The sequence below is a fragment of the Dasypus novemcinctus genome, chromosome 18 (genome assembly GCF_030445035.2).
Source record: "Dasypus novemcinctus isolate mDasNov1 chromosome 18, mDasNov1.1.hap2, whole genome shotgun sequence".
NCBI classification, from domain to species: domain Eukaryota; kingdom Metazoa; phylum Chordata; class Mammalia; order Cingulata; family Dasypodidae; genus Dasypus; species Dasypus novemcinctus.
Genome location: NC_080690.1, coordinates 15,071,335 through 15,132,282, shown reverse-complemented (window position 1 = coordinate 15,132,282; position 60,948 = coordinate 15,071,335). Strand labels below are relative to the sequence as shown.

General features: G+C 51.2%; 1 protein-coding gene across 1 annotated transcript; it reads right to left on the bottom strand.

Moving 5' to 3' along the window:
- Positions 1–213: 213 nt before the first annotated feature.
- FA2H (fatty acid 2-hydroxylase) lies at positions 214–49,986 on the bottom strand. The gene is made up of 7 exons (XM_058279717.1): positions 49,595–49,986; positions 25,547–25,639; positions 14,771–14,913; positions 14,095–14,201; positions 6,613–6,785; positions 3,109–3,361; positions 214–1,479 (listed from the first exon to the last, which is right to left on the bottom strand). Exons 1-7 carry the CDS (start codon positions 49,862–49,864, stop codon positions 1,400–1,402), a joined length of 1,119 nt encoding a protein of 372 aa, XP_058135700.1. The 5' UTR covers positions 49,865–49,986; the 3' UTR covers positions 214–1,399.
- Positions 49,987–60,948: the final 10,962 nt, after the last annotated feature.

Below are 60,948 nucleotides of genomic sequence, written 5' to 3'. Positions count from 1 at the left end.
GGGATGCTATCTGTGGAGAATTTAAAAACGCTAATAAGTCAATAAATGAGAACAAATAACAGAACCATAGCCCAGCAATTCTGCACAATGTCAGGGATGAAATAGCCCCTCCCCCGGTGGGGCCCCCCTCCCTGCTCCCCTTCTCCCTGCTCCCCTTCTCAAGTCACGGCGGCATCTGCTGGGTCAATATCAACAAGCAACAACCAATCTGCGTTGATTTCTTTTTGATGTTTTATTTTTCAAAATAGACAATTTATGTGCATCTTTATTTCACAACTGTAGTTTTGTGTATTTATTCCAAAATCTTTAAATAGCTCTGCAGTAAATATTACAAATCATAGGATCAGTCAAACTGCTTCTCTTTAGCCTTTAGATTCATTGAGTTTTTAAAAAAAGTTTCAAGTAGTAATTGGGAGTAAGAAGGGAACAAAAATATGGCAAAAGTGGGATTTTGTTGGTTTGTTTTTACGTCAGCTCAACACGTAGGATTAGAAAGGGCAACCTGACCGGCTTCTAGGGCTGGGGCCCGACTGAGGACATGTATGTCATTTATAAATAAGAGCCTCCGGTGAGCAGTGAGGGTTTTGGTTAGGAGGAAGAAGGGGCAGGAATCTCAGCTGCTGGGGCGGGAGAAGGAGAGGAGCCAGAAAAGCCAAGGGGAGGGAGATAAGGCACCACGTGAAGCTCCCTCCCGGCTGAGGGAGGCCTGAGGGAGGCGCAGGCCCCTCTGCCCGCTGGAGGCCAAGGACGGCCGGGGTCGGGGCTGCGGCTCCCTCCCGCAGGGAGCCTTCTGCTGCCCCTCTTGGAGAAAGGCCTTTGCCAGGCTGGGGGCAGGGAGAGGAAGGCTGGAGCAGCTGGGGAGGCCTGCAGAAAGGGCCGGCGCTGCCCGCCTCGTGGCCCATGCCCTGGGCAGGCCCGGGAGGCAGGTGCGGGGAGAGCTGCAGCCCCGGGCAGCCCCAGCGGGCGTTGGCGGCGGCGTCAGGCCTTCTCCTCTCGGGAGCGCCCTCATCCACCTCGGCTGGAGCGGCCGCGGCCTCCCCAGGAGGGCCTCCTCCAGGCCCCGCGCGGGGCTCCGAGCACCAGGCGCGCCCCGCTCCCGGGGGAGTCCGAGGCGCTGGAGACGCAGGCGGGGCCCAGACCCGGCTCCCAGGGGTCAGTTTCCTTCACTCCCCTTGTGGCGGCGACCCTTGTGGGCCGCGACGCCTGCGGGCCGAGCCTCTGGCAGGGATGCAGGCGGGGACGGCGGAAGCGCCAGGAAAGCCAGGGCCCCCGCGGCAGGAGGGCGGGCCCCTCCAGGTGCCCCCCGGGGCTCCCTGCCGGGCTGGTCCTGCGTGGCGTGGAGAACCTTGCCGGCAGGGCCGGGGCGGGGCCCAGAGCAGGCTGGAGGCGCCGGGGGCTGTCACTGCGCCTTCAGGTGGGGTTCCTCCGGGATGAGGGTGTGGAAAATGTAATCCCATAATTTAGTGCTGATGCCAAACCCTAGAGGAGACAAATGCATCGCGGGTGAGGTGCTGCTGGAGGAGCAGGTGGTGCTGGCACGTGGGGGAGATGTCCCCACTGGCAGAGGTCGTCTGGGCTCCCAGGGTGCCCTGGAACAAACCCCAGGGCCTTATCTGCTCTGAGGTCCTGGCCCTTCCGGCCCCTTCCTCCCCTCTGCTCACGCTCCAGCCTTTTGCCTCTTCGCAGGGGGCTGCCGAGCTCGTTCCTGCCCCGGCCTTGGCACCTGTTGCCCCTCCCCCAGGCACCTGGACCATGCCTCCTTCCCTTCACTTAGGTCTCAGCTCTGATGACGCCTCTGCAGCGACAATCTTCTTAGACCATTTTTCCTATAGCTCGGCTGTCCAGCAGGTGACCACTTGTGGCTACTGGACACCGGAAATGTGGGTAGTGCTATGGAGGAACCAAACTCTTAATTTTATTTAATTTTAATTAAAATTAAATTTCCACGTAAGAACTTGTATACTCTTCTAAACTTATTACTAAGTAAAAAAAAAAAAAGTCAATTTGAAAATTCCAATATACCACTTTAGCACAAAGAAAGATAAAATTGAAGAATGTGGAAAAAACTGAACAATTCCCCCTTTCCCCCAAAAAATAAACCAGAAAAAAAAAAAAACCAAACCAAACTTATACTCATTTCAGTTATTGGGAAACTTCTAAGCACATTTGGAAAAACTTCCATCTGTGAATCCACTGTTTTTGGACCCTTGTTGGGAACCCTCCACAAAAGGTCCCAACCCCTGGCCTTGCAGCTGTGAACCCACTTGCAGAGAGGACCTTAGAAGATGTGTCAGTGCAGGAGTGCCCAAACTTAGCGAGGGTGGGCCTTCATCCAATATGGCAGAAGTTCCTATAAGCAAAGGAAACTGGACACAGAACGAGAGGCCATAGGAGCAGCCTATGTCAATGGAAGTCAATGGAATCCAGAAGGGAAAGGAGGAGCTGCTGCCACATGACAGAGAAGCCAGTGGACCCTCGAGTCTGCCGGCCAGCCAGGCGGTAGCGCCCAGGAGGAGGCCAGCCTTCCGGCCTCTGAAACCGCCAGCCCATCAACTCCCGTTGTTAGGCCAGGCCCAGAAATGGTATGTGTTTTAGCAGCTAGGAAGTGAAAATTGTAAATTTTATAAAATCTAAATACACACCAAGTATCTCCGGTGCCATTTTAGCATCCAAATTGAGATGTGTGCAAAATACATACCAGATTTTGAAGACTTAATGCAAGAAAAAGAAGGTGACATATCTTGTCAGCAATTCTTTATATTGATTACATGTTGAAATGATAATATTCTGGATTTACTGGGTGAAACAAAAATATCATTAATTTGATCTATTTTTACGTTTTAATGCAGCTACTAGAAAATTTAAAATCACAGCACCTATTACGTAGCTCCTCCAGCACGACCTTGCTTAGTTTCCTTTGTGGCACTTAGCGCTGTCTGCAATGATCATTGTCACGTACTGGTTGCCTCGTTTGTCCCTCTCTGCTCACCCCCTGCACCAGCCTCCCTGCCTCCCTGCCTGCCTGTGTATCCCCAGAACAGGAGCTCAGTGGTCAGGGCCAAACTGCTAAATGGACAAATGCAGTGCGCAGCGCAGGCCAGGCCTCACCTGCCTTCTGGTGCGAGAAGTGATGCTTGATGTGCTGCGTCTTCATGTTGTACAGGTAGGAGCCCTTGTGTGGGGAGCTGAAGTGCAGGTAGTAATGGGTCATGTCGTAGAGGATGTATCCCAGGAGGCCCCCGGCAAGCATGGTGCCCCCCACCGCCTCCGGCAGGATGAGGCGAAAGAGCCCGTAGAAGACGGCGATTACTACAGAAGCCAGCACCGGGGGCACGACCAGGCGGGCATCGTCGAAGGGTGCCTGTGGAGGGAGAGGTTCACAGGTCAGAACGCAGCCTTGGGCCCCACTCTTGATTTCTACTGGGCTGGACGTAATGTGGGACCAGAAGGACATAGGTGTCCATGGGCTCAAGTCGTCCAGGTTGATTGGTTGCCAGAGAGGAACCCCCAACATCACCCCCTGGCTAGACAGGCCTCCTGGAGACCGGGCCCCTAGGCTGAGGCCAACGTGGTCCTGGAAGGCATCAGCCAGCTGTGGACACTCATGCAGGTTTGCACGCGTGGGATGACACCGGAAGTGTTAACAGATATCTTCCTCCCACACCCACGTCCAAGCAGGAGGGCTTCTTTGTTCCATAGGGGTGTTGTCACAGGGAACCAGAGAACAAGAGCGCCACACCTTGGCTCTTGAGCTTTAGAAGCTGAGGGCCTGGCACAAAGGTCAGATTTTGTTGAGAGTGCTTGATGAGTATTTTGGGTTGGAAGAGAATAAAGAGAGAAAGCAGACGAGAGTGATGGAGTGTGGACCCCCTTCTCAGCCAGGAGTTATAGGACCAGCAGCGTGTTGGAAAACTGGTTGTCAGGGGGAGAAACAGAGAAAGGAGGGAGGGAAGGAGGGATGTTAGCTCTGATTTCCATGGTCTATGTACAGCCACCATGGCTGATGTCAAGCTACCAACCCGATGTCACTGAAAGGGAAGGGATGTACACAGTTGACTCTTGTGAGCTCATGTGAGCCAGCTCTGGCTCACTGCTGAGTTAGGACCCTTGGATAGGTCTGGGACTCTGAGAGTAGTGGGTAGCCATGCCCCTCTTCCTATGTGGAGCCTATGTGGCCACAGGGCTCCCGAGCTCCTCATGTCCCCATGATGTGGCAGCTTTAGGATTTGTACATGAGAAGACCATGCTTAACCACTCAGCTACATCTAATCCCCAATGAGAGTTGTTTTTTCGTTTGTTTTGTTTTAGGAGGTACTAGGGATTGAACCAAGATTTCATACCACTTGAGCTACATTTGCTTCCTCCAGAAGTTTCTTTAGTCCCTTAAGAAGTATGGGACAATTAGGTGATAGGGGACAGATTTGGAATGGTGTCACAAGTAGGACAAGGTACATGGCAGCAGATGTAGCATGTCTGGAAAGTGGAGGCCAGAGGGAGCTGGATGTCCCCCAGCGGGAGGACACTGACCAGACCTGGGTGGGAAGTGGTACCTCTTAGAGCTACTAAGTGACAGGTAGGCCCAGGATGGACATCCACCCCAATGATCTGCCCCCAAGAAGACAGGCCAACTGTTGGGAGACTAGGAAGGGAGACATGTCTGACTCTTCAGAAAAATCTCTAAACCAGCATATAAAACCCTACATATGGTTCAGCTCATTCAGATGGACCAGATTAAGTGCCTATGAAGCACCTAAGATAAAATACAAGTTCAGTGTCAGCAACATAAGGACTTAAAACAAAATTTTTTTGCATGTCAGAACTTGTGTCCTGAAAATATAATTTCTGCTACATTTTCTCTGATTTATGCCAAGCAGAGAACAGAATCTTGGGGGAGGAGGACTCACTATTGAGGAAAGAGAAAATGGGAGAGGATGCCCAGAGCACAGGAGGCTTAGGGGGGATGTCCTGGGACAGGCAGAGGACAGTAGGACACACAGATGGGAATGCTGCCGGGGTGAAGGTGGCTTCATCTGGGTGGATCTGCCTTCCAGGCCCCAGCCTCTGGGATTGTTGCCTTGCCCTCGAAGAGCCCCAGGGTGATGGGTGGTCAAAAGTACAGGTTCTGAAGCCCAAGGTATGACCTTCGTCAATTTCCCTAATTCCCCAAGCCTCGGTTTCCCACTATGTGGAATGGGAGAGAACCTTAACACCTCTCTCAGGAGGAAGAGCCACAAGAGCAGGGACGGTTGTCCATTTGGTCCAATTGTGTCTAGACCAGTGCCTGGCTCATGGAAAGCACTAAGCAGACATCTGTCGAGTGAATGAAGGAGCGAGCTGGTGTGGGGACTGAGGATGATGACAAGGCTCTTGCAGAGTGCCTGGTATGAAGAACGGAGGGTATGAACACACAAGCTCATCTGTCCACACTGGTTCAGGGGAGGAGCCTGACCTAGGTGAAGCAGACCAGTAAGAAAGGGAATCAACAGATGGATCTGGAACCTGGCAAGAAGTTCACTTGGACCTCAATAACCCCAAGATGGCTGCTGGAAAACTCTCGTGAGAAATCCAGTTTGGAATGAGATTTCCTCTGGAAACCAGCAGAAGCCCCGGATATTCTCCAGGGGCTTTATTATTGGGCCCTCCTGGGAGATTGATGGGTGGTGTGATCAATCAAAACAGTCAACTGCTGGCACTCCTCCCATGCCATTAGCAAAGGGGTGGAATAATTAATGGTTCAAAAAGATTAGAGTGGACTTACTGCTATTCTACTATAGAATTATTGTGACTCTAGCAATGGAAGAAATTATATCACTGACGTGGAGACAGTGGCTGCAGGAGTTGCTGAAGGCAGGGAGAGGGAAAAGGAGGTGTGAGAGGGACTTGGAGTTGTCCTCAATGATATTGCAGGGACAGATGCAGGACATTATATATCCTGCCATAACCCACTAACTCGACTGGGAGAGAGTGTAAACCATAACATAACCTATAATCCATGTGGTGCAGCAGTGCTCCCAAATGTACTCATCAGGTGCAATGAATGCGCCACACTAATGAAAGAAGTTGTTGATGTGAGAGGAGAGGGGGTGGAGAGAGTGGGGTATATGGGAACCTCTTGTATTTTTCAATGTAACATTTTGTGTGATTTATGTATCTTTTAAAAATAATAATAAAAGGAGAAAAAAAAAAAGCAAGAGGAAAGGCTGAACTCTCTCTTGCCCTCCCTGTCCTGGCGCCCGCCCTGGTGCAGGTCTGTGTCTCTTCCCGCCCTCTGTGCCCTGCTCTCGCTGTTTTTTTCCCTGCCATCATGGCCATGCAAGGGGAACCTGGGCATTTATAATCTACAATGGGGAATTGTACTCTGTAAATCAGCCTGCTTTATCACTTTTCAGCCCCTTTCCCTCTACCGGGGCCCTAAGATCTGTTATTTTCCCCCATTTCTCTTCCTTCCCTACCTGAATAAATTACTGGCCCAACTCACCCGACGTGCTCTTGAAATTCATTTCTGCAGCACAGTCAAGAACCTCCACAAAATCCGGTGTCAGTGGGCCCTGCTGGGCAACCCCAATGCCCTTGGCTTCCCCTGTCTCCCACCCCATGACACGACCCACTCACCTTGTGATGCTGGCCGTGCATGAAGAAGTGCAGCGTGATGAGGTAATAGCTGCTGCTCGGCGGCTGCATGTGGAACAGGAAGCGGTGCAGGAAGTACTCCGTGAGGCTCCAGAGAAACATGCCCAGTGCGAAGAGGCCCGGGAAGGCGGACTCCGGCACCGCCACTGAGTACTCTGAGGGCCGGAGGAGAGCAGCGGTCAGGGCAGGCAGGCCCGGTGGCTCTGGGGGGCCGCCTCGCCGCCCGGAAGCCCGGGAGCTCCTGCACTTATCCAGCAGCTCTGGAACAGGCCACTCTTGGGCCCTTTGGGTCAAAATGGGAAGGAGGCTGTGAGGACCTGTGCAGGATTTAGGGGGGCCTCCCTCAAAGGATGGGGCTCCTGGGCGGAGAGCTGCTGTTTTCCTTGGAGGGGCTGGCAGGGACAGCCTGAGAAGGGGGCCCTGGCCTTGATGGGATGGGGACAGGTAGGGATGACCCCAAATAAGGCAGCAGAGCCAGCAGGTTATTGGTGGAAGATGTGAACCACCAGGGACTGTGGGTAGAAAGGACAGGTAGACCAAGAAATCTCAGCTGACCAGACTTGAAATCATGGTGTACGAGGGAGATGTGACAGACTTGAAGGTGGCTAGAAGTCTGAAGAGAGGAAGGCCAGAGAGATGTATCTGCCTCAAAAGTATAAGACTCCCAGACCAACCCTCTGATGACAGTCTGCAGTCCTTCTGGCTCGTTTCGTTTCTCCACTTAATTCATTCTGTGACTTCAGCTCTTGTCATTGTTTTCTCCTCATCTATTCTCACCCTCTTACCTCCACTTCTTTCCCCACAAGCCATGGCCTCAGGCATCCTTGCTCCCTTTCTAGTAACAGCTTTATGGCAATGTAATCCACTACCATACAATTCGCCTATTTAAAGTATACCATTTACTGGCTTTTCATATATTCACAGAGTCGTAAAACTCATACACCCATCACCACAATTAATTTTAAAACATTTTCATCACCCCCGAAAGAAATCCTGTACCATTGGCAGTCACTTTCCGTTTCTTCCCAAACTTCTCCCTCTTTCCCACCCCCACCCTACCACCACTCAACCATGGGCAACCTTTAATCTACTTTTTATCTCTATAGATTTGCTTATTGTGGACATTTCATATAAATGGAATCACAAAATAGGTGGGTCTTTTGAGACTAGAGTCCTTAACTTAGCATAATGTTTTCAGGGTTTAAATATGATGTAGCATATATTTTTAAAAAAAGATAAATACAAATATTTATTAAAAAATATTTCTTCAGAAGAAGTTTTAGAAGTGGAATCATTGGGTTAAAGACTATGGACATTCTGTGTTTTTTTTTAAAAGCAATTTTATTTTATTTTATTTTTAGATTATTTATTTTTTCCCCCTTCCCCTGTTGTCTGCTCTCTGTGTCCATTTGCTGCATGTTCTTCTGTAACCACTTCTATCCTTACAGGTGGCACCAGGAATCTGTGTTTCTTTTTGTTGCATCATCTTGCTGTGTCAGCTCTCCATGTGTGCGGCACAATTCCTGGACAGGCTGCACTTTCTTTTGCACTGGGTGGCTCTCTTATGGGGCACACTCCTTGTGCATTGGGCTCCCCTATGTGGGGGACACCCCTGCGTGACAAGGCACTCCTTGTGCGCATCAGCACTGAGCATGGGCCAGCTCCACACGGGTCAAGGAGGCTCGGGGTTTGAACCGCGGACCTCCCATGTGGTAGGCGGACGCCCTATCCATTGGGCCAAGTCCGCTTCCCTAAAGCAATTTTATTGAGATATATTCATATATCATACAATCCATCTAAAATGTGCATTCAATGGGTTTCAGTATAATCACAGTTGTGGATTCATCACCATAATCAACATTGGAACATTTTCATTAGCATATGTTTTTTTGTGGCTGAATAATTGTATAGCTATACCACATTTTATTTCTCCATCAGTTGGGGGACATATGGGTTGTTTCCATTTTGGGGGCTCCTGTGAATAATGCTGATATGAACACACATGTGTCAGTGTTTGTGTGGATAGATGTTTACATTTCTCTTGGGTAGTAGATGCCTAGGTGTGGCATTGCTGGATCACATGGCAGCTCTATGTTTACCCTTTTAAGGAACTGCCAAGCTGTATTCCAAAGCCAGCCATTCTCTTTTGACCTCTATTCCATCTCCCTCACCTGCCCATGAACCCCTAGTCCTGGATGGGTCCAAGCATCTACCTGTCCACCTGTGTCCCAGCTTCTGAGCACAGTGGGAGAATAATGTAATGATGGTCGGCACAGTCAACCTCAGCGGGACCCAGAGCATTGCCTGGTGATTGTTTCATGCCCCTTGATTCAGTTCCCTTCCCATTGCCCTCTGGGCTCTTTCAAATACTCCCACTCTTCTTCCTGGGATGGGGCAAGGGAGAACCTCTCCCTTCATAGCCTCCCTTCCATCTTCAAGCACACCCGAGTCTGCCCCCGCTGTGGTACTTCCTTCTTTCCCTGCAGGGAAGAGGTATACACCCAGGTGCCTGGGCACTGGAGGATTGGAATAATAAGGGACCTCCCCAGCAGGCACCATTTAAGTGCTTCAGGTGGGTATTTTACTTTTCTAGGTTGCTCAAAGAAGATACCATGAAATGGGCTCATTTAAATAATGGGAATTATTAGCTTACAGTTTGAGGCTGAGAAAATGTCCAAATCAAGGCATCATCAAGGTGATGCTTTCTTCCTGAAGACCAGCTGCCAGTGATCCTTGGCTCCTCTGCCATATGGCAAGGCACTTGGTGGCACCTACTGGTCTCTCTCTTCCACGTTTTGTTGATTTCAGCTTCTTGTTTCCATAGCTTTCTCTCTTTCTGTCTGAATTTCATTCTCTTATAAAGAAGAGGATTGAGACCCATTCACATTGAGGTGGGTCACACCATAACTGAAGTAGCCTCATCGTAGTGTCCTCCTTAACATAGGTAACCCACAGGAATGGATTAAGTCCAAGAGCATGTTTTTCTAGGTACACACAGCTTCAAACCACCACAGTGGTTCACTTCATATTTAATCCCACTACATACGTTTGGGGAAAGCATTGGCACTGCCCATATCTGATGGCAAGGAAGTGGAGGCACAGACAAGTCACATTACTTGCCAGGCTTACCCCATTAGGCAGTGTGGAGTCCTTGGCCTGCCTCTTTCTAAAGCCCTTCCACCCCAACTCTATTCCATTGCCTCCTCTGCTCTTCTTTACAACAGAGGCAAGGCTTTCCTCTTGTGGACTCAGTCTCTTTATAGTTGAAAAGATAGCCTAGAGTTGTATCTCTACTACGTCCCTTCCCATTTGCTCCTCAAGCCCCGGAAATCTGTCCTCTGCTCCAATAGATCAGGACATGAAGGCCATTCAAATGATGAATTTCTGCCAAATTCACTTGTTATCAGTCCATTTCTTACTTGGCTATGGTATATGACATTGGCAATCCCTCACTTCTTGAATCTGACAACTCCAGAGGTTCTTGTCCTGAGGCTTATGAATGCTCAAAGTATCCCAATTTCAATCACAGTGTGTCTGTGAACATGCTGAAATTACATACCAAATCATGACTCTTGTGTTGCATTTTTCTGGGATGAACTTTTGCAGCTTTTCAGATTCTCAAAGGCTCTGGGACTAATAAAGGTAGAATACAGTTTCAGGTCTTGCCTTTCGGGACTCTTGGGACACTTGACTTTTTCCTTCTTTTCTGGACATTCCTTCTTAGGCTCCATCATGGAACACTCTGGCTCTGTCTTCAGGATGAAGCCTTGACCCTCCACTCTTACCACCTTTTCTGCCCCACCCATGATTAACCACACCCCACATGCTGATGGCTCCCAGTTTGTTAACTCCAACCCAGCCCTGGACAGCTACTTGCTACTGGGCATCTCCTCATGGTCCCTCACACTATCATCTCCCAAATAAAGACAATCATCTTGCTCTTTCTTCCTGCCCATCCCCATCACCCCAGAACACTCCTCCTGTGTTCCTTTCCTCGGTGAAGGCCAGTGATGTCCACTCAGTTACCCAAGGAATCACATTCCATTTATCCTGCTCTCTAAGTCCAATTGGTCCCTTCCACCCCTTTAATATCTCTTGGGTTGGTTCACTTCTGTTGATCTCCACCACCCCATCACCTCCTGCCTGAATAAGGGCAGCAGCTTCCCAACCCAACTCCCTACCTTCTGTGATGCCTCATCACTTTCATACAGGGTTCAAATCCCATAGCATGGCATTCAAGGTCCCTCACAGCCTGGTCCTGCAACTGCTTCCCTGCCTCATCTCCCCATCACCCTGCCCCAGGGCTAAACCAAACCACTGTGGCTCCTTAAAGGGGCCATGTTCTTGGGTTCCCATTTCTGTACTTTTGCTCATGTGTCCTTCATTGGAATTCCCTTCTCTCCCTTCCTTGGAGATCCAGCCCACATGTCTCCTCTGAGAAGTCTCCCAGCTAAGTTAAATGCTCCTGCCCTGGCCTCCACATCACCTGTCTACTCATTTGTCTGTTAAGTTATAAGCATTTTATGGAGAGGCTCTGGGTATTTCATTTTACATCTCTGGTGCTCAACACATAGGTGCTCAGACTCATTGGGAGACTACACAGGTGAAGGAAAGCCTCTGAAAGGCTGTGCTGAGATGAGACTCGATTATGCCATTCTAAGGACTGAACCAGGCCCAGGGGAGGCAGCTTCTGGTTCCATTTAGGAAGCACTTGTGAGGGCTTGAGCCATCTGCATGCTGTGGCATGGCCAGCAATGGATGACCACAGGGGGCTGTTGAGGAAGGCGGAAGCCCAGGAAGGTGGAGTGGGGAAGTGAGCTTTCAGCTCTTGGGGCCAGATTCATGTCAAACCCATTCTGACAAATAGCTCCATGCAAACCTCCATGCAATGAAAAGATTTTCCATCCCTTACCTGGTCACTAACGGGTGATGGAGCAAAGATCACCCCATTCATAACCACATCCTTCACAGTGGCCGAAAGGTGGAAACAAGTCTAGCGTCCATCGACATATGAACAGGTTAACAAAACATGGTCTGTCCATACAATGGAATACTATTCAGCCCTAAAAAGGCATGAAGTTCTGAGACCCACTGCAACATGGTCGAACCTTGAAAACATCATGCTAAGTGGGATAGATCAGCCATGAAAGGATGATATTATATGATTTCACATATGTGAAATATCCAGAGTAAGCAAATACATAGAGACAGAAGTAGATCAGTGGTCACCAGGGGATGGGGGGAGTTTTTACTTGAAGGGTAAAGAGTGGTTTGGAGCCGTGAAAACATTTTAGTAATGGAAGTTAGTGATGGTAGCACCCGGATTCAAGTACTGCCTTTGTATAACCTCCATGGCAGAGTCTTCTCCTGCAGGCCTGTTGTCAGGACAGAGGCAGTAAAGAGCTCCCTTGACTCTTGCTATAGAACATAATTTTAAAGTAGAGTGAGTCTAAATATGTCTGTCTGTGCTCCCACCAGCAGTCCTACTTTTGCCCACCTCCTCTCGGTTCTTCCCGAGCTCCTGAGGGTCCACCGAGCGAGAAGGAGTTTCCCGGCCCCCGCCTCTCCCCTGCCCAGAGCTGCAGGTGCCTGCAGGGAAGGCCGGACACCCAGGGGCGCCACCTGGCCACAGGCTGTGCTCTTGATCTTCACTTGGGCTCTCTCCACGCAGCCCTGGCGGTGACCAGACATCCCGCCGAGGCTGCTGCTCAGCCCTGGCCCTGACGTGCCCTCAGGAACTGCCCGAGGGCTCTTCCTGAACATGCTTTCCCAGAATCCTCTGCTTTCCAACAACTCTCATAAGCTTGTTTAGGAGTTTCCGTCTCGAACCTGCATCTGTGTTCAGCTCCCCCCGTTTCTCGGCCCCCGACCCCGCTGCATTTCTTTACTCCAGAGCCTCCTCTGTAAGCAGCTGCCCTGGGTCTCCCCTGGCCTGGTGGGCCCTTTTTCCTCTCCCTGGGGCTTATGCCTTGCCCGAGGACCTGGCGGGGCGAGGGAGCACGTAGAGGCATCCCGTGTGCCACCCTTGTGGGCACCGTGGCCAAAGGCTTATAGACACTCCACGCCCAACCTCTTATCGCACAGGCCCGTTGCCACCCCCAGTGGCCTGGGGTATTGGCTGAGCCCTCCGCTCCTGCCACTCAGAAAGGTCCCCTCCTATAGGGCAAGTCTCTGCCCGCCCCCTCACCCGAGCCTCACCCGTCTGCCCATCTGGCCGGAGCTGGTACTGAGTGGCATCTCTGCAGGAATCTGGCAGAGGGACCTGGGCCAAAGCTGCGGCGCCCCCCCCCCCCCGCCTCCTCCCCCGCCAGCCCTGGCGGCCCTGCCACTGTCGCCAATTGTTAGGGCAGCACGGGCAGACAGTGGGTGATTCAGCACGCAGGCCTTCTGAGCACAAGTCCCGCGCTGTGCCTGAGCTATTCAGCGTGGGTAGACAAGGGTGACCTAGGCTTGCAGGAAGCACAGTTAACCCTCGGCGACCGGCATCGGAAGCTTCCTGCAGCTTGCTCTCCCCACCCGCCCCAATCCCTCCTGGGCCAGGGGGCCCTGACTGTGGGAAATGGAGCCCGCAGCTGGCAGACAGTGGGGCTCAGAAGGCTGAGCGGAGACCTCGAGGCTTCAAGATCAGGAATGCGAGGAGCAGGCAGGAGAGCATGCTGCTCCCATGGCCCTCTTTTTCCTGCCCTCCCCCCCTTGCCCTCCATCTGAGTCGCCCCCCATGGACCAGCACCTCCCTGAGGCAGGGTTTTTGGAGATACCCTGTGCCAGCCTCTCTCTGTCTCCTGCCCCCCTACTAGAAGCTGGGGGTTACCTGGTATGCACATCCTGGCTGTGACCATCAATCACTTGCTTGACTCCTCTGAGGCTCCATGTCCCGTATCTCAAAGGGGATTGTGATAGCACCTTTCTCATGGGCTGCTGCGGGCGGGTAGACGAGATCTTCCCAGAAAGCACAGGGCCTGGCACGTGGTACCTGCTCACAGAGGTCAGTGGACCTGCTGTTCTAAGCCAAGGTTTCTGCAACACAAGTCTTTGCCTTGGAAACCCAGGGGACCCTCCAGAAGCTTCTCTCCCAGGTTCTCTGCTCATCTGTGCTATATTCATGGACCATCTTGAGTCCAGCTCTCAGCTGTGCCACCTGCTCAAGGGATCCCATTCAGATTCTTAACAGAGACTCCCAGGCCAGACATTTTCTGATATTAGATGCAGTGAGAAGCACCCCCTTCTTTATTGCTATGTCACCTGATGAAATATTTTCATTTAGTTTCTGCTGGTTTGTTGCTGGGTTTTGTATCCATTTGGGGGGGATTTTGGCAAAACTTTTCTTTGGAAGACTCTTTCTACAGATACGCCTCATTTAAACATTTCTGTGTTGTGTGTTTCCAGAGACTCAGGACCAGGGGGAGCCGGAGGGTCCTGGCCTCCAGGATCCATGGGAGCAAGTCAGGAAGGCGCCCACTTTACCTGTGGTGAACGACGTGAAGAGTCGGACATTGCCCTGGGCGAGGGTTTGGTAGTAGGACCAGCTGAGGTACAGCAGCAGGGGCATCCAGACGATGGGCACGCTGTACCTGAGGGGGGCGTCAGGTGAGGGAGGCACGTGCAGGGCTCGAGTTCCAGCTAGCACACACCTCTTGGCTAGATGGGGACAAGATGACCCCCAAGCACATGCGGAGAGCATACAGAGATGGGGTCAAGGAGACTCGGGTCGGGAGAGAAAAGAGGAGAGAGGCCATAAGTCCCCTGCCACTGTCTCTGAGATGAGTTATTGGCAGAAAGGAACAGTGTACCTCTGGATACTGACTCTGAGCCCCTGGATAGACTCTGACCTCTAGTGGCAGAGGAGCCAATTGCAGGTAAAATTGTTCCCAGCATTAGTGGCTGGAAAACCCTAATAGGAGTCTGGAACAAACAGGGCGGCATTCACAGTGGTCCATAGCTACGTGCTGGGTTGTCAACCACTCAGTGGACAAGAGCATGCATGGGAATGGATTGGGCCTAAGGCACATCCCACCCTCCCTGAGAGCTTACAGCCCGGCCCTGGGCTCTGAGAAGGCGCCTGGTTCCCCTTCTCCTTCCATATCTGGCTGGCACTATCAGGAGAGAGGGGTAGCCATCCTGGGCAGGGAGCAGGGCTCACCAGACGGTCTTGGAGAGGGCTTCCACGAAGTCTGAGTGGAAGAGGCGGATGGGCCTGGTCACGGGTTGCTGGACCCACTCATCGTACTTCTCCCCCAAGTGGCCCACCTGCCACAGTAAGGGCTTCTGCCAGTCCACCAGGTCCTGCGGGAGACAAGGCCCAAGGGGACATGTCCACTCTCCCGTCTCCTGGTTATAGCACCGCGGCCCCTCCCGCCTCTCCCCTGTGGTCTGCCTGGGCCCCCCTCCCTCCTGAGCTGACCTCCCGGTCCCCCTGCCACAGTGACGGGGTCCAGGTCAGACCCGTGAGCCGAGCTGACCAGACACCCTCTCCTCTGCCTGAGGACTCCGCCAGCACAGAGGAAGGCCAGGCCCAGAGTGGGAGACAGGATCCTGGGGAGGTCATCTGGGCACCCAGATCCAGCCACGTCTGAAGACTGAAGTCTTCCCAAGGACTCCTCAGGTTCAGGAGCCAGTGCATTCTGTGCCAGGAATGAAATGTGTCCTTTCCCTCCACTACAGGCTTTCTTCTTGGCATTGGCCAGTACTTCATTTTCTCATCCACTCAAACACTCATTCATTCAACAACTTGCTTACTATTTCACAGGAAGCCACTTCTATGCTAGGTGCTGGGAAGAACAAGCAGGAATGGAAGAGATCATCTTTGCTTCGTACAGCTTAGTGCTGAGTCTGCGTTAGACTCTGAACTCAGGCCCAAGTACAAACCTTGGCCCCACCACCGGCTGTGTGGCTTTGGGCATTTTGCTTGACCCCTCTGAGCCAGTTTCCCCAGGCAAAAACCCATCTTTAATAATAATGGTGCCTGCATAAAGTGCTCGGCCAGACGAGATGTGCCAGGCAAGACAGTTCAGTGGGGATGCAAGGCAGGCTGAGAGTGGGGGGCAGAACGATGGGTGCAAATGCCGGGGCTGGAGGCTGGGAGAAAGGCTCTGCTGAGGACCTGGGCTGGGGCTGGAGCTCATAAAACATGGAGGGTGCAGTGAGGGGGAAGGAGGAAGGCAGGTGGGGGGTGAGGGCAGCAACATGAGGGGCTATGTGGCTTATCTGTTATCCTGACATTGGTTTCGGGGTAGCAGGGGGAAAAGCTGCTGAGGGTTTTAGATAACAGCACACCCCATCCTGGGTTCAGGAGCTGGCGCTTCACCCTCCAGCCCTGTCGTCTACAAGGTGGGGACGTGTGTGCACCCCAGGGGTATGCCCGGGCCGATCCCCAGAAGATGGGAATAAATTTAGCCTCTGTTTCTATTTATATTTATCTCCTCTTTAAACCAGTTTTGAATGTTTTCCAATGCACATACTAGAGGAGTATGTTACCACATACAAACAATTTATAAATAATGAAAACATGCATATAGTGGAGAGTTTAAAAGCTTTACTCATAGGGATGCCAGATCAGACAAGTTTGGAGGCCTCAGCTCTAGGCAGCAGGGAGTCCTTGAGGACTACTGACTGACCAGTATATTGAGAAAGATTAATCTGGATCAACAACAAAGTTAGGTGAAGAACAATGAACTTGGACCGTCATCTAAGCCTGGCTCGGTCATTTGTTCGCTGTGGGCTCCTGTCCTGGCTTCACCTCCCGAGGCCCCCCGTTTCCTCTCTGGAAAGCCGGGTGTGCCCCCACCCACAGTGCACATGAGGAAAGAGGAGAGGTGTGCAGTGGTTGTTCAACAAAGCTCTGATTCGAGGGAGGTGATTAGGAGGCCACTGCAGGCGCGGAGGGAGGCAGTGACAGGGAAGACAGGAGCGAGAGATAGAAGTGGAGGAAGAACACTGGAGCTGGGGAGAGAGTGCACACAGCGATTCTGGAAACCTGCCTCCCTCCACAGACCTCTGGGCTAAGCTGGCTCAGCCCCAGCAGGCCCCCTCACACCACTATCACTGCCTTGGAGTAGGGACAGGGGTCCTGCAGCAAGCAGGGAAGGTCAGTGGACGTCCTCTGTGCCTGCGACCAGGGGAGAGGTCCAAAGATGGCTGTGGGTTCCTGCCAGGTGACTTGGCACGTCCCAGGTGCTGGCTGCCTTCCTGAGACAGGGGGGCCACTTCCTGCTTCTCGGGTTGGAAGGCCACCCAGTCCAGACTGGAGTCATCCCACCCAGCACCAGCAAGAGCAGGCCGTCCACCCAAACCAGCTTGGCCGCTACTTCCTCCCTGGCCCCGGTCCCCACGGCTCCTTGGCCTCACCCCGTGGGCCTGCAGGGCCCTGGCAGCAAGTGGATCCAGGCTGTCTCACTCCTTCCAATCCTTGGCCCTGGGTTTTGAAGCAGGCACAGGCATGCACGTGGCTCTCTCTCCAGGGAAATGAACTGGAGGAACCAGCTAGCCGCCTATGTTTACACCTTATCGGAAGGGTCAGGGTCAGGGTCACGGTGAAAGCTTGAAGTTCTGTCCCAACTGCAATAACAGTGAGGGCTAACCTGGAGCATTTGTTCTGTGCCAAGATGGTTCTAAACCCTTTACGTGTATTAAATCAGTCGATTTGCATTGTACCCCTAACTAGATAGGTATTATCATCCTCATTTTGCAGGTGAGGAAACAGAGGCTATGTAACATGCCCAAGATTACCCAATTATGTCTTCTTGATGAACTAACCCCTTTATCACTGTGAAAGGCCATCTTGATCCTTGGTAACATTCCTTGGCCTGAAGGCTGCTTTGTCTGATATGAATTGAGCCATACGCCTTCCTTATGCTTAGTGTTTGCATGGTATATCCTTTACCGCCCTTTTTCTTTCAATTTGTCTGTGTCTTTACACTTAAAGTTCATCTCTTGCAGAGAGCACAGAGTTGGATCTTACTATCTTACTTTTTTTTTTTTTTGTAGGTAGCTGGGCCAGGGATTAAACCCAGGATCTCATATATAAAAGCCGTGCTCAACCACTGAACTATACCAGCTCCTTGTTTTTTTTTTAATCCAGTTAGACAATCTCAGTCTTTTAATTGGAGTGTTTAGTCTATTTACATTTAATGTCAAGGTGAGTCTACCATCTTGCTATTTGCTTTACTATTTTTTTGTCTCTTGTTCTTCCTTTCTTGTCTTGTTTGCATAAATCAAGTGTTTTATAACATTCCATGTTATTTCCTCTATAGGCATTATTTGCTTTGCCCTTTAAAGTGGTAGCTTTAAGGACAAAAACATGAATTCTTAACTTATCACCATTTACCTACAGTGAAACCCCTAGTGTGCTGGTTTGAGTCTTTTGTGGAACCCAGAAAATCCTGTGCCCATTCTTGTGCCTGTAAACCCATTGTAGATGGGACCTTTTGATTAGATTCAGCTAAGGAACCTTCCTCTTAATTAGATCGCTTCAGTAGGGCATGATCCAGGGTGGGTCTTAATCCTCTTAGTAGACACAGAGACAGAGAGGGGAGAGACGAGCAGACCCTGCCATGTGCCTGATCACCCACAGCTGAGCCCGGGGAGAAAGTGAACCTGGAGTAGAAGGTAGAGACCAGCAGAGAAGGCAGCCACCACTGTGCCTTGCCAAGGGGAGGAGTCTAGGATCACACGCAGCTGACCTTTGGGAAAAGAGCTTTGCCTGATGCCTTGATTTGGACATTTTCACAGCCTCAGAAGTATAAGCTTTTAACCTTTAAGCTTTTAAATCCCACTGTAAAAACCCGCTCATTTCTGGTATATTGCATTGGCAGCGTTTAGTTTTTATATGTTCCATTTTTCTATGTTACACATGACACTCCTCTGCCACCTCTTGTATACGTAATCCACACTTTGCTACTGAGCCAACGAAAGTTTCCAGCTATAGCACGGGGGTGTGGCCAGGCAGATGCTTTTCTCAGCCTAGCAGTGGTTTGGGCAAATTTTCACATGTGAATCCATTTTATATCAGAGAGCAAGTAGGAAGCAGCATAGAACTCATAAGCTTAATTCAGCTGAGACTCAACAAGAAATGACCATGTGAGCAGCAAGCAGTGACTCTAATTCTACTGGAAAGAGAAGGGGCCGAAGGACAAGGCACATGTGGAATTAGACTGCCGAAGGTGGTGGTTAGAGGCAGGGATGGGGAGTTTATAAGTTCGGGGGAACAGAGCCTCTGAATGCAGAAGTCTATCGTTCGACTTCCGGCTGCCCTTTGGGCATGATTTCAGTCACTCCCTGGGTATACCGGCCGCCACTGCCACGCGTACAGATGGCGTATTTGCAGTCAGCCCCAGGGCTGCCGCCAACATGCTTGCTGGCCCTAAAGGACTTCAAACCCGAGTCTGGGTCAAGTCCAGTGTGCACTGCTGAGAAGTAGCCCTCCTCCGTGCCCAGGGAGGAGTCCCTTCCGCCACCTAATCCAGGCCCTGTCACCTCCTCCCCAGTTTACGGATGAGTGATCCTGAGATGGGGTAGCTGGAGTGGAAGTGTCCTTCCCCCTTCCCCCAGCGAGTGGCACCTCCTCACAATTCCCACAAGCTGGGACACGTGCTGTGGCTTGAGCTTGAGTTAGATAGTACAGGTGTAGACAGGGGTCCTTTCTCGACCCCCTGCCAGTCATGCTCGCTGAAGAACGTCTCCGTAGGTGCTGACATGTCACTGCCCCTCGCCTGTGGAGATTTTCCCACAGAGCAGCTGGCTGGGAACTGATTTTTGAGAGGGGATGGTGGTAGGATTTGACCACTCAGGATCCAACCAGGTGGGAGAGGGCCAAGATAAATTTTACTGCCTAGTCCACCTGGCCGAGGGCCACGGTGCCTCCTAACTGTCCACACAAGGCCCCTTCCTCCTGAGCCAGCCTGGCTCTGGTCCCTTCTAACCCTTGCTTCCCTAAGGCTTGGGGGACACAGAAAAGGCACTGGCAAAGGCCTGGCAGCCTGTGTGGGGTGTTGGCTCAGGGAGGGGAAGAGAAGAGGACCAGGCCATTCATCACACTTCCAGTCCCAGGCTTCTGGGGGCTTCTAGAGCTATCTTATAGTAATTTACTCGCTTACAGCAATTCCTGTTAGAGCCATGGAACCTGACGCTCAGAAAAGGCAAGGAATTCATTCAGGGTTACCCAGCTAAAGCTGGGCTATGTGGATGAAGGTGAGGACATACCCAGAAACCTCTCTGGGGTGGCCTCATTGGAGGGGTTCCTTTGGTGAATACAAAGACCTTGAGCATCATGCTGGGCCCAGGAAGCAGATGCAGGTCAGGGTGAGTTTGGCCAAAGCACCTTCCCCATCCAGTGCCCTGTGCGGCCCTGCACCCCTCCTCAGCCAGCTCTGTCCCCTGCACCCCTCCCCAGCCAGCTCTGCCCCCTGCAGCCCTCCCCAGCCAGCTCTGTCCCCTGCAGCCCTCCCCAGCCAGCTCTGTCCCCTGCAACTCTCCCCAGCCAGCTCTGTCCCCTGCAACCTTTCCCAGCCCTCTCTGTCCCCTGTACTCCTCCCCAGCCAGCTCTGCCCCCTGCACCCCTCTCCAGCCAGTTCTGCCCCCTGCACCCCTCCTGAGTCAGTTCTATCCCCTACAGCCCTCCCCAGCCAGCCCTGCCCCCTGCACCCCTTCCCAGCCATCTCAGTCCTCCTCCACCCCTCCCCAGCCAGCTCTGTCCCCTTCACCCTCTCCAGCCAGTTCTGTCCCCTGCACCTCTCCCCAGCCAGCTCTGCCCCCACCTCACAGAGGGGAGAGGGCCTCCCCTTTACTATGCCAGGAACACAGCATGCAGCAGGCCCAGCAGAGGGAACGGCTGACTTGCTGCTGAGAGGGAGGGCGAAGGGCATGTGCCAGGGGAGGGGGTCTCCTGTCCCTCACCCACTCCCCAGGTCCCCCTCCTCCTGGGCAGCACAGGAGCTAGGTGGCACAGAGCACTTCCCAGGGGCAGACCCAGCCCAAAAGTGGGGAGCTCAGAAGCTGCTTCTCCCAGATGGGGCAAATGTGAGGAGAGGGGCCAGCTGCTCGGTGCCAGCACCTCCTCCCACCGCCGCGGCCATGAGCTAAGGCAATTGTTTGAAGAAATGTCCATCCAAACCCCAGAACGCACTGCACCAGGCGGCATTCTGAGCCAGGGAGGCGGAGGATGGGGTCGGCAGGGAGGGGCGTCGCGTCAAGAATCTGGCCACTGTCTCCGAGGCGGGGGCCTGGGCTCGGGCTGCATGCCCGTTTTCCTTCTCCTGCCTCAGTTTTGAGAGTCAGGACCCGCCACTACCTCATTCCACAGATGAGGACACTGCGGGGCAGCTGCTCAGTTGCATAAGCTGCAGATGGGATCTGAACCTGAGCATGTGGCTCCGGAGCCCTTGCTCAGCCTCGGTGCGGGAAGAGGCCTTACCCGGGGGCCATGGAGTCCCCGGCACTGAGGCTGCAAGGACCAAGGGGGTGCGGGGGGGGCATCTAGTACTGCGGGCAGTGGGGCAGCGAAGCGGTGCGGGGCGGCTGCAGGGCCTCCTGTGCCGTCTGCCTGGGGGCTCGCAGCTGGATGGGCTCAAGACCCGCCCCCCAGCATGCCGCCTCATCCAGGAGACCAGGAGGCCCGAGAGGAGGCCTCGGTCCCCCGTCCCCCCGTCCCCCCCCCCCCCCCCCCCCCCCGGGCAAGGGCTCAGGGAGATGAGAGTGGGTGGGAGCAGAGCGCAAAGGGACGGCAAGCTGGCAGGACTGCAGCTCTTGGGGCTAAAGACCAGCCCAGGGTGCCGCCCTGCCTGTCCTAAAGCAGTGTCACCTCCGCTAATAACGCCTTCCCAGGTTCTGCCACAACCTCCTGGCAACCCCACACGGTAATGGCAGGAAGAATTTCCTCCATTTTACCGATGGGGAAAATGAGACCGGAGCTGCCTGTGGCCCCCAGGGCCTGTCCCGCCTCCCGGCCTGCCCCATCCAAGGCCCACCTGCCTGGCCCCTGCACGGTAGAGCTTTTATGTCTGCAGAGAGGGGCCAGGGCTCTGGACGGCCTCGGGGAGGTCCCTATGGATCCCTCCAGACAGCTGGCCTTCTGGACCCCAATTCTCAGGGCAGAAGGGGCTCGAGGGCAGAAGAGGGGACAGAGAAGTGACTTGGGAGGCAGAACGGTGGGGACAGGCCACGCCGCGCCCCGGCCGTCAAGGAGGGGCCTTCCTGAGGCAGGCTGCCAGGATGCCACTTGCTGGCCTTCCCAGGCACCTACCCCAGGACCCCGAAAGGGAAAGAGGTGTAGGCAGCACAACCCCCCACCGGGCCCCAGGAGCAGCCCCGGGAGTGTGGGGTGAATGGGGGCTGGAGAGCCTGCCGCTGTGTTGCATTTGGGCTGATGTTGCCACCTGTCCCGAGGGACCTGGCAACCCTGTTGGAACCGGAGGGAAGTGGGTTCCACTGGAGTGAGGAGCCCACCTGGGCTTGGCAGGGCAAGGGGCTGGGCTGTGGAAGAAGCACCTGAACCTGCTCAGCCCACCCCGGCCCCGGCCCAGGCCGCGGGGTCTTATTCTGGCCGGTTGGTGACGCCTTCCAGGACACATGCCCGGGGACCTTGGGAGGGGCGAAGGGTTCAGCCAACTGGCAGGGTGACCCTCTTCCTAGCAGTGAACTCAGGGTAATTATGATCTTTATCTCCTAGTATTATTAGAAAGACACGATCAGATAACACGTTTGAAGGCTTGGCAGGGTGTCTGACTTTCTTCAGTAGAAGAAGCCTCGATTATTAGAATGTGGCACTAATTCTGCTGCCCAGGGGATCCGGGCGGGAACCTTCTGTGAGGGCCTCATACCCTCACACCCCTTCAACCTGGTCCCCCAAGGCTGGCCCCGAAGTGGCAGGGGTGGAGATGGCCAGTAGGCGAGGGCTCGGAAAAAGTCACAGTGCAGCGACTGAGAGAGGCCATGGGACAAATGGGACAGATGGACCCAAAGCCCGGCCGCCCATGATGGGGTGAGCCCCAGACCGGCTCGGGTTCCAGAAAGCATGGGATGAGGCCCACCAAGGTGGTCCGTGGCCCCACAGGGAAGCCTGGTCCTGCCTGGCCAGGTGACAGAAGAGATGCCTTAGAAACTGTCCCAGAAAATTCCCTGCAGAGCTGGAGGGTGGGAGCGAGCGCTGCCTGACCTCTCAGCAGGTGGGCACCTGGCATTCGCTGCTGGCCCTTTCTGCCATCTTTTCCGAACTCTTCTGCTCTCCACCCCGGCACCCCCAGCCCAGGCTCCCCATCCTCTCCAGCACACCCCAGTCCGTGCCCAGCTCCTGGGGCTGGGGAGGCTGGGCCGCTGCTGGGAGCCAAAGCAGGCACGACCAGCCTTGGCAAGTCCCTCTGCCCTGGGAGTGCGGGTACAAATCCACCCAGGCCTGGGGCCCGCGGGCCTCTCTCAAGCTCTTCAGGGTGCAGGCCCATGAGACCCACTTGAGCACCTGGCCTGGGTCTGAGGCAGGAAAGCAACCTTGCTCCTCCAGGGCAGATGGCAGACAAGGGCATGCAGCTCACCCAGCAGCTCTGCCTGCCCTGAAGGGGGTGGGTGGCCAGATGACACAGGAGGAGGGCGTTTCTGGGAGGGAGGGAGGCCAGCCTGGTTCATTCTCCCTGGCAAATTCAGCTTCCAGGGCTGGGGCTTCTCAGGGCGGCTGGGAAGCGCCAAGGCAGACCCACATCCACCCCAGTAGGGTGGGGACTCCCTGCCATTCCTGGCCAGCCTCTGCTTCTGTGCCCAGGGACATGGGAGGAGGAGGGAGGAGGAGAGACTTGGGTAGAGTGTAAACTACAATGTAAACTATTATCCATGCGGTGCAGCAGTGCTCCAAAATGTATTCACCAAATGCAATGAATGTGCCACCCGGATGAAAGAGGCTGTTGACAGAGGGGGTGGGGGGTATATAGGAACCCCTTATATTTTTTAATGTAACATTTTTTTGTGATCTATTTATCTTAAAAAAAATACAATTAAAAAAAAAAAAAAGAGAATGAGAGGCGGGAAGGTAAGTCAGTGGCGGGGGCCAGGGCGGGTGCCTCCCCTCCCTGGCTTGGTGAACAGACAGGGGTGGATTTGAGCTTCCTGGGCTCTCATCCTCCCCAGGGCCGGGGGTCTGCCTTGAACCTGCAGCTCGGGGCTGTGGGTGGAGCGTTCCCCAGAGCAGGGCTGGCAGTGCTGGACCCCCACCTCCCACCCGTCTCAAGGAACAGCCCCCTCCCCTCCAGGATGGCTCTTTCCACGCCACTCTGCCCCTGGGGCTGCCCCACCTTTGTGCAGCACTGCTGAGCAATCTCTTTAGGGCGCTTTCCCTCCAACATCTCCTAAGCCAGGCCTACCGATGCCAGCCCCACGTACCGTTCCTCAGCTCTTCCTTCTCGGACAACCCACGGCCCATGCACAGCCTGGAGCCGGGGACATGGCCCAGCCCACTCTCTGGTGCCCTCCCTGTTCCACCACCCCCTCTTCTCCCCCTGCAGCCCCTCCTTTTCCAGTGTGATGTCCTGGCACCCTCAGCTTCCACAGTCCTTGTCTCACTCAAGCTGCCTGGAGCCCCTCCTTCCTGCCACGTCCCCAGAGGTTTCCAGGGAAGCCCACCATTTGCACCGAGACTCCCGCAGCCTTGGCCTGGACACCACCCATGCCCAGCAGGTAATTAATGAACAATTGTGGCTAACCCAGGGGTGGAGGCCAGGAAACCAGGTCCTGCCACCCTTCGGGAGGTGTGCCAGTGGCCTGGGCAAGTCTCGCCTTGCTCTGGCTTCTGTTTTCCTTTTGGTCACTTGGGCGCCGGACTTCACCTTCATTTCTTCGGGCTGCCAGCTGGGATGGAAAGAACGAGCCGGACAGCTGCTGTGGCCTCCCTGAAGGGGATGGAGCATAGACTCATGTGCCCAGCTGCTCAACTCGGGCACCCAAAGGTGGCTTTGGGCCGATGGGTTCGCCCCAAGATGCTGACCATACTCGTTCCTGGAGTCAGGGTCTCCGGTAGAGAAAGGGCTTTGTGGGGTCCCCGTGTCTCCTCTGGGTCACCTCTGCCTCGTACGTGCTGCCGGCACCTTACCACGCTCTACCCAGTGTTTACGTGCCTGTCCTCCCCACGAGGCGTGAGCTTCTGCCCCGCCCATCTCTGTGTCCCCGAGGCCCCACCCAGGCCAGGCAGAGGGCACCTGGGTCAGGCATTTATGGACAAACGCACTTTGCATCCAGTGCAGGAGGAAATGCAACATAATATTGCAAAGACCCCTGACCCAGGCTTCAGGGAAATGACGCACGCTCCTCGCTCACCCCAGAGCTCCCAGGCCATCTGCCTTTCCCTCCTCCCCCACCGATGGCTTCCAGGCCCACCCATGACTCTCAGCTCCTCCAGGCCTCCCCTAAAGAACGAACGGAGTCTGCTTTATGTCAGCAAATGCTGGCCTCTACACAGCAAGGGAGGTTTGCAGGAGGGCTCTGCAGGACCCGCCGACTTTCCCCAACACCCGGGGATGCCGGGATGCCGCCGCCCCTCTCCCACCTGGCCTCAGCAGGCTCCCGGGCCCTGGGCCAGCCAGGGACTCTCCCAGCGGGTTGTGTGTCCAGGACAGCTCGGACTTGTGCACTGGCCAAGCTGGGCACAGCTGGCCCTGTCATCATCCCCTTCCCAGCTGCAGGGGTCCTTGGGGAAGATCTCTTCTTCTCCTGGGGTGTTTGGGGGCCTAGACAGAGACTGCCCCCTGCAGTTTCCCCAGCTTTCCACCAACGATGCACCCACTGCCCGGCTTGGCTGGCCCAGGTCACGTCTGGGAGGTGTGGCCACCTGCTGGCCCTTCCCGGTCTCCTCTGGGCTCCCGTCCCCAGCGCCAGGGCCTCTGGCTGCGCAGCCCTCTCCTGGCCCCTGGAAGCCCTGACCCCCACCCTATCCCGTGCCAGGTACCTTCTCCCAGTCCACCACCTTGAACCTCGGTTCCACTGCAGGCTCTGTCTTTGGAGTTTCCACAGAGGGTCCAGCCCCACTTTCCGTGCAGCCCTGGGAAGAGAAGACATAGGTGACTGCTCAGCGGGGGAGGGAAGAGAACGACCTCCAGCCACCCTGGCACGGGGTAGCCACGATGGCACGATGCCGTGGGGTAGGCGGGTGGACATCGAGGACACTGGGGGCTTCTGAAAGCAGGTGGGCACCGATGTGGGTGGTATTATCTTCTGCGTGGTTCTAGTCCCTTAAAACAATTCTGCAAAAAGGAAAGAGGCAGGAAGGTCTGGGAGGGGAAACACGCTGGCTCAGAGAAGACAGGGAAAGGAGAGCCGTCAGCGGGAGTGCTGGGGGAAAGGGGGTCCCACTCCAGGTCCCGGGCAGGTGGCAGGCACCAGGAGGCACAGGGCGGCCTCTGCGCAGCTGGCTGCATGTACCGCGCCGCCCCTGGTGACGACCCCGCCTCCCTCCCTGGCGAATTCAACAGAGCTTGTAGGTCACAGGCTGGGGTGGCCCGCGCCACGTGCCCACGAGAAGAAAAACAGCAGTGGGGAACGGGGAGACGGGCCACTGCACCTACCCCATGTCTGGGTCAGCTGCTCAGTGTGGGGTGGAGCTGGCACAGGAGGGCCCCAAGGTTAAAACAGACTAGTAAAGGGCCGGAGTCAGAAGCAAATGGAATGTGCTGGGGAAACCGCCCAGCCCGAGCTGGTTCTGACGTCACCCGGGGTGGGGTCCGCACCAAAGTCAGACTCACGTTTCTCTGCTGGGAGGGTGGGGAGAGCAAGGCAGCCCATGGTGCCGCGAGGGGCGCTTGGGAGCCGGGAATTGCAAAGGGGCTGGGGAGACCGTTTGAGTAGGCAGTTGGGGTTTCTGTTGCCACAGCTCTTTTTTTTTTACTTCCAAATGTACCTGATGATGACGGTGACCACGTTGGTATTTTGGGGGAAAACCCACCAGTAACCCAAATAAAAGTGGCTTTTGTGCCCCTGCCTTGGTCTGTGTCTCTTGAAAATTTTGGTCTGTGTCACCAAGCGAATGCCTGAATTCAAAATGAAAAAGCAACCCTGATGCTCTCTTGAGGACAAGAGGGGATTTTACAGCACCTCATATAGTGAAACCCTCTAAAGATCCACTAGAAGCCTAGCTGCCTTCTATCCATGGCCGTAGCTTGATAACCTGGTCCCTTCCAATTCTTTTTTTTTTTTTTTAACCGTCCAAACACCCCCAAGTGTCCCCAGTCACCAGGCTGTTGACCCCTCCTCCTCCTGCACGGCTATTTTTCTCCTGGACCCCCAAGTCCCGTCCTCGGTACCCCTGCTCCCACTCACCACAACCCCGCCTGCCTCTCAGCAAAACACAAGGATCTCCTCGGGCGCCGTCCCACGAGCAGGAAGGAGTTATCACGCAGTTTTTCATTCCGTGTTTGTGACCGGGCTCCCCTTTTCAGACCTCCCCCAGTGGCAGGCAGTGGTCTGTCGGGACCACCCACCTAAACACCCTTGGGAGCCCAGGGGAGGGCATCTGCCTCATTGCCTGTGGGTGCCGGGCTCCAAACCTCATCTGGCCACCGGGTGCTCCCTGCTTGCCGGGCCGCGTTCTGCTAACTCCAGTCCTTGGGCAAGGCTGGCTGCCTCCCAGCTCCTGGGCACCCCAGGGGAACACAGCAGGGCTGGCACCTCTGCAGAGGGAGCACCCCACTTCTGACCATGAGAACGGAGCTCCCACCGGCCCCTTTGCCTCCCCTCCCAACCCGGCCCATGCACTTAGCTGATGGCCACCTGCAGCTGTTCTCCTGAGCTGCTTGGAGGGCTGGAACAGGCCAGGGGGTGATTTGGACCTGCAGACCTGTTCACAGGAAGGCCACAAACGATGGGGTGACGAAGCCTGGGAGACCCAGGGGAGGCATCATGGGAGAGCAGTAGGCAGTGGAGAAGGGGGAGCACAAGGGTGCCCCCTGATTCCATGTCAGCCTCCTCACCAGGGGCTGGTGGTCTCTGTGAAGGGAGACCCGTCCCCTCCCCTCCACGGGGAACCCCTCCCTAGCTACTGCTGTCAGTCAGTCAGTCTAGGGGCCTGCAGTGCACCCCAAGAGTCCTCTCAGGAGACTCTCAAACCTTTCTCTGACACTCGCCTCACTCCTCGCCCCAGGGGAACATCTCCAGCGGCCCACATCATACGGTGACCCTAAAGCCCTGCTGTCGCGCATCCTAAAAGTGAAAACAGTGCTGTCCCCTGCCAGTTGGCATATCCCTGACTTTCTGGTATTCAAGGTCTTGTCCCTGTATTTCCAAATTTCTCTCCCCTTATGTCCTGGGATTAACCCTAATTTATCCCTCTAGCCAAAAGGGACAACTTGTCATTTTCTGCCCTGCCTTACATTTTCCTGCTCAAACGTCACCCTGTCCAGGATGATGACAGAGGTTCATTTCAGGAATGCTTAGTGTGCCCAGCCCTTTAATCTTCCCAACAGCCAGCTTAAATGGGCGCTGATATTCCCATTGGGCAACTGAGGGAACTGAGGCACAGAGCAGTCCCGCAGCTAGTGAGGTGGAGCCAGGGCTCAAAGCCAGCACTGGGCTCTGAAGTATTCTCTTTACCACCAGGCTTTTCCCCTAAGCAGTCTAGCAGAAACGATCTCATTTTCAAACTTTTTAAAGTCAGATTTGCCATGCATCCCACTGCCTTAGCTGGCTTTTGATCATCGCCTGCCTCTTTTCACACGTGCGGATAATTCCGTGGTTTCTCGGCTGGCATTCTAGATTCCAAGAGGGCAGGGACACTATGGACTGCTGTTTCCTACGTCTTGCCGTGCCTGGGATGGGCACTTGAAAATACGGGGTGCTCCACCAACGTTTCCTCTGTGGAGCATGTTTCAATGCGGTATCTTGCTTGGCAAAGCATCAGGCCCCCCGAGGCTCCTGACACAGCAGGGGGTAGGAGCCTGGCTGCTGTGAGGAGCCCGAAGCTCTGCAGGGTTCATGGCCCTTGGAAATGTGAAACCAACGGGAGGGATGCAAACACTTAGCTGCCCTGCATGGTGGGGAAATGGGGCTCTCTGCCTGGGACATCGAATGTGCCATCTCAGGACATAACTCTGGGATGGGGAGGACAGTGCCTGGACACAGGTCAAAATTCCAATTCCAAAATTCCCTAGAGTCTCAATGCCCTTTCACCAAGCACACAGGACAGGCCCAAGCAGAACTAACGAACATAGGGACTGGTACAAGATGACCAACATTCTGCCAAAGACGTTTTTAAAAACTACCATCAGCATCATTGCATAAAGGGAAGGAAATTTCAATACCAAATATGTAGGCAATCCAGGCTTTCAGAACAAAAGGTGGTTCTTCCCAAGGAGGTGCAGTTGGCAACTGTAGAATGACAGAAAAAAACAGGTTCTGTTCTGAAATATTTATGAACGCAGAAAAATGACAATATGAAATTTTGGTCTGTGAGCATCAGTTGTGCATAATTGTTTTTTTCAGGTTGGTTGACGTGGGGCTTCATAATGGATGTGTAACAGGAAGTAGCTCAACTGTGCTCCGTTCCAGCTCTAAGTTTTTACTTTCAAACTTACTGAGAGTCTAGTTTCATGGAGAGACGTTGGCTGAAAAGGGAAACAGCCATTTCCTCCGAAGACTTTTTCCTTTAACTTGAAATCTTTTGGGTGAAAGGAGGGAAGCGGAGGAGCTGGTGGGCCGCAGCGGCCTGGACGCCGGCTGTGGGGGGCAGGAGGGGCTGGTCCCCAGAGCGGGGAGCACAAGCTTGTACCCCCAGCAGAGAACAGCCAGGGCCCCCCCCCAGAGGTTCCCCTTGAATCAGGGGCCAGAGTCCGCCCTGGGGGGCGGTGAGGAAAGGAGGGGGGAGGGGGAGGGGAAGGGAAGAGGAATTCCTTCTTTCAGCACCAGGAGCCCAAGGGCCGCTGAGCAGGCGGCAGCCGCCTCCTCCTCCCTCCTCTGCTGCCCCAGCTTAGTCACAATTAGAGGGCCGGGGGCCACCAGGAGTGACGCCAGGAGTGACAAGTCCGTGCCAGGCGCTGGTGTATGACCCCCCAGGACTCCACCTCTCCCTGGTGACGCCTGGGTTCTTATCACAAGAACTCACACCCCCAAGGAGAGGGGACTCCAAGGACACCAGAGCACGTACTGCGTCGACGTCCCCACCAGCAGAAACACCCATTAGGGGCACTGATAAGTGTTTCAAGACAGAGCCCATGAGTAAAGGGCAGTGGTAGGATGACAGGCTGGAGTCCTCCAGAGCAGGGTGCTTAACATTTTTTATTCCACGGACCCCCTTGCCAGTCAGGTGAAAACCACGAGCCCCTTACTAAGTTTACATTATACTGTGTGTTATCTAATAACTATATCACACTTGCATAAACACGTCCCAGAAAAATAATGTTGTTTTGAATTTCAATTCGAACTCACAGACCCCTTGTTAAGAACCCCTGCTCCAGAGCATCTTCAGCGGACTATTTTCCTCGTTGTGAGATTTCAGAAGGTCTGAAAACCTTCTCCACATGCAGACAGCACACACCCCTTCCTGAAAAGGGTCTCCCATTCCCAGTCCGGCAGCTTCTTCCATCTGAACCCCAGCACCTGGGACCCGGGAACTGAGCCCTGCCGGGAGCTGCTGCCTCACGGGCTGATCTGGGCCTCATTTTCCAGACTTCTCTGCTCTGTGTTTATTTTATAGTTGAGCTGGGCTCACCTTGAATTCCACAGGCAAACACCATCCGTGAATCAGAAGTGTTTTAAAGGTCATTCCTGGGAACTAGGGTGCATGCCACACTTTCAAAGACTTTATTTATTTTTTAAGTTTCCTGGAAACTTCCATAACGCATTATTTAAAAGACCCCTATTCCTGGAAGCCTGCCAAAGGGACTTAAACATCCAAAATGCATCCGATCGTGAAGCATCTGCGTGCTCTTTTTTTTTTTTTTAAATTGCTCTGGATGATGTCTTTGGATTGAATAAGTTTCAGTGTTTAGTAAGAGAATGAGTAATTTGGTAGTCACACATACATTGGCTTTCCCAAGAACCATCAGCCCAAGGATTAGTGAGTGAGTTTTGAAAGGGAGCGGCCAACACACCTGGATCAGGTATGGCTGCATTCTCAGAGAGCCCACTTGAAGGATCCAAGACTGTCCTGGGGCAACGAGAAACATCCTGAAGCCTGAACCCCACGTCCTGGCCATGCTGCGCTCCCTGCCTTTGGAGGACAGCAGGAGACACCTTCCTTCTGTGGGCAGGGCCACGGCCCTGCGGGGAGAGGTCTGGCCTGTCCGGGGCTGAGAGCATCTCAGGCTCCTCGTGCGTTTACTTCTTGGTTGTCTCCCAGGCTGGGATGCAAGCTCTGCGAGGGTAGAGACCCTGCTTTTCTCCCTCACTGCTGAGTCCCAGCCCCTGGAACGGGGTTGGCACTCAAGTACCAGTCCAAAGACTACATTACTGAGTCGAGGGGAGGCCTGTTTCCGATCTGAGGGCCCATCAGAGTGTGGGAGGGGCACATGGAGCCGCCTTGGTCCCTTCCACAGCGTCTGCTTGAGGGAGAAGGTCAGGAGCAAGCAATGGCCAGTGTGCTCCACCAAGGAGCTCGCCCAGAGCCCCCGAGCCGCCGAGCATGCTGAGAAACAAGGCGGCGGGCCAGGAGGGCTTTTTGATCTCCACAGACTCGCCCAGCCATGGTCTGAGGCCACATGGGCAAGAAGCCAGCGAGTCAGCAGTCCCGACCCTAGCTTCTCCCAGCGTGCTGCCGATTCCTGGCCGATCATGAAATGTCATTTCCTGGTAGGTCAGTCTAGCCTCTCCTTTTGTGGAGATGGCCCCCTGGACCGCCACTGCCCCATCTCGTGGGCTCCCTTCCCCACCCGTCTCTCTCTTTTGCACAGAATCCAGCTGCCCCTGCTTCCCCCAGAAACTCACAAAGGGCCCAGGAGTTGTTCCCTGCTAGCTGCTGGCGGTTCCCAGCCACTTCCTCAGCACCCCGAACTCTCAGGGAGGCCGCCCTCAGGCAGAAGGATGCAGGCCAGGCATCTCCTTCTAGACTCTCCAGGGGCAGGTCTAGACCAGTTTCATGCTGGGCTCTGTGACAGCTTGCTGAGTGACACGAGGACCTTTCCGCTGAGAGAAGTGGCTTCTCTTTGGCAAAGGTGCTGGGAGTCCCAGCTCTGACCTAGTCAGGTGGCCTGGAGGAGGGAAGCTGACAGGCGTGGTCTCATAACACTCATTTTGTTTATATATTAAACAGATCAGAATATTCTTCTCTTCCACAAGGAAAAACACTTGCTCGAATTTTTCTTAAAACAATGAGGCACCCTTTTGCTAGAGAGATTGGTACAGGAAAAAAGAAATACAAGTTAGGAGTCACTGGTCAAGGTCACCTGATCTTGGTGTCAGGGAGGCAATAGGGGATAGGAGGGACCGTGGTGAACTAGAGGGAAAATGCCCATCATAAAGGGCCAGCATTAACTTAGGTCTAGGCCATGTGAGGACTTTTAAGAAGAGCCGGAAACTAGATTTTTCTGTGAAATTTCCAGAGTATACAAACTGCATCACACTGAAAACAAACCGAAAAATGATGTGGGCAGAATCCCCATGCCTGACCACAGAGCCAGCCCTTGGCCTGCCTGCTGGCAACCTCTGGATGAGCCGCAGACCTCCTCTCACCACAGAGCCACAGAGAAGGATGAGCGGGGCCTGGGTGGCGACTGTGCTCCCCCACAATTCCCAGCCCAGGGAATCCAGTCGGGGAGCCGGGCCACACCCACTGGGGACAGGCGGTGGGGTCAGCTGCAACGAGGCCCTGGGTGGGATGGGTGGCCCGGCAAGGCTGAGAGCAGGGCGGCCCCGGGATGCCTCCTCCCTGCATCTGGGGCCCCAGGAACCGACTTCAAGAGGAAGCAGGGGGCAGGGGAGCAGGAGAGGGGGCTGGAGGCTGGTTTTTACTGGTTCTTCCCCCCACCAGCCCCGTGGCATGTGGAAAGGAGACAAAATCCCATGAGGGTGATGGCGTTACAGGGGAAATCCAGGCCATGGGTCAGGGATGTTATCCCAGGGCCCCCTCCCCAGTACAGAGGCCTGAACAGCGTCCCCGGCAGCCAAGACAGGGCCAGAGAGTTCAAGCAGGGAGACCCCGTGCCCAGCAGGCAGCGCAGGGGGCGCCGGCTGAAGCCAAGATCTAGCTAGGGACTTGCAGTCAACACAGCCTTCCTGGCTGGCCCCAGCGGCAGCCCCACGGAGAGCTCTTGGGGGGCGGGCATTCAGGTAATTCCTTCCCAGCCCACCGTGTCCCGTCTAGCAGGCAGGGGGGTCCTTGCTCCCCTTCTTTGGGACCTGAGAAGTCACCCCTCAGTTCTCCCCACATGGGAGGGCTATGTGTGGGAGGCAGGCTCTGCTGGGAGTCAGGCGAGCCACAGACCCCTTTAGTGCAAACCGAGGGCGCCCCTGCCCCCACCCCCACCACGTGGTTCCTGGGACAGGCCGCCACCCCCCCTCCCCACAAGTGCCATTCCCACAGACCTGTGCAGCCAGCATCTCACTGGTATTAACACCACTGAGGCAGGGCTGCTTCACCACGGGGGGAAACTGAGGCACAGAGGGACCAAGTCACTCATTGGAGATCCTCTCAAGCAATCGCTGGCACAGCCAGGTAGGAAGCCACTTTCAGTGCTGCCCCAACTAAGATTCTGCATCCCTCCCTACTCCCTTCTGGGGGGGGGGTGGTCACAGACTGGGCTACTCCTGGCCCTTGGCCATGGCCCCTCCCTGGCTTAGCCCCAAGCCCTCCTCCAGCGCCCCAGAGCCTCCTGTCCCTAGACTGGCTTTGCTGGGAGGGTGTGCACCGGGGGAGAGAAGAGAGGAGAACAAGAGAGAGCCTGCACCCTGCACCGCAAACAAGTCCACCACAGAGGCGGTGAAAGGAGGCAGTGTGCTGCAGGGCGGGGGCCGGGGAGCGGGGGCGCCGGCATAAAGGAATGTTGTTTGGGAACGCCGGGGCTGGGCACCGAGGGACGGACAGATGGCCTTTCATCCCCCAGCCTGGGTTTTGCCTGAAAACGCTTTTTCTGAAATGACACGGTGCCCCAGACCCTGCACCCAGCTGTCCCCACCCCGTGGAGGCGCAGGGGAAGGCGGGGGCTCCAGGTGTCTCGGTGCACCTGCGCCTTGGGATGGGAAGGAAGATGACGGGGCTGGGCTGTGCCCGAGCCCACCCTGGCACCGGGGTGGGCCGGGATTTCCCCAGGGAGCATTCTCCTCTGAGCTGGTTGCTTTGGTGGCCAGAAATCTGGGGCTGAAACGAAGGTAGCGGGCCCCCTGGCAACCCTTCTCCGTGCTGCCCGCTGTGCAGCAGAAGCCAGGCCACGGAGGGGAGAGGCCCGTGGAGTAGGGAGCGACACCTGGCGAGTGCCACGGACCCCCAAAGCCAGGCCCACCCCTGCACCCTCCCCGCGGTCACTGCAAAGCAGGTGGCTCTGCAGGCCACTACCCCTGTGCTCTTGGGCGGAAGAAGAAAGGAAAAAGGAAAACAAGGAGGAAACTCGTGCTGAGATGGGATCGATGACTCCTATCCAGCAGAGGGGAGGGGACACACAGGAAGGCTGTGCTGGCCCCCAGGCCCTTGCTTTCAGGTCACTGTGGACCTGGCGCTGTTTTCCACTCGTGAAAGGAAGCCCCTTTGATGACATCACCAGATGCGGAAGCAAGCCCTGGGTGGGTGAGCCAGGATCTCAGAAAAGAGGACCGGGGGCTTGAAAATACCATTTATCCCCCCAAATTTTAGGACTGTGGACTTGATGATCAGATCCTGCCGTGATGGCCTGCATCCCCCTGGACCACCCGCAGCCTCTCCAGCGTCCAACCTCAGATTAGGGTGGCATTTCCAGGGGTGCACCGAGAGTCAAGGGGACATGCGTTGTTTTTTTTTTTTTTTTTCCCCAGTGAATGTCTGAGGAATAAATCTCCTGCTTGAGCACAGGGAGGTGTGTGAGAGGGGGACAGGCTTGACCATGGTTTGGTCGGGGTCAACAGGGGGTGCTGAGGGTCACCTGCTTGGGCCCTAATTCCTGCCTCGAGCTGCAGTGGTAGAATGGACGGAAGCTAAGTTTCAGCTCTGATCAACAGCGTCGGCAGCCTACAGGAAGCGAGTTCCTGAAAATGTATTCTTTGGTAGATATGAGCGTTTAGTCTTGAACTAAACGTCTTAGAGCTCAAAGCACCTCAGGTAGGCTCATACACTGTATTATCCACTAGGAAAATGCACTGAAATATATTATTACATATAATATGTATATTTAAATACACTTAAAATATATTATTTCCTCCCTAGCCAACTACTCTAATGAAATGAATTTCAGATATACCCTGTAACTCTCCAATCTGCAAGAACTATATTTTGCTATTTTTAAAGCAGAACCAAGACCACTGATTTGCAAATAATTTTATACAACATGATTCAAGAAACAATATTCTTAAAGTTGCCTTTTATAATCTAATAATTTAAGAAAAATAAGTGTTTTCTCCATTATTTACAGAATGGCAAGTAATTATATTAGAGAAAATAATAAATCACTGAACTGTTTTGTAAACAAAACAACAAAATAACCTGTTTCACACCTGTCTTTTGATTGATAAAAGCCATGTTCTTTCGCCCCGCCCAGTCAGTCAGTCTCCTTCCATTTATAGCTGAAGATATTTAAGCTCAGAGAGGTTGGCTAGCTTGTCTTGGGTGGCAGGATTAGTTCTAGAACACAAGTGTGTTTGATTCTAAGCCTTTGATTTTTTTGCCTTGCCCAACTTCTCTGGGTAACACTTCTAGCACAATGTTGAATAGCAGTGGTGGCACCACTTTGTCATGGTGTATGATCCTTTTCCTAGGCTGTAGGGTTGGTTTGGTGAGCATTTTTGCATGTATATTCATAAGGGATATTGGTATAGTTTTATTTTCTTGTGATGAATTTATTGGGGGACTCTAAGCCTATGTCCTCTTTTCTACTGCCTTGCTACACTCTCATTTAACCCGGTAACTTCCAAACGTACTGCACATTTCTTAAACAAGCAAAATCTACACAGGGAGCCCTAGAACCACTGTCTCCTGGGGAGTTAGAGTCCATGTTCTCTTTTATGTGTGTTAAACACCGTGTTTTATATTCATCATTATAATGGTGCTTCAGCCCCAGGAGACGACAGCCTTGTTCAACCTTATCTTCCCTTCTGGGTAGTCACAGCCTGTCTGACATGGCCATAGATGAGGGACCTCACTGAGAACACAGTTCAGTGTGGACAGAATAGACAAGAAGGAGCCACTGGTGAGTAAAGCAGGGACACCAGCTTCCTGGACGAGCTCTCTAGGTTAGGGCACCATTATCCCAGAGAGAAATGCCTTGCAGCTCTGGACCACAGTTCCAGACCAGTGCTGCCCACCAGAACTTTCCACAGTGATGGGCATGTTCTATATCTGCACTGTCCAACATGGTAGCCTCTAGCCATGAGTGTTCAATACCTGAAATGGGGCTAGTGTGATTAAGGAACTGAATTTTAATTAATTTAAGTTTACATAGCTATAGATGTGGCTAGTGACTACCATATTGAACAGCACAGCCCTAGGAGAACTCTCATTGCCCCACCCAAACCAGTGCCAACACCTCAGTACTCGTCATTTCCATAAACCACATTTGCCCAGCTGCTCAAGTCTTGACGTCAGCCTGGACACCTCCCTTCCTCTCACACTCAACATCAACTCCACCAGCAAGTTCTCGTGTCTAGTCTGTTTTCAAGACACTTCCAAAATCTATCCACTTCTCTCCACCCCATGGGCACCCAGTCCAAGCCACCTTCCTCTGTTGCCTGGACAATAACACAATGACTTCTTAGCTCTCTTTTTGCTTCTACTCTTGACCCCCCTTCAATCCACCCTCCATATGGCGGTCAGAATGATCTAATAAAATGTAGACCAACTCTGCCAGTCTTCCACTTAAAACCCTCGTGGCTCCCCACTGCTGTCAGAATAAAATCCAAACCCCTTACAATGACCCACGGACCTACTGAGACAGGGCCCCTCCATCCTTCCCTCTCCATGTCACCCCACTCTCCCCTAGTTGTCACACTCCAGCTGCACCCCTGCCTCCTTTTCGATTCATGATGTTGCCAAGTCCTGCGCACACCCGGGCCCTTGCACTTAGGAATGTTTTTTACCCAGAACTTACAGCAGCTCCTTTTCACCTATCAAATGCCAGCGCCTCGGCGAAGCCTTCGCTGATGCCCCATCACAAGCTCCGGTTGCTGCTGTCACCAGAGCAGCCCCTTGACAGAAGCTGGGGCTGAGGGCTTCCTAATCACACTGTGTGGGTTTTAATCAACATGTTTTGGGGTACAGATCTCATTGTAGTCCCACAGAAGCCTGGAAGGGATGCACGGAAAGACAACATCAACGCTCAGAGAGGTTAAATGCCTTGCTTGAAGTCGAGAGCCAGTAAGGCACAGAGCCAGGACTAGAACTCAGGTCCTTGGACTTTAGATCCCCTGCTCCCCCCTCACTCTCAGCAAGCAATACGGGGGCTTCAACATCCACCTCGCAACTGCTCTGCGCTAAGCTCCAAGCTGGAAGCCTGGGGATGCTGATACTTTAATGACTCCAAGAGATCTGCTTACTTAGCCATGTTCAGAGCCTCCATTTTTCCATCTTCATTTTGTCCTCTGCCTTTAGGCTTTGAGGACAGTGGGTCACAGCCTTTACGATGCTCCTGAGTCACATGGGGTACTTGTAAAAAATGCAGGTGGAGTGGACATAATCATTTCAGGGTCCACAGAATGGAGGAATAGAGTATGGATTAGAGCGGATTTACTGATATTCTATTCTGGAACTATTGTGATTAGTAATGGAAGTAAATGTAGCATTGGTGTGGAGAAAGTGTCCACGGTAGCTGCTGAGGATAGGGAGTGGGAAGAAGAGATGTGATGTGGGGGCATTTTCAGGACTTGGAGTTGTCCTGGGTGGTACTGCAGGGACAGTTACTGGACAGCGTATGTCCTCCCATGGCCCACTGGATGGACTGGGGGAGAGTGTAAACTATAATGTGGACCATTGACCATGTGGTGCAGCAGTGCTCAGAGATGTAGTCACCAAGTGCAATGAATGTGCCATGATGATGGAGGAGGTTGTTATTATGGGAGGAGGGGGGTGTGGGGGGTGGGGAGTAAATGGGGACCTCATATTTTTGGAGTGTAACAGTACAAAAAATTACTAAAGGCAAAAAAATAAATAAATGCAGGCACCAGGGGTCTTGCCTCCAGAGATTCTGATTTTGTAGGTTTGGGATCCTTTTTTCTTTAATGACCTCTTATGCTAATTATTTATTTAATTGAATTACTTTTTCACTCAAGGGAAACCTCAAAGTTTCCACACAAGTCTTCAACTTTGATTAGCGTCATTCTGCAGGGTCCACCACCCTCACTTCCATCTAAGAGGATTGGGTTTCAGAAGCTGTTTAGTGACATCATTGGAAATGCGATCCCTTGCTGCACGTGTCCACTCGCAGGCTCATCGTTTGTCTTTCCACTCATAGCATAAGAGCATCTCTATGCGGATTCCCACTATTTTATGTAAAATTTCAATCATGCAGCAAACTTGGGAAATTGCCCTGTGATCCCCTGTATCCCCCCACCTGGCTTCTACTATTCACATTTCACTGTTTCTTTTTTAAAATGGTCTTTAAAAAAAAAAAAGGCTTGTGCATACTAATATCTAACTCTTGCAATTGTGAGGTCATATTCTTAAGAGTGATTACTAAATCTGTGTTATTTGACCCCTTTAAAAAAAATTGGGCATGATTTTCACGTAGTAAAAACAGCACAGATCTCAAGTGTGGAGTTTAAGTTTTGACAAACATATCCCTCCTTGCAGCCACTGTCCAAATCAAGGTGTAGAACATTTCCATCACCCCAGAAAGTCCCAGGAATCTATTTTACATAAGTTCCTCGTGTGACTCTGATGAAAGGATGGGGGGCGGTTTGTGTAGGGAGGGTAGACACCCAGGTCCCTTGGCCAGAGGGACTAGAAGTTCGAGAATGACAGGGTTTTCCAAGAGAGGTGCCAGGTTCCCTGTGAGCGAGTGACTGCTCCTCACTCTCTGAGCCTGCGGCTGTTCCCACATGGGTGGAACTTTATCTGCAGTCTCCTCCTCCAGCTGCAGGATGTGGGCACAGAGCAAGGAGGCGACACAGGACCTGCCGAATATCTGAGTCCCCGCTGCACAGCTGCTTCAGGTGCTCTGACCCTCCCCCCCTCCCTGCACTCCCTGGCAGCCTGGACACCCACTTTGGAACCCCACCTTGACCTGCTGACAGGGGCCAGGTTGTGAGCTTCCCGCTGTGGCTTCCTGCCTGCTCCAGCCCCACAACTGCAGGGTCCAGAGCAGCCCTGACAGCCAAGACAGCCTCTGACAGTCAGACTGATGTTTCCCCTGGGTTCCTGGGCTCCTGCCCTGACCTTTGCTTTCTCTAGTGGAGTAGGTGGGAACAGAATCTTGGCTGGGATGGAACAGAAGGAGGGAAAAAAACTAAAGGCTCAAACCTTAAAAAAGAATTGAGTGATTACTTTGTTACCAAACAGAGTTTAAAAAAAATAGATCTAGGGAAGCGGCTGTGGCTCCATCAGTTGGGCTCCCGTCTACCATATGGGAGGCTCTGGGTTCACGTCCTGGGGCCTCCTTGCGAAGGCAGGCTTGCCCTCACACTGCCTGGTCCACAAGCACTGCGGAGAGCCAACTCAGCAAGGTGATGCAACAAAAAGGGAGACAAGCTAAAACGCAGAAGAGCGCACAGTGAACGGACACAGAGAGCAGACAGCATGCAAAAAAAGCTGGGGGGGGGGTCGGGGTGGGGTGGATAATAAAAAAAAAATAGGTCTACATGTATATGTGAATAATCGATACCCGATGAAGGTGATATTTTAAACCAGAGGGAAAAGACAGATCTTCCATAAATGTGCTAGAACAATCAATGTGTCATTTGGAAAAATACAAAGCTCAAATCCCTACCTTGTTCCTATGGGCAAAAAATATCTCAGGGAGGTAAAACATTTAAGCATAAAAAGTAGAACAATGAAATTATTAGCAGGATAACAAAATATTTTTCTTTTACATATAAAATCTTAGAGTAGGGCAGGTCTTTCTAAGAATGATATGATTTGATATCTTTTACTATAGGAAAATTTGAAGGTTTTGTGTAGAGAAAAAAATATCAAGTAAGTCAAAAGACAAATGAAAACTGGAGGAAAAATAGCATCACCTGTGATGCAAAAGGGGCTAATATCTTTCATATATAAGGAGTAATTATAAATCAACAAGAGAAAAGACCAACTTTCCAATAGGAAGTTGGGCAAAGACATGAACAGGCATTTTACCAAAAAGGTGCAAATAGTTTAGAAACATGAAAAGACGTTCAACTTGCCTCATACTTCATATATACAAAATAAAGTTTAAAGAGGAAACAATTTTATCATAAATTGGCAAAGATTAAAAATACTGTTAATACACATCTTTGGTGAGGAGGGGGAGAAACTGGCATTTGTACGTGTGTTTTTTTTTTCGTATATGCTTTTGGAGTGAATTTAAATGGAACCAACTTTTTGGAGGACAATTTGGCAATACCCATCAGAAAACAAAATGCACATGATTTTGATCCAGAGATTCCAAATCTAGGACTTTATATTAAATTATATTTGCACATGTATGCAAAATGGTTATATAGGGATTTTTAAAATTAGTATTAATAGAATAGGCAAAAACATCAATAGGGACAGCTGTTAAAAAGTAGGACGTGAAAGAGGTTGTCGATATGGGAGGAGGGGGATGGGGGGTATATGGGGACCTCTTACATTTTTTGAATGTAACATTTGAAAAAAATAGAGAGGAAAAAAAGTAGGACGTAAACCTCTATTGCTTAGATGGACAAAACAAGTCATTAAGTGGAAAAGCAGCTAGTGGCAGAGCAGTGGGTATATTTTATGTGGGTGACAAAGGGCAATAATATGTACATGCGAATGTATAGAATAATATACCCGTGAGGCTATACCAGAACTTGTTGATGGTGTCTACAGGGGGGTTGGCATGGGAGAGACACTCAAACTATTTTTTTGTACATTCTTTTGTACTATTTAAATTTTCATAAACCAAGTTCATATTTGATTATTATGATAAAGGAAAGGGAGGAGAAGTCAACAGCCTAATGTTAATGAACTGTGCTCTCCTTCCCCTTGACAAAGAGTAAACTACTGAATGTCATAAACCGTGATATCCATCTCTAATGGAATGCTTTTAAGGAAAATTAGTGCCAAATAAAATGAAAGTTTCTGGGACATGGCAGACTTGAAAATCCATCAAGTTCCTTCCCTGCCCTTTCTGGAGGTACTGTCATCGGCAGTGGCGTCCACCTGGAGGCCATGTGCGGGGCTCAAAGCCAGGTAGCTCCCTCAAACTGCTGGGACCCCGGCTGACTGTGCACCGAGGTCCCTGCCTCTCCACTGTCCCTCGTCCTGCCTGGCCGTGCCCTCCCCCCAGCCCCCCAGCTCCGGCAGTCTCTCCCAGAATCCAGCTCTTGGCACCGACATCTAGCCTGGGATTCTCTTTACACTCTTTCCTGGCACAGCCTCTGACCCACGGAAGATACTTAGAAAATGTGGGACCAGGAGATAGAACTCCAGGCTCCATTTATTTCTATGAGAGGATTTCTCTCTCAGCCTTTACTCTCTCTAAATGCACACAGGCATACTTCCCGTGTTTCACTGATGGCGCGTGCCTCTCTCCCTCACTCCACGTCAGACAGCCCAACGTTCAGGGCATCTGACTGCCGAGATGTGCTTCCTGGCTAAGGGGGAGCCACATCGGTTGGCGGTGGGGGTGGGGGGGGAACCTTGGCAGGGATTTGCAGGGGAGGGACCTCGGTGGGCGAGTTCAAGTGCGATGGAGGAAGAAGCAGGAGATCTCCACTCCTTTTTTTCTCTCTGGGCTATGCAGCCCACCCTGCTCTAAAATCTGTTTAAATGTGTCACCAGCATGTACTTAAATGGTGAGGTCAAATATGTCACCAGCATGTATTTGAATGCTGGTCTTTACAGGAGAAAAACAAGGGAAACCTACTAGGAGGGCTTTTAAAAAGCCCTTTCCTTCCCCTTGGAAGAGCAACCCTTCTAGGCTGACATTCCAGAGGTCGCCACAGCCTTGGGTGGTGCTTCTAGAAGGAAGCCAGGGCCGTGGCCCCTGAGGAAGTCATCCGGACAGGACTTCCATCTTGGAGAGGACAGGTCAGCCAGGGCATGGGTGAAACACGGGGTGCTGCTTCCCCGTGGTGGGTTTTCTGGGAAGGAAAGGGGACCCTACAAAGTCACCTGCTCCTGAAAGGCCTCACCTGAGACACGTGAGGGCTAAGGGGACAGGGGCCTTCACTGAGCCACTGCCCTCCCACCTCAGCAACCCCCCTTCCACATTTAATCAAGAGACAGCACCATCCCCCTCTCTGGATACCCCTCTCCTCCACCGCAGCTTAGGTCGACCTAATCAGACTCACCCCAGAACACCAGGCCCCTTAGGGTGCCTTCTGGGGCCACAGGCTATTATTATTTCAGGATTCCCAAAGACTCAGGGTGCTTCACTTGTCCTGTTGCCCATAAAGGAAGGACTTCTCCAGGCTGGGTAACAGAAAAGGTCCCAGTTAAAGAAAGCCACAGCAAACAAGTGTCCTCTAAGTCTGTGACTCCGATGGGCCTTCTCAAGCCAACACATCACCTCATCTTCCAACCCCTCACCCATGGAAGGGCAGTTAGTTGCCAGGGGCGAGCCAATTAATCAATAACTGAGCATGCAGGGGATGAGTCGTGGGGCAGGGGAAGGAGGGCGACACACGTACACACATCGCCGTACACTACCCCAGCACGAGGCCCGGGGAGCAAACCTGGTTTCAGACCAGACAGAAGGATGAGAGGGGACTCTAAATTGAAGTGCATTTGGTTCTCCTCGGCTTAACTTCATGCCTAAGATTCATCCCTAGTGGGTATGCACTAGAGACCCAGATTCTGAGTTACAGGTTCCTCTTCTGTTAAATGGGAGAACTGACACTTGTTCTATTTGAACCCTGACAGCCTATTGTAAGGGTTCAAAGAGAGATCTGTGGGGAAAGACGGTGAAAAATGCAAATCACTACACAAATGTAAGGTGAGTTCCCATTAGCTCTACAGGGACACAGGTGGTCACTGCTATCCAAATGTACTTCATCTGATTCCTGAAGAGTCAAGCCGCAATGAGCAGCAAAAATCACCCCAAAGTGGAAATATTCACGAACTGGCTGGTCACTTATAAATTTAGTCTCTGCTCAAACACTGGCCACCTTCTCCCCCACTCCCAGCCCAATCAAAGTATTCTCTCCTTCCTAGTTGGAGGCCGAGGCTAACCGACAATATAAAATGTAACAAAAGGCCATCTGACTGCAGGAGAAATTGAAAATCTTGCAAAACATAGAAAATTTCAGGAAATTTGATGAAAGTGATAGAGAACTGTTTGACTCCATGCCACTGCCAAATAAGGATCTGGCTAAGTGAGGCCAGCTAGTGCTGAAAGAGGCGATCATCAAGGTTGCGGCCCTTGGAAAGAGAGCGAGCAGCTTACCAAAGGATTGAGAGACCTGAGCCCTTCAATTCTCTTGCTAAAATGACTCTTTACAATCATCACACCCATCCCATGTGAAGTTTAGAACATCCCATGTGAAGTTTAGAATGCTATATCACCCTTTCATACAATTTTGTCAGAAAGACACGTCCTGAAAAAGCCTTTAATAAGGAAGAGGGAAGTGGATGTGACTCAACCTGGATTCGGTTCACTTCTTTAGGTGCCTCCTAAAGAAGACAAGCAAGATAGCGAGCTGACATGGTGGGCTGATGTGGCAAGCTGACGCAACAAAGAGACACAATGAGGAAACACAATGAAAGACGCAATGAGTAGGGAGTAGAGGTGACTCAAGTGATTGGGAGCTGCCCTCCCACATGGGAGGTCCCAGGTTCAGTTCCTGGTGCCTCCTAAAAATAAGATGAGTGCACAACGAACAGAAACAGAGAGGAGACAGCAAGTGCAAACAACGGGAGGTGGGGGGAAATAAATAAAAGAACTCTTTAAAAAATAATAATAATAAGGAAGAAAGCCATGAATGCTGTAAAGTAGGTGTAGGTAATGTGCTATGAGAGTGTGGGAAAAGGGAGAAAAAAGTTCTAGATGAGGAGGTAAGGGGCAATATTGTAGAAGAAATAGCATTTGAGCTGGACTTACAGGATGTGGCCACAAGGAGCCATTGAAGGCTTAGGAGCACAGCTGGAACATAGCCAAGTTCCCTTTAGGAAGGCTCACAGGCAGCAGGGCGTCAGTGGCATTGGCAGGGGGATACCGCCTAGAAGACTGCTTCAGTAATGAGGACAACAGGGTTCTGGCTAAATCAGGGTAGTGGTGGGACAGACATCTCCAAAGGAAGGTTGAGGTGGCTCCCAGGGATCTGCACACAGGATGTTCAAGCCCTCGGTTCTTCTTTTTCCAGTTACTTAAAACATGGATAATCTCCCAGACATGGAAATGAGTGAAAGAAGTCACGCGGTGTACAATTCCATTCATACCAAGTTCAAAGTCAAAACTGTGCTCTGGTGCTAGAGGTCAGAGCAGCGGTCACATTGGGGAGGGACTGTGACCTGCATGAGTCCGCCCTAGGAGCTAAAAATGTTCTACAGCTTCAGCTGGGTGGTGGCAGCAGAGGTGTTTACCTACCTGAAATAATCAGAGCTGACTTTTCAAGATTTAAGCTCAGTGTGCTTTTCTGTGAAGTGAGGAGAGAGAGAAGCCAGCAGTGGTGACTGTGAAGGGAGGCCCAGGCGACAGGTGGTGGGGTTGGCAGGTAACGCCCCCCCCCAAAGAGATTGATGCCCTGGCCCCCAGAACTTGGGAATATGTGACCTTCCACTGTGGAAGGGACTTTGCGGATGTGCTGAGGTCAGGGTCTTGAGATGGGGAGGTTAACCTGGATAATTTGGGTGAGTCAACTGTAATCCAAGGGTCCTTATAAGAGGAAGCCAGGAGATCAGGACAGAGCAGGAGATATGACGATGGAAGCAGGGGTCTGAGTGGTGCAATTGTTCACTGGGGGCCAAGAGCCAAGGAATGTGTGCAGTCTCCAGACGCCGGAAAAGGCAAGGAAACGGACTTTCCCCTAGGCGTCCACAAAGGACCCCTCCCCTGCCAACCCACTTCAGACATCTGACCTCCAGCAATGTAAGAGAATAAATTTGCATGGCTTTAAGTCACTAACTTTGTGGTAATTTGTTACAGCAGCAATAGGGAACTGATATGTTGGAAAACCAAAGTAATACGGTATCCAGAAGCCAAGTGAAGAGAGAGGATCAAGAAATGGGGGGAGAGGGGTGGTCCACTGTGCCAAGGTTGCTATGAGGCCAGGTAGGATGAAAGTGAGAACTGACCACCAGGTTTAGCTAAGTACAGGGCTCAGGGCCTGTGACAAGGGCAGCTTCAGTGGAGTGTGGTGCTAAAGTCTGGTGGCAGTAGGTTTAAGAGCGAACGGGGTGCTTATTAATCAGTCTAAATAAATCAGTGATGAGTGTGTGTCATAGGGAAGGAAGGAAGGATGGATGTTGCTCATTGGTCAGCTTGGGTTTTTCCCTGGCACCACAGAGTGCCAGAGTGTGGAAATGCCTAGCAGGTGGTGAAGGATGGTGAGAACTGATGCGCCAGGCGGCCTTGGCTGTTTGAAGCCTCTTGCAGGACAAGAGGAGCTCACCTCCACTCCACTTTGCAGGAGGGGCAGTCTGGCAAGTTCCCCAAGCATCAGCTGGTATCCGAGTTCCAGCGCAGATCAGCTTTCCCAGCTGGCTGTGCTCATGATGTAGGAACTCCAAGGCTTCCTGCACTTAGAGCTCCTCCCCATTGCCCATCCCTGCCCCCCTTATTTTCCCTATGGGAATTATTCCCTGTGGTATCTGTTTCTTGATTGTTTTCCCTTTTTTAAATTGAAGTATATCATTCATAGAAGAACATACACCAACACTAATGGTATAGTAAAAGTTGTGAACTTACAAAATATACATGCACAACATCATGCAGGGGTCCCATACATCACCCCACCACCAACATGCCCATCCCATTTTAATTACTCGAGCCCTGAAGCTCAGAGTGGCCAGACCCCCAAAGCCTGGCAGAACCACACATGGCAGAATCTAGGGCCATCTCAGCTACTCAGAGACAAACAGGCACCCTGTGGAACTGGGACATGGCACTCAAAGACACTCTTATCAGACCACACGGTTACCCCAACACCGGTAGCCCCAAAGGGGTTCCACCCAGCTGGTGTGACAGAAGTTTGCCACGATGCACTGTCAAGGTCTGTGTGAGCCAGGTGGGGTACGTGGAGCTACGTTCTGACAATCTCTCTTGGTGGCAGGGTTGGGGTGGGGAGGACCCTGGAGGACTGTGACGACAGCTATAGCTCTCCCATCAGAAAAACACACCTTCGTGCATTTAAAAAAAATGTACAATTTCATCTCTTTCATCCATCCCAGAAAATGAGCCACAGAGCACCACGGCTAAGAAGCCCTGCTCGTATGTTCCCCAAAGCGTGGCTGCACACCACAAGCTGGTTTTAGGGGATACAGAAGGTGGCATTTCTTGTTTTAATCATTCCATATTTCCAAGTACATGTCAAACCTGTGATTTCACGGGTATCATCACCGAGGATGAGTAAAGGGTAAAATAAAAAGTCTATTGAAAGGTAAACATTAAATAGAATTTGGTAAAAACTATGGCGATGCACAATGACCTGAGTCTGGGAGGTACAGTATTTGTGTTCTTGGAAAGAGGTTTGGACCCAAAGTCCATTCCTTTCCTTTTTTTTTTTTTAAATGCTGGTTACAGCTCAATAAGTTGACTTCACACCTCACTAACATGGTGCACCACTGCTGGAAGAACACTGCTCTTCCATGAACTGGAGCTGCCGGAGTGAGGGGGGGCCTGCCCTCCCCGCGCAGCCATCACTTTCCCTCGCTCGAGGTGGGCAGCTTGGCCTCCCCCCGGCCCCCGCCCAAGGCTCCGGCCACGGCAGGCCTCATCTCATCCCCGCAGTATGTTGGCTCAAACGAGTTTGGCTTGTTTTGTGCGTGCCTTGTGTGAGTGAATGTGTGTGTAAGTGTGTACACAGAGGGGGTGTGGCAAAGTGGGGAGCAGGGGAAACGGACGGGGCCAGGCCTTTTCCCCGGAAGCCTTGTAGCCCAGCCCCTGCACCCTCTCATCCAAGCACCGAGAAGGGGCAGAAGGGCCCTGGGAGGGGAGCCATTCGCAAATGAGCCCCAACAACGGAGCTGGCGGATGCCCCTCCTGCTCCTCACACTCCAGGAAGCAGGCTCCGACCTCAGCAGGTGTCGGCATCACTGCTGCTGGCCCAGCGAGAGGAGCAGAGGGAGGAGGACAAGGGCAGCTTGGGAGGGAGGTGCTAGAAGGGCTTAGCTAGACAGAACAGAAAATGTCTTGTCTCCATTGAGCCCATAAGAAGAGGGCTTCTCTATGAAACGATACTGCACTCTGGATTTCACCTCTGGCCACTCCTTTCCCCCAATTTAAAGACAAGTCTAAGCACACCCCCCAGAGTAGTAGAAAGCTGAAGACAGAAGCCAGGAAGCAAGTGGAGGGTTGGGAGAGTGTGGCCAATGGGCAGGTTTTGGGTTATGGGTTTATAGGGCATCGTTTTTGTCCTTTCCACATCCTCAGGTTGGGGTCCGGATAGAAGGATGCAATATGCGGGCACTGGGGCTCTGGGGATAACAGGTGATTGCGAAAGTGGGAAGCAAATTTGGGCTCAATATTCTCTCTGAGTCCTCCCTGGGGGTCAGGTAAGGCAAGGCAAAGCAGAGCAAAGCAAGGCAAGCCACAGTGCTGGGTGGTTCACAAAGCTGGCAGGTGGGACCACCCAGGCCGCTGGCCAGGCCGCTGGGTGGAGACGCCACACCCGAAGCTCCTGGCTGTAGGTCACAGTTACAATGTAGGACAGGTCCCAGGAGCCATCACAAGCTGGGCAGCCTCTAGTATTCCGGCCCCGACCTCTCTCATTTCCTGCCTGCAGCTTTACTTTACCCTTACATAGTTATCACCATGGCTTACTTTTGCTCCTCAGCACGGAGTTCCCGCCGCAGAAGCCGAGTCCTGGCATTCTACCTGTGACATTTCTCAAATCCTTCCCCTCTCTCCCCTTGGCACCAGCACCCTTAGGCCACTGCCCCCTCTTGCCTGGACTGTGCCACAGCCCCGTTTGGACTCCTCACTTCCACTTTTGCTACCCACCACCACCTCTCTGCACTACAGCCAGAGAGCTCTTCCAAAGACGCAAACCTGACCACTGCACGTCCCTGCTTAAATCCCTCCCCTGGTTTCCCGGGCTCTTAGAATCAAGTCCCAAATCCTGACCACAGGCTGATCTCTGACTTGAGCCCACATCCTCTCCCTGCCTGCCAGGCTCTGATCACACTGGTTTCACTCCTGTCGCTTGACTGCCAAGCCCTTCCCTTCAGGGTCTTCACACAAACTTGCCTGTGTCTGGAGAGTTCTATCCAGCTCACGTCTGACCTGCTAAATCCTATCCGTCTTTTAGCATTTAGCATGAATGTCGGTTTCTCAAGAAAGCTCTCCTTGAACGCCCAATCCCAATCTGGGGAGGTTACCCCAGGTCCATATTCTGACAGCACTATGAGGTAAATGCCCCCCTCCCCTTCATTAATCTGCCAGCTCCAGGAAGAAAGGGACCCTGTTGGCTTTGTTCATTGGTGCCAACCATTAAGTGACCAATTGAGTCAGTGAATATATGTTTGAAGAATTGGGCAAGATGGCCCAATGAGGAGCCACCTGGAGCAGTGAGAAGTGAATCCTTTCATCCAAAGATCTAAAGGCATTTGCTGGATCCATCTTGAAAGCAAGAGCTGGATGGGGCAGCACCGGTTGGTTTCCAAGCACACTCTTCCAGCCAGGCTTGGGGAAGGCCAGAGTCAGTTTGCTTCTGGACTGTGCTACCTGGAGCCCATTGATGGGGCTCATTTCCCTTGTCTGCAGTTCCTTGGGATGGAGACAGCATCGATTTTGGAGCCAGATGCACTTGGCTTTTCCACTAACTAGTGTTTTGAACTTGGACAAAGTTCAGAATCTTTCTGAACCTCAGTTGTCTGCGTCCTAACATGGGGGTAAGAAAACCTACCCAAGGATTAGCAGGAAGCTTAGAGACCAGAGAGCCTGCACTGCACGCAGCATCCTGCTTAGCACGCCGCCTGCTCTCCAGTGCTGATCCCTTCTCCCAGCGGCCCTGGTTTAGCTCTTCACTCTCCTAGACAGCCGAGTGCAGGACGAGGGATGAAGGGAGCTCTGAGAGATCCATGGACTTGCTCCACCCGGACACCGCGTGGCCCTTTCCCCCCACCCGGGGGAGCCCTCAGGCAAGGCTCGGCGGCACCAGGAAACCCTAGCTAGCCGAGAGCGGCTGGTCTGCACCTCACGGACAAAGGGGCGGCCTGGCAGGGGAGGACAGGTGAGCCTTGCTTGGAAATGGCAAGCAGGTGCAAAGAGGGGTGGCTGGTAAGGAAAGCGGAGGGAAGGTCTGAGCGTGTGACGGGCTGAAGCCAGAAACGGTGATCCAAGCTGTCAGATGGTAGAGGCTGCAGACGGAACAGGTAGGAAAGGGGGGGTAACTCCGGGAGATGGGAGAATTAGCGGAGGGAAGAGGGGCAGGGGCGGGGAGGGGGGGGGGGCAGTCCGAAGAGGCAGGGCAAGTTTTTGGCCCGAGGGAAGGAAGGCGAGGAGCTGTTACCTGGAGAGAAGAAAGGGGAGCGCTGAGGAGGGCAGAGGCTGTCACCTCGGGCCTCCCGGAGGACAGGTGAACGGGGCTTGCCCGGGAGCGGGGCGCTGGGGGGAGTGGGTGCCCAGGGGCCGGGCGGTACCTGCGGGTCTCCGCACAGCTCGCCCACGTAGTACTGCTCCAGCCAGTGGCGCGCGCTGGCCGAGTGCCGGTGCGGCGGCCCGTCCAGGTCGGCGCTGACATCCTGGCCCGCGCGCTCCCGCAGCAGCTGCTCGCCCCCCGGGTGGTGCCGCACGAAGCTGGTGAGGTCGTAGAGGCGAGCCCCGCGGCGCACCCAGCAGGCGCCCGCCGCCAGGCGCCGCTGGACCTCGGCGGGAGAGAAGGAGGCGGCGCGGGGCGGCGCGGGGGCCATGGCTCGAGAGCCGCGCTCGCAGCCCGCAGCTCGCAGCCCGCAGCCCGCAGCCCGCAGCCCGCAGCCGGCAGCTCGAAGCCCCAGCGTCTGCGCCCCGCCGCGCGGCGCCCGCTCCCAGCTCCGGCCGCAGGCGGGGGCGCCGGGGCGCACCTGCTCATCTGCATGCCGCGCGCCCATTGGCCGCCCCGCGGGACGCGGCCGGGCCGGAGGCGCCTCCCCATTGGCCGGCGGGGAGCCGGGAGCGGGAGCCCCCCGGGGTGGGGCGCGAGGGCGCTGCGAGCCCGGGAGGGCAGGTGGACCTGGGCAGGCAGCGGGCGGCCGGCCAGGTGCGGCCCCTCGGGGAGCACAGGGAAGGCGCCGGGCCGATGCGGGCGGAGCAAGTCTGGTGGCTGTTCGTGGCCGTCCGCACGGATGTCCTCGGTGGCCGGATTCCACCACCAGAACAACTCTTCTGCGGCGTCAAGGGAGACGCTTGCAGTCATCGCTTCTCCGGCTTCTTCGGGTGGGGGGTGGGAACCAAGAGCCTCGGAGGCAGGACGAGACCCCGGGAAGGAGAATCAGATGCTCGCCTCCGGCGCAAACTCTATGGAGGTGCCAAAACACGCAGTAATCAAGATAAACAACATTTTAACTAATATTTTAGAAAGTCACATCGTTAAACTATAGCTCCCCCGGGCTGGCCATCCGATTTTGTAAATAAAGTTTTTCAAAGAAATGTATCATGGTATCTTTCTTTCTATCTATCTATCTATCTATCTATCTATCTATCTATCTCTATCTAATAAAATTTGCCATACCATACTATTTTAAATGTACAATTCATAGTATTAATTATATTTACAATATTGTGCCACCATCACCACCTGTCATTACTTAAAGCAGACACTGTATGCATTAAGCATTAACTCCCTATCTTCCCTCCCCCCAGCCCTTGGAAGACGTTAATCTACTTTTAGTCTCTATGAATTTACTTATATTAGATATTTCAAATAAATGAAATCACACAATATTTTGTCCTTTTGTGTCTGGCTTATTTCACTTAGCACAATGTTTTTGAGTCCAGGTTGCAGCATGTGTTAGAACATCATTCCTTTTTATGGCTGAATAGTATTCTGTTTTATGGATATACTATATTTTGTTTATTCATTTATCTACTGGTGGACACTTGGGCTATAACACTGCTACGAATGTATGTATCCAAGCATCTGTTTGAGCCCCTGCCTTCAGTTCTTTTGGGTATACACCTAGAAGTAGAATGGGGGTGTGTGGAAATATGGTAATTCTATTTTTAACTTACTGAGTTTTCCACAGCAGCTGCACCATTTTACATTCCCACCAGCAAGGCACAAGAGACCCAGTTTCTCCACATCCTCAACAACATTCATTATTTTCCATTTTTAAAATAATAGTTCATCCTAGTGGGTGTAAAATGGTATCTTATCGTTATTTTGATTCTCATTTCCCTAATAGTTAATGCTCTTGAACATCTTTTCATGTGCTTATTGGTCATTCCTACATCTTCTTTGGAGAAAAGTCTATTCAAGTCCTTTGTCCTTCTTTGAATTGGTTTGTTCATCTTCTTGTTGTTGAACTGTAGTAGTTCTTTATATATTCCTCCCCAGAGGTTCAGTGACTAGAAGAACAAGTCCACTTGCTTAGAACTCTGGAGGATGGTAGAGACTGGAGAAGGACTCCACACATGCTGAATGGAAGGAAAAAGGAAAATATCAGGCAGGAAACTTCCACCCCAGACCCACTGGTCTACTCCCTCTCCCTCACTCCGTCTTGCACAGCTTAGGCCTTTCTCAGAGGCAGCAGCCCAGATCCTTCCCACCTCCCATCAGGGACAGCAGCCATAGAACCCTTATGCATATCCAAGCACAGGGACCAAGTCCACAAAGATGGCTGCATACAAAAAGGCCCCCTAGAAGGAGAGAGAGGGAGGGAGGGAGAGAGAATGGATATGGTAACACTGCAGTTGCAAAGTATTTTGCTTACTCAATCCAGTTTCTGTTGACTGGCCCACCTAAATTCAAAACAAACTTTTCTGGAATGACTCACCTTTCTGGATTGATTCCATCTGACTTCCCGGGGTGGGATACCCTAAGAGGGGAAAAACTAGAGGCAGGTAAACCTCACAGAGAAACAAAAAGGCAGGGGGGTGGTTAAACCGAACTGCTATAAGACAGGAGGATCCCAAAACTGAAAAAGATTAAGGAAAACAGGGCACTGAGTGAAGAAGAGAATTTGAACAAATCATAGCAGCCAGGGAGAAAATCCTGCATAAAATCCTGCACGAAAAAAAAAACCCAAACAGAACAGATCAAGAATCCCAGAGAAGGAAAGGAAGTTTTCTCCAGAACAATGAAATAATTACAAAAAAGTGCAATCTTAAAAACTCTACCATGTATCTAGGGAAAGAATCAGATGAAGAAGAGCTGAGAAAATCTTACCAGTTAAAAATGGGCTATTCTAAAGGTCTAGAATAAGTTGGGCCAAGTGTCAAAGAAAAGCCTTAACACAAAGCCTATCAATAATAAAACTCTAGACAAGAGAAGGAAATGGACCATCAGAATTAACTCATCAAGACAACCTGACACCTAGACATCAGCAAAAAATCACAACCCATACTAAGAAATAGGAAACTCAGACAAGGGAACACATTAAGACCTCAGAGGAGACACAGAATTTGAAACAACTAATCAAAGAATTTCAAACAAATCTCCTAAATCGATACAAAGACAAGAAGGAAAATATGCATAAAAAGATAAAGCATATCAAGACAATGTATAGCATAAAGAATTTGAAAGCAAAAAGAGAAACATAACAAATTATGGGGATGAAAGGCACAATAGTAGAGATTAAAAATACACTAGCTAAGCAGATGTGGCTCAGGTGATAAGGCCTCCACCTACTGTATGGGAGGATCCAGGTTTGATCTCCAGGGCCTCCTGGTAAAAAAGAAGAAGAGAAAGCATGTCTGCATGGTGAGCCAGTGCCTGTATGGTGAGCTGAGTGCCTGTGTGGTGAACCAAGTGCCCATGCGGTGAGGCAAGTGCCTGTGCGGTGAGCTGAGTGCCAGTGTGGTGCCCTTGCAGTGAGTGGAGTGCCCATGTGGTGAGCTGAGTGCTCACACGAGTGCCTGCATAGTGAACCAAGTGCCTATGCGATGAGCCGAGTGCCCACGTGAGTGCCTGTGTGGTGAGCCAGTGCCTGTGCAGTGCGCCAGTATCCATGCGGTGAGCTAAGTGTCCATGCAGCAAGCTGAGTACATGTGTGGTGAGTCAGTGCCCATGCAAGTGAGTCACACAGCAAGTTGATGATGCAACAAAAAAAGAGAGACAAAGGGGAGTCAAGATGAAGCGCAGCAGAGACTAGGAACTGAGGTGGTGCAATTGACAGGAAAGAACCTCTCTCCACATCAGAGGTCCCCAGGATTGAATCCTGGTGAATCCTAGAGGAGAAAGATGAGAAGAGAAGACAACAAAACCTGAATAGATACAGAAGATCACACAGCAAATGGAAACAGACAGCAAAAACAGCAGGACAGGGGAGGGGAGGGGAAGAAAAAAATACAATTAAGCAAGAAAAAATATATATAAGGCATCGAAATTGGAAAAAATGTCACAGATGACATGATCCTATATTTCGAAAATCCTGAAATAGCTACAACAAGCTATTAGAGCTAATAAATGAGTTCAGCAAAATGGCAGGATACAACCTCAACATGCAAAAATCAGTGGTGTTTCTATACACTAGTCATGAGCAAGCTGAGGAAGAAATCAAGAAAAAAAATTCCATTTGCAATAGTACCAAAATGACTCAGATAAAAAGAAATAAATTTAACCAGGAATGTAAAGGATCTGTATTTTGAAAAGTAGAAAACATTGCTAAAAGAAATCAAAGGAGACCTAAATGGAAGGACATCCCATGTTCATGGATTAGAAGACTAAATATTATGAAGATTCATAGATTCAATCCAAATTGTCACAGATGACCTACTCCAAGACATAAACTAATCAGAATGTCAAATGCCAAAGATCAAAAGAGAATTCTGAAAGCAGCAAGAGAAAAGCAATTCATCATATACAAGGGATCCTCAGTAAGACTAAGTGCTAATTTCTCATCAGAAACCATGGAGATGAGAAGGCAGCAGTGTGATATAGTTAAGGTACTGAAAGAGAAAAATTGCTAACCCCAAATTCTTTATCTGAGAAAATCGTCCTTCAAAAATGATGGCAGGGAGAGGGTATAGCTTAGTGGTTGCATGCCTGCTTCCCACGTATGAGGTCCTGGGTTAAATCCCCAGTAACTCCTAATAAAAAAATGAAGGAGAATTTAAAATATTCACAGACAAACAGAAACAGAGAGCATCTGTTAACAAGAAAACCTGCCCCACAAGAATTACTAAAGGGAGTTCTGCTGGTTGAAAGGAAAAGACAGGAGAGAAGGGCTTAGAGTAGTATGAAGAAAGGAAGATTATCAGTAAGGGTAACTGAAAGGATAAATGCAAAACTCCATAGTACTGTATCCCCAATATACAAGTCTACTCTTTAATTCCTATGGGAGCCAGAATACAACTGAACAAGAAAAAGGCATATTTGGGAAGTGGATTTGGCTCAACTGATAGAGCATCTGCCTACCATATGGGAGGTCCAGGGTTCAAACCCAGGGCCTCCTGGCCCATGCACAGTGCTGATGCGCGCAAGAGTGCCGTGCCACACAGGGGTATCCCCCACGTAGGGGAGCCCCATATGCAAGGAGTACGCCCTGCAAGGAGAGCTACCCCATGCGAAAAAAGCGCAGCCTACCCAGGAGTGGCACTGCATGCATGGAGAGCTGACACAGCAAAATGACACAACAAAAAGAGCCACCGATTCCTTGTGCCACTGACAAGAATACACACGGACACAGAAGAACACACAGCGAATGGACACAGAGAGCAGACAATGGGGAGAACAGGAAGGGGAGAGAAAGGAAGGAAGGAAGGAAGGAAGGAAGGAAGGAAGGAGAGAGAGAGAGAGAGAGAGAGAGAGAGAGAGAGAGAGAGAGAGAGAGAGAAAGAAAGAAAGGCATATTTCCTGATAATGGACATGAAAAATATTAAGTAGTAAGGTGGACAAAAACTACATAAAGAGGGGAGACAGATGAATATGGGATATGGCACTGAAGCCAGATTGGTATCTTTTCAAATTAGTACATTATAGATGTAGGTTGTTGTCTTAGTTTGCCAAAGGACTGCCAATGCAAAGTACCAGAAATGTGTTGGCTTTTATAAAGGGAATTTATTTGGAGTAAAAGCTTACAGTTCCAAGACTGTGAAATGTCCAGATCAAGGCATCAAGAGAGATGCTTTTGTCACCAAAGTCAGCTGCCACGTGGCAAAGCAAAATGGCGGGTGATCTCTGCCTTCGTCTCTGCCTTCCCCTCCAGGTTCATGGTCTCTCAGAGCCCAGCTCCCCAAGCTCAGCTGTGAGCAAACAGGCATAGGGCTTGTCTCTTTCCAGGCTTCCTCTCTCAGTTCCTCGGGGCTTTAATGCCTTTCTGCAGCTGTAGGCGATGGAGTCCTCTCTCACGTGGCGGGATAAAAAATGGTGGCTTCCTTTATCTGTGTGTCTCTCTCTGTCTCTGCTTTATCAGACCAAGCAAGAGGGCAGAGACAACCTGTGTCACACCTCACTGATGTAGTCCAGTCAAAAGGAATGTGCCCACAGGAATGGATTAGTTCAAAAACAATGCCTCCTGGAGAAGACAAGCAAGACAGCGAGCTGGTGCAACAGGCAGGTGCAGCAAGCTGATGCAACAAAATGACACAAGGAGATGCAAAGAGGAAAGACAATGAGAGACACAACAAACCAGGGAGCTGAGGTGGCTCCCTCATGGGAGACCCCAGGTTCAGTTCCTGGTGTCTCCTAAAGAGAAGATGAGCAGACACAGAGAGCACACAGCAAATGGACGCAGAAAGCGGACAGCGAGAGCAAACAATGGGGGTGGGGGAAATAAATTTTTAAGAAAATCTTTTTGAAAAAAAGAAAGCTTATGGGATGGGAAGTGGATGTGGCTCAAGTGGTTGAGCACATGCTTCCCACATGGGAGGTCCTGGGTTAAGTCCCCTGTGCCTCCTAAAAACAGGAAAACAAACAACATGCAAACCAACTCAGGGGAGCTGATGTGGCTCAGTTGTTGAGTTCCAGCTTCCCATATACGAGGTCCTGGGTTCTATCCCCAGCCCCAGTACCAAAAAAAAAAAAAAAAACTTATGGAATACAGCACAGGCATGCTGAAAGGGAAATTTATAGGCTTAAATGCTTACATTAGAAAAGAAGAAAGAGCTAAAATCTAAGACCTACCTGCACAACAGAAGAAGTTAGAGAAAGAATAAGAAACTAATCCCAAAGCAAGCAGGAAAGAAATAACAAAGACTAGAGCAGAAATAAATGAAGTTGAGAATAAATAATAATAGAGAGAATTAACAAAACCAAAAAAGATCAATAAAATTGACAAACAGCTAAACTGACAAAGGAAAAAAAAAGAGAAAACGCAAATAAAGTCAGAAAGGAGAGGGGGACTATTATTACGACCATATAGAAATAAAAAAGACTGTAAAATGATACTATAAAAAAACTGTATGCCGAAAAGCTAGACAGACTAGATAAAATGGACAAAATTTCTACAAACTCATGAACAATCTACACTGATTCTAAAAGAAATAGAAGACCTCAACAGATGATTACAAGTGAAGAGATAGAACCAGTCACCAAAAATTTCCCAACAAAGAAAAGCCTAGGACCAGACGGCCTCACAGGTGAATTCTACCAATCAGTCTAAGAAGAGCTAATACCAGTCCTGCTCAAACTCTTCCAAAATATTGAAGAAGAGGGAACACTGCCTAACTCATTCTATGAGGCCAGCATTACCGTAATACCAAAGCAAAATAAAGATACCACGAGAAAAGAAAATTACAGACTAATTTATCTTATGAATATAGATGCAAAAATCTTCAACCAAACACTTGCAGGTCAAACCCAACAGCACACTGAAAGAATTATACAGGGGAACAGGTGTAGCTCAGTGGTTTGAGCACCTGCTTCTCATGTATACGGCCCAGGGTTGAATCCCCACTACCTTCTTAAAAGAAAAAAAAATTATACACCATGATCAAGTGCATTTATCCCAGGTATACAAGGGTAGTTCAACATAAGAAAATCAATTATTAATGTTAATCATAAACAAAACAAAGGGGAAAAAATAACATGATCGTTTTCATTGATACAGGAAAGGCAATGACAAAATCCAGCCTCCTTTCTTGATAAAAACACTTAGAAAAATAGGAATAGAAGGAAACTTCCTCAAAACAATAAAGGGCATTGTATTAGTCTGGGTTCTCCAAGGAAACTGACAGGAGAGATCTGTAAATATTATGAGATTTTATACTAACTGTCTCATGCAACTGTGTGTGGGGGGCATAAGTCCAAATTCCATAAGGCTGCAAGCTGGGAACTCTGATGAAGGTTTTTGATTAATTCCCCAGGAGAATCTGGCTGGCTGAAGTAGAGATGGAGATTCTCTCTTCTGACTGAAATCATCACTTCTCCTCTTAAAGCCTTCAACTGATTGGCTGCAATATCTATCATTGTTAAAGGCAATCTCCTCAGTTGATTGTAGATTAAGTCTGATGATTTACTTCCACGAAATGTCCTCACAGTAACAACCAGGCCAGGGCTTGCTTGCTCAAACAACTGGTCACCATTACCTGGCCAAGTTGACACATGAATCCAACCATCGCAGGTATATGTGAAAAACCCACAACAAGTATACTTAATGGTGAAAGACTGAACATTTTCCCTCTAAGATCTGGAACAAGGCAAGATGCCCGCTGTCACCATTGTTATTCAATATTGTACTGAAAGTTCTAGCCAGAGCAGCGAGGCAGGTAAAAGAAATGAAAGGTATCCAAACTGGAATGGAAGAAGTAACTTTCACTATTTGCAGATGACATGATTTCTATATATAGAAAATCCTGAAAGACTACAACAAAGCTACTAGAGCTGATAAATGAATTCAGCAAAAGTGGTGTGGTGCAAGATCAACATGCAAAAATCAGTATGCGTCTATATACTAGTAATGAGCAATCTGAGGAGGAAATCAAGAAAAAAATCCATTTACAATAGCAAATAAAAGAAAAATCTAGGAATAAAGTTAACCAAGGATGTGAAGCAGGCTAGATAGGGAATCAATGCATGGATCTGGAACCTGGCAAGAAGTCCTGGTGGACATCAATACCCCAAGATGGCTGCTGGAAGACCCTCACGAGAAATCCCATTTGGAACGAGATTTCCTCTGGAAGCCAGGAGAAGCCCTGGATATTCTCTGGGGACCTTAGCATTGGGTCCCCCCAGGGGATTAATGAGTGGGGTAATCAATAAAAACAGCAAACAGCTGAGACTCCTCCTGTGCCATTAGCAAAGGGGCAGAATAATTAATGGTTTAAAAAGCAAACATCAAGGCCTTTTGCTCTCTCTTGCCTTCACCCTGTCCTTGTGCCTGTTTGTGCCCTATTCTGAGCGTCTTCACCCCCACCTGGATCAATACACAGATAAACCTGGGGATTTATAATCTATAATGGGGAATTGTATTCTGTAAATTGGCCCTCTTTATCACTCTTCAGTCCCTTCCTCTTTACCTGTGACTAACGATCTGTTATTTTCTCCCATTTCTCTTCCCTCCCTACCTTAATAAAATACTGGCCTTATAAATGTGGCTTGCTTTTGAGATTCATTTCTTGTAGCTTAGCCAAGAACCTAGACAAAATCTGGCAACACTTGTACACAGAAAGGACATTTTGTGTTCATGGATTAGAAGACTAAATATCATTAATATGTCAATTCTACCCAAAATGTTTTACAGATACAACATATTCCCAATCAAAATTCCAACAGCCTTCTTTGCAGAAATGGAAAAGCCAATTATCAAATTTTCTGGAATGATAAGGGACTCTGAATAACCAAAAACATCTTGAAAAAGAAGGACAAAGTTGGAGGGGTCACACTGAGTTTAGAGCATATAAGAAAGCTGCAATGGTCAAAACAGCCTGGTATTGGAACAAGGATAGGTATATTGACCGATGAAATCAAACTGAGCGTTCAGAAATAGACCCTCACATCTATGGCCAATTGATATTATTTTTAGGAGGTACTGATGGATGGTGGTGATTATAGAACATTAGGGGATTGAACCTGGGACCTTGTACATGGGAAGCTACATCTGCTCCCCACAATTGATTTTTTTTTTTTTAGGTGCTGAATCCAGGACTTCGTGTGTGGAAAGCCGGTGCTCAACCACTGAGCTACATCAGCTCCCCTGAGATGGTTTATTCATTTGTTGTGTGCTTTTTTTGTGTGTATGTGTGCGTGATTTTTTTTTTTGTCACAAAACTATATATTTAGAATTAGCCAGCTGGACTCAGTTTAGATGATCCCAATTTTGTAGGCAACATCCAAAGCAGCATAGTCAGGAGCCAGTCGAACATGTGCCTTCTTTTCTCCATCAGGCCTGATCAGGGTGTTGACCTTGGCCACATCAATGTCATAGAGCTTCTTCACAGCTTGCTTGATCTGGTGCTTGTCAGCCTTGACATCCACAAAGAACACAAGTGTGTTGTTGTCTTCAGTCTTCTTCATGGTTGACTCAGTGGTCAGGGGGATCTTGATGATGGCATCGTGGTCAAGCTTGTTTCTCCCAGGGGTGCTTTTCCAAGGATATTTGGGCTGTTTCCTGAGACACAGTGTCTTAGGTCACCGGAAGGTGGGTGATGTGTGGATCTTCTTTTTCGTGTGTGGCTGTGGACGCTTTTCAGTATAGTCCTCTTGCTTTTCAAAGCTTTTGCTTTGGGACTTCGGTTTTGGGAAGGGCAGGTGCTTCCTTCTTCGCTTTCAGCGCCATCTTCGTGAAAAATGTTTGTTGTGTTTTTAGGCAGTACCAGGGATCAAACATGGGACCTCATATGTGGGAAGCAGGCATTCAACTCTTGAGCTACATCTGTTCCTCCAATTGATTTTTAAAAAGTTTTTATTCCCCCCATCCCACCCCAAGGCTCCCTCATCTGTCTGCTAGTCTTTAGGAGGCACCAGGAACAGAACCAGTACCTCCCATATGGGATGCAGGCAGTCAATTGCTTGAGCCAAATCCCTTCCCCCCAAATGATTTTTTTAAAAGCTTTATTTATTTATGCCCCCCCCCCCAACACACACACCATTGTCTGCTCTCTGTGTCCCGGGAACCAATCCTGGGACCTTCTGAAGTGGGAGAGAGGCGATCATTCTCTTGTGCCACCTCAGCTCCCTGGTCTGCTGTGTCTCTTATTGTCTCTCCACTGTGTCTCTTCTTGTTGCATCATCTTGCTGCATCAGCTCTCCATGTGGGGAAGCACTCCTGTGTGGGGCAGCACTCTGCATGGGCCAGCTTGCCACATGGGCAAGCTTGCCTTCACCGGGAGGCCTCAGGTATCAAACCCTTGACCTCATATATGGTAGACGGGAGCCCAATTGCTTGAGCCACATCCACTTTCCCCCCAAATGATTTTTTTTCCTCCCAATTGATTTTTGACAATGCTGTCAACCCACTCAATGGGGAAAGAATAGTCTCTTTAATAAATGGTACTGGAAGAATTGGATATCCATATGCAAAGGAATCACAGAGGACCCTTATCTCATACCTTATACAAAAATTAACTCAAAATGATCAAAGATCTATATATAGGAGTAAGGACCATAAAATTTCTAGAAGAAAATGTATGGAAGCATCTTTAGACTCTTGTGTTGGGCAATGGTTTCTTAGACTTTACACCCAAAGCAAAAGCAATGGAAGAAAAAATAGATAAATGGGACCTCCTCGAAATTAAAAACTTTTGTGCTTCAAATGACTGTCAAGAAAGTGAAAAGACAACTTACTTAATGGGAGAAAATATTTGCAAATCACATATCCAATAAGGGTTTAATATCCAGACTATATAAAGACATCTTGCAACTCAACAATAAAAAGACAAACAACCCAATTAAAAAATGGGCAAAAATCTTGAATTGTCA

Excerpts from the sequence above, each read along its gene's own strand:
- FA2H (XM_058279717.1), bottom strand. The coding sequence starts at position 49,864 with ATGGCCCCCGCGCCGCCCCGCGCCGCCTCCTTCTCTCCCGCCGAGGTC. Across the intron at positions 14,914-25,546 it reads AGGTGGTGGACTGGGAGAAG|GACCTGGTGGACTGGCAGAA; the intron begins GTACCTGGCACG and ends TGTCTCCCGCAG. Across the intron at positions 6,786-14,094 it reads CTTCACGTCGTTCACCACAG|AGTACTCAGTGGCGGTGCCG; the intron begins GTAAAGTGGGCG and ends TCCGGCCCTCAG.